Source organism: Camelus ferus, chromosome 6, assembly GCF_009834535.1.
Source record: "Camelus ferus isolate YT-003-E chromosome 6, BCGSAC_Cfer_1.0, whole genome shotgun sequence".
Classification (NCBI taxonomy): domain Eukaryota; kingdom Metazoa; phylum Chordata; class Mammalia; order Artiodactyla; family Camelidae; genus Camelus; species Camelus ferus.
The window spans coordinates 25,439,489-25,511,577 of NC_045701.1; positions in this window are offsets into that span (position 1 = coordinate 25,439,489).

The following is a 72,089-nucleotide window of genomic DNA, read 5'->3' on the forward strand; positions in this document are numbered from 1 at the left end:
TAATTAGAATCATGCACATCAGAGTGACGGGGAACCTGTCTGATTCACTTCCTATCACCAGAAGAATAAAGCACATTAATTGCAGACCCAGGATGATTATATCTACTAGCTGGGTTATGCCCAGGGTTCCATGCAATACACAGATACTTGTGCAAAATATGCTTTCAGAGAAATGTAAATTAAAATGTTAATAATAGTTATCATCCCCTGAGTGTTTCCATTGCCAGGCATAATCATCTTTTTATTTCTATATTTTAACAACAAACCTATGTGACTTTTATAATAAAATTTTAAATATATAGCTTTCCAGGAAAAATATATTTACAAATATATAGAAATACTTCTAACTAATAACAACTAAAACTTATGCATTTTCTATGTGTCAGACACTGTTCTATGTGTTTCATATGCAGTAACTTATTTAATGCTCACAATAATTCAGTGAGGAAAGTAGTAGTATCCACATTTTACAAATGAGAAAACTGAAGCATGAAATGGTAGAATAACTTTCCCAAGATCAAACTAGTCAAGAAGCCAGCAATGAAAAAGGCAGTCTCACTCCAGAGTTTGCATTCTTCACCACTGCACCATTTTACCACACAATGAACAGATTTACAGTATATAGCAACTAATGTGATAATCAGAATACAATTAGAACTGTGAAAAAAAATAATTACCAAAAAGTCCATGAATGAAAAAAAAATCTGAAACAATGGAAGTGGGAAGACACATTAAAGTATTAGTGGTGACTGTTTTTCTGTCATATGGTCAGGAATAGTTTCTTCTTATTTCTAGTTTTCTATGTTTTCCAGTGTTTATTTAATAATGATATATCTTTTGGAGATTTTTATTCTTAAAAAAAAAAGCAATGGGATCAACCATCAGAATTGTAATAAGGGAGGGCCCCAGATTACACTCTCAAGAGAACATAAAATTTCAGAGACAAATCTTAGGGAGAGGTTCAAATTTAAATTTCAGAAGTCCAGCAAGCCCTTTAGAAAGCAAGTAGAAAGACTGCAGCCCCAGCACTAGACTAGAAACCTCTTGAAGCTGGGACCGTATCTCTGACTAACTTTTATTGGTCTGTACCTTAATGCTAACTTCAAAGCTGTAAATCATGGGGCCATCCTATTGTAAAAACTGAGTTGATTTACAGTTTAGCATGTGTTTTTCCTGGGGTGTTAGACTGAAGAAGTAGGTGAGAAAAAGGGAGAGGTAACCTGGCAAGCGCAAACAGGTGCCCAGAGAAGAAACAAGCTATGGTAAGCCTCTGACTTAACAATTTTAAACACGTGCCACTGGCCATATGCCACCTTCACTGATCACTCTTTCTCAGTCAGCTTCCCTGACCTCCTGTTCTGCCAGAACTCTCGTGATGAAGTTTCAAAGTCCTAGTCTTGGTTCTCTTAATTCTAACTACAGTCTCTCAAATGATCCCATCCAGTTGCAAAAAACATCTATGTGCTAATGAAACTCAAATGATAGCCCATGTCAAGACCCCTCCTTGAGCTGAAGTCCTAGATCCAGCTGCCTACCTGACCTCTCACTTGGCTCTCGAATAAGCATCTCAAACTTAACAGAGGCCAAACAGAACTATCGCTTTTCCCCAAACACATACTTCCTTCTCTCCCAGGCCTTTTCCCTCTCAGTAAATGGTATTACCATCTACCCAGTTGTTCAGGCTCAAAACCTGAAGTCAGTCTTGAATTCCCTTTTATCATCACCTACCAAGCTTACAGTAAGTCCTTTTTCCCACTTTCTAAATTATGTCTCAAATTTCACTGTCAGCGTGTCCATGATTACAATTGGTCCGAGCTACCTTTCCTAGACTGCTGCTGTGATCTATTATTTTATGCCTCTGCCACCACTCTTAATTCTTTAGGACCCAGCTTCCACAAAACGGAGTGACCTATTCAAAGCATAATTCATATCATATTGCTCAGCTCCCATCCTCCACACGTATATATGTGTATATACACACACCACCACTACCTGCTTTCCTCTACTTAAATCCTTCCTATGCCTTCCCCTTATACTTAAATAAAATCAAAACTTCTCCCTACGGCTTGCAAGACTATTCGTGGTCTGTATGATCTGGTCCCTGCCTGCCTCTCTGATATCATTTCCTCCCAGTCTTCCCTTGGATTAGTACTAGAGTGCCACTTGGATCTTCTTTATAGACCCTGAAATCAGGCTCCTGCTTATCTCAGTGTCCTGACATTTGCTCTTTCCTTTGCCTAGAAAGCTTTCCAAAAAATCCTTACAAGGCTACCTTCTTATTGGCATTAGATGTTAATTTAAATGTCACCTCCTCAGAGAAAATGTTCAAGCTGTTCATGTATACACACACTCAGACACAACACACACAGACACATACTATCTTAGAAATAGGACTCATTGTATCTTCCTCATAGTACTTGTCAGGATTTGAAATTATCTTCTTAATTTGTCTATGTTTACTGTCTTTCTTCCAGACTAGAACCTAAGTTTCTTGAAGTCAGGAATGTTTTCCTTAAACAATGCTGTGTCCCCAGGCACTAGAATAATGCTCAACATCTAGATGTTGCAAAATAACAATTTTTGACTGGTCACAATTTTGTCTACTTCAAAAGAAAGTAAATGGTCTATTTCAATAAGGTTGTCAGATTGAAAACTATGGTGACAGCAGATGGTTAACCAAGAGAAATCTGAAATGGAGATGATTAGAGGAAAAAAAGACGAGTGGTTACGATCATTGCAGATAGAAAATATACTGAACCAAGTAAAACAACATGCCATGCTCAGAGGAGACTGGTGACTAAAGAAACACATGGACTTGAACATGGAGCATCTGAAAAGGTCTATAGGCTAAAAAAGATCATTCAGAAGAGAATTATTCCAGGGATGGTTAGGAAAAGATGATCACCACACAGATGTCAGTCATCTTTGGAATGTAGTAATCTGAAAGAAATTATAATTGTGAGACATGTTAATAGGGATGTTATTTAGCCTGAAGTCATTCTCCAGTTTACTGTTCATCTATCAAGAAATCTCCAACTCTCTTCCTTCCTAAAATATAAGGAATGTGGAAGTCCCATGGGAGTCCCTGAAAAGGAGAGAGTTAACTTGACTTTTGTATTTGAACTGCAAAGTAGTGATCAATTAGCTTATTAATAATCAGATAATTGAGCAGGGGGTTCCTGAATAAAATGAAAAGTAGGAATAACCAGCAGGACAATTTTAAGAACCATCTCTCAGCTTTATAAACTAATCCTCCGCTAATGGCCCTTTTTAATGTAATTTATAGTTTCATCATTACCCTTTTTGTATTAGTAATTATTTCTAAAATACCAAAGAACCATCTTTTTTTCAAGGTCCTTCCCTGAGTCTGATTTACAACCCAGCTCAAGTTGGACTCTGTCTTTCTGAGGTTTGACATTTCAAAATATTTATTGCTCTTTTACATTAATGCCTTTCTCATGAATCTGAAGGTGACCGTTATTTCTTTCATCGTGTTGTAATTAAATGGATCAACTATTGCTTTATTATTTCCACTATTTGTCTGCACAGCACATTAAAATTTTCAGATTAGAAAGTGATATTGAGCACCGGGTGAACGATAACAAACAAATATTTCCGAAAATATAGGGTCCTCCCGATGCATCGCCAAAGGAGCTGTTCCAAGCGAAAGCACAAAATCTTTAATATTTTATTGATCAGATCTAAACCTTCTGCCCAAAGTGGCAATTAAATTTCAATTAAACTGACTGAAAGCATCATATTAAATTTCAGCACTTTACGAGCTATCAGATAATGCTGCAGGACAAATCTTTAGTATGATCACACTCTTTTCAAATTATATTATCCTGTTCATTCACAATAAAAGTGACAGTTTTAGGTATACTTTCAATATTTCTTGAATATAAACCCTCTAATGAACACATTTTATTGCCTTTAAATCAATTATTATTGGATATTTTAATAAAGTGAATTGAGCACTTTGTTTTACACACTGCTTAGAAGTTATTATATTTTGCAGTCTGCACAGCAAAGAGCTGAATCAGAGAGAGAGAGAGAGAGAGAGAGAGAAATGGCCAAATATCTGACAGTAGAGGAGACATGGATGAGCCATTTATAAGGAGGTGGGCTTCCCATCTCACTCTATAACATTTAATGATACATGCTAATTAGCATCTGATTAATGGTTTTCGCTTTCTGAAATTTAGGTCCACGTTCTAGAAGTAGCTCTTGTCACAAGAGAAGGATGTTAGAAATTACAAAACCATAAATGAATATAGTCTTATGTATATTTTATTTTGGAAATTAGGAACTTTAGGCTTTTGTTTATTTGTTTCTGTCTCCCTTGCCCTTTGAATTTATGATTTATAACAATGTAGCTGAATATTTCAGAACAAAGTTCATAATAAATGTTAACCAAGTTGTGCCAATCTGAGTGATGAAAATGGAACCTTGAGGCATTTTGTTCTTCACATTGGCCACCCTCATGATTGAGGCAGACTCCAGACTTCAGTGTGCGGCTGAGATGGTCCGTATTGATTGCTTGGGTGGCCAGAATGACTGCTTTGGCTCTGTGCTGCCCAGATCACTTATGGCGTGCTGGAGACATCACACCATTTTCACGTCACACAAAGCTCAATGTACTGGTCCCATTTCATGGACATATGTACACCATTAACACACTAACTGGACAAACACCATAGAGTCATGTTCAGAAAGAGAAGACCAAGCAAGAGAATGCCTTTTTCTTTGAAAGAACCTAGCCACATATAAGGACTTTGTTCTGCTTTGTGAATAGGGAAATGCCTTTGTTGCTGAAGTCGAAAGGATGCTGTAATAACCTCAGTATAATTCATTGGGATAGATTAAATTAAAATTTACATGGAAATTATGATTTTTTATTGAAATGATTCAATTAGATTATAGTCCCTGAATTTGAGTAATTGAGTCTCAAGGCGACAAGGGATTTTAAGCCATTAAAACTTCCTTTCTGTGTGAATCTGGATTAAGGGACCAACAGCAAGGCTGTGCATGGACCTGGAATCCATTTGAATGGGATGTAAGAACATCATTTCAATAAATGGGCCAGTAAACTCTGGCTTCCATATGCAACCCACATAGGAAGTGAACCACAAATTGCCCAACTCCAGCTGAAGCAGACAGTACCTCCAGTCACGACTGTAAAGAACATCCCTCACTAGCCCTGAGCGTGGTCCACATCAGCTGCAACTGGGCAGACACAGTCAGCTGTTTAATATTTACCTGGAATGAGTGGTGATCTGCTTCCCAACAGCAACAACAAATATAAAAATAAAAAGGTAATACAAGCAATTTGTAAAGTCGTAAAATTTGCCCAGCTATTTTAGAGCATCAGCTGTTCTTCAGGAGTTGAAGTGAACTAAGACACCAGTCTCTGTACGATTTCTATGAAGATAAAGTTAATTTCTCCTTCATTCATGTTATGAAAGTACCCAAAGAAATGTTGCGCTAAGCAAGACCTTTCCCTGTCGTTCCTCACAGACCACAAATATCGGAATGGGAACTATAAAAAGCACATTCTAATTTTAAATAATCCTCACTTTTGACAAATCCCCATATACACCATTATAGCTTCAGTCTATTTATTTGGGTTCTGTTTTTACTTGAGCAGAGACAGTTAACAACAGACAATACTGAAAATGTGCACTATCATATCTGAGGGACTTGGTGTTTTACACATTGGCAAAGGAGTGGCATAATATATGTATACGGTGGGCAGAGGGGTGAGGTGGTGGTGACCTCTGTTTGGAAAATTAAAAAAGAAAAGCGTAGCAGAAAATTTATTTCCCAGTAAGGGTTGAACCCTCTGAAGTTGAAAATCTGGGAGCCAGCCCACCTGGACTTCCTCAGGTGATGCTGACCACATGGAGGGAAGTCAGGGTTACCTCCCTAACCACCCTGCTACCCTCATTCAAGCTCTCCAGGGTTCATCCTCTCTCCTAGATGTAGTCAAAGGGTCCAGGGTGAGCCACTGAGGTTAGAGAACACACTGAAAATTCTACTTATATTTATTCCTAGATAAAAATAAGCAGGAAATTAATCTTTATTAAAACTCAGTCTACAGTTTGACAGTAACAGCCTCACTCAGACCCAAGTCACTTGCAGTATGAGAGGGAGACTGGACAAGTGGCAATATCACAGGCACAGGGAAGGGCCCTCCTGCCTTCGTCTGTTGCCACCCACCCCAGGTCATAGTGACCTACATCTACCCAGTGAGACAGACTAGTTATCTGTTATCTAGTTTTAACTAAACTAACCCTCCCAAGATGGCCTTATGGCTTTAGAAGCTTCCTGAAGAAAAACTGTGCCCAGGCAAGCACACACAATTCTTCTTATTCCTAACCAAGTGCTTCACCTTTCATACTACAATTAAAAATTTAAAAAAAGATGGCCTAAATTGATCTAACAAGAATTCAAGCAAAAAACTTTTAATTATTAAGAAGACTATTTGAAATACAGATTTAAATCCACAACTACTAATCATGACCTTCACCCTATTCATGCAACAACTATTCTTGAGCACATACTATGGACCGAGCAGTATTCTAGGCCGAGGAGATGACAGTGAACAAAAAGACAAATCTGTGCATTCATGTGGAGAAGGAGTAAGGTGTATAATAAACTTAATAAGTAAACTATATGGCATAGTCAAAAGTAATAGGAAAACAAAATAAAGCAGGAAAAAGAGATGGGGATGCCAGGGAGGGATTTATAATTTTAAATAAGATCACCAGAGAAGGCATCACTGAAACAATAATATGTGATAAAAATATTGCAGTGATGATTAGCAAGACATATCAAAGCTAAACAACCATTACCTGAAAATAAACATCGATGATTTGAAAGCAGAGGAACTGGTATGATGAAAAGAATAAAATACTATTTCAGAAGATTTTAAATGCATTTCAAAATTAGGTCATTCTTTTAAATCTTTATTTTTGTGCATGTTTTTAAAAGAAACATAATACATGAGTACAGTAGAACCTGTATAGTATACGCAGACAAATAAGCGTTCGTATGTTAGAGATGAGTTCTCCAAAATTCTTTACTGATAGAGTGTATGATGAAAGAATTTAAGGAGTACTCTACTCAGCTACAACCAAAATAATTTTTCTAAACTAAAAATGTGACCACCCTCTTGCTTATTGAAAGCCCTTTCCTAGCTTCTGATGACCTTAATGAGTACATCTAGATTCTTGGTTTTGGGATCCTATTGACCTGTTTGCTCTTTCCTCCCCATCACTGCCTACAGGTTTTTAAATTGAGGTATTAGCAATTTACAATGTTGTATTGACTTCTGGTGTACAGCACAGTGATTCAGTTAGACGTATATATACATATATATTCTTTTTCATTATAGGCTATTATAAGGTATTGAATATAGTTCCCTGTGCCATACAGTAGTATCTTGTTTATCTATTTTATGTTTGTTAGTATCTGCAAATCCCAAATTCATCCCTCCACACACCTCCCTTTCCCTCCTGATAACCATAAGTTTGTTTTCTATGTCTGTGTGTCTGTTTCTGTTTTGTAAATAAGTTCATTTGTGTCATTTTTTTAGATTCCACATGTAAGTGATATCATATGACATCTGTCTTCTCTGTCTGACTTACTTCACTTAGTATGACAACCTCCAGGTCCGTACATATTGCTGCTAATGTCATTATTTTATTCTTTTTTATAGCTGAGTAGTACTCTGGGGTGTGTGTGTGTGTGTGTGTGTGTGTGTGTGTTTGTATTTCTTTATCCAGTCATCTGTCGATGGACATTTAGGTTGCTTCCTTGCCTTGTCAGCCTACATTTCAATGAGACTGAACTCCCGGTCCCTAGAGTAGACCATGCTCCTGGCCTTCACAAACCCCTGCCCTCAACTGGAGACACTCTTTCAAGGACCACCCACTCTCCGAGATTCCTCACTTTTCCCCTGGCCAGCTGCTCCTCGTCCTCCACGTTGTGAGTCACTTCGGAAGTCACTTCTTCCAGGAGGCCTTCTCTGACTCATCAGTCACAGCTTAGTTGTCCTGGTAGATTATCATCCCTCACATTTTTATTCCAGCTTCCCTGTGAGCAATGGGAGGACATGGACTTGTTCTGAGCCACTGCTGTAGTCTCAGAGCCCAATTCAGTGATGCGCATAATAGGTATCTCACAGGTATTTGTAAAACGAGTAAATGAATAAGCAAATGGATGTAGCTGCCACGTATTTAAGTATTGCTACCAGTTTCATAGCTCCTGTTCACACTCATAGTTCAGAGCTCCATTAATTGTGCTCTCATGACAGTTTCTCTATATATCTTGGTGAGAGAATATTTTACCCTGGATTTTAATTGTTTTTATGGTGGATAGTATGATCACTGGCAGGACTCGACAAACTTAAGAGTGCTTTGGTTTATGCCTGACATATAGTGAATACTCCAAAAATATTCATCAAGTGAATGGCCTTGAAACTGTAAGATATGGTCCTTAATAGGGGAAATATATGTTCATTGAGGATTAATTTTCACAAGGCACAATGTCTCAGAAATAAGCTCTGTAATTTTATTTCAGACTATTGCGAAGGTTCCTTCTCATTCAAATTCACAAACTTGAAATAATAATTGTTTAATATTTTAAAATTTATTTTATAATCACACCATAAATACAACAGATGGAATGATTGTAAAGTAACAATCATGTACTACAGCTATGTAATGTTTTTTACGTTGTGTGTGTGTGTGTATGTGTGTGTCCCGATGTGTCTTCCCCTTGTAACCAAAGGCTGTCCTTGCCTCACTGATGCCTGGGGGAGAATGTTACCCTGAGATTCCACAAGATTCTACCTTATTTATGATCTTCTCATTAGGAAGATACATAGGAGAATAAATGTGACTCTGAGGGACTAGACCTTCCTCTTTAAGAAAGTCTGATCACATTCTCCCCTGCTGGAATGTATGTCAGTGTTAACTCTTCCCGCTTGTATTCATCCCCTAATTGCTCAAACCTCAGAGTAGCTAAATGAAATGACAAAGGAAAACTGTTAAGAGCGTGCATACCTGGATTGACTCTTATAGTAGTCAGGCTACATTCTTTCCACAGAATACTCTTGATTTTTTTCTTTAATTTTTTCCTAAAAGCAACACCCATTTTTGATGGATAGTTAGAAGAAACCCCTAGCTTTGACCAAGAAAAAAAATCAGATCAATGAATGTAAATATAGAAAGACATGCTGTTTGTTTATAAGGACACACTCTTGGCATTTAAGCAGACAGTCCACAATTTGAGCTGTGTGTTTTGTTGATAAAGTGTGTGATATTTGAGAGAGCATTTTTTCCCATGATTCAGTATGTTTGGTTTACTCTTGGCTATAAACACCTTTTTCATACAAATCTGCCTTTCCTTCTAAAACATACATATGTAAGCAATCTTGACAAACTGATCAAGCCAAGCTGCTAATAAATTTATTTGATAGCTATTCTTTGCATATCTTGGACCTCTTAAATATATAAATTTTCAAACGTAGTACAAGACTAATTTTTATTGCATTTTAATGGAGTGATCTGGCAAATTTTTATGCTTGTGTTTTATTTAACGACAGTGAAAGCCTTCAGAAAAGGCTCATGTAAGAGATATAAGTAGATGGGGAAGGGGAAGGGAGAGAGAAGAGGGAAGGTAAAGGGGCTCGCTGTGCTCAGAAAGTGCCTTGCAGTTCCTGGAATCCTGACAGTTCATTCTCAAGTACAGTAGCTCTGTTGTGTGAGCAAATCTCTTCGCCTAGACCATAATAATTGAACTTTTACAGATTTCTCAAGTACATCGGAACTGCTGCTAAATCAGAAAGGGTGAACTGAAGCCTACTCCACTATACCACACTTACTCATCTCCAATGCTATGCTGAATTTATTTTTGACACTAAGAAAAGAACCATGAATTTTTGTCAACTGCAGCATGGGAATTTACATTTGTTCTATAAAATGCACTGAAAGGACCAGCCTGCTCTTTGAGAATGGGAAATGTAATCTATCCAACTCTCAATAAACTTGAGAATATATATCTGGTTAAACCCATCTAAAATGAGATGCAGTCCTGGCAATATGGTGGGCTCAGAAAGGCTGGCAATAAAAGTAGATATACAGTATCTGACATCAGATTGTTTCAAGCTTAATTTCAGTAAAGTAATAATGTCAGGAAAAGAAACGCTCTGTGATACACAGATTGATGCCATTAGATAGAAACTATGCAATGCCTTATGAACACAACCATTTTTGACTTGATATTATGAGCAAAGAATAGAGCAATATTCAATGTGCCAGCTCCAGATTTGCAGTTATAAAAGTTGACCAGGATAGTGGTCAGGAAAAGGGATAAAATATGGCAAATATACTCTCCTATAAATAAAACCAAATAGGATTATAGTACTCTAAAATACTTTCTTTGTAAATGCCCTTCACGATTTGCCCTGGGTAGCAAGTAATTGCCCACATTCGATGAGAAGGAGCCTTCAAACACAAAATATTAAACAAAGGATGCATATGTATCACAGTCAGATGTAGCAAAAGCACCTCAGTGGCACTTCCAGGCTCAACGGCAGAGATGCATGAAATAATTGGTGAAAGGCAGTGGATATCTTGAGAAATCCAAGCAATGAAAGTCCGGTTCCATTTACTTTTCTCTTAAACTGCTTTTTCAAGTCAATAAATAATCACACAATCACATCCTACTTCCAGGAGAACGTGCATGGTTGCCACCCTTAGCAGGTTTCATCTGTGGGCTCACACCTCTCTTCAGGATTCCAGGTGTCAGGTCTGCCTTTGGTTTTCATCGTTACAAATGTCAAGTGCATTTTGTCTTCAAAAACAATGGTGTTTCTGGTTTCCCTTGTCCTGTATGAAAGATCACTTCCTGTTCTCCTTTCTCTTCTGCAGAGGGTGTTATAGCAAATTAAGGTACTGACCAAGTTTGTAAAAAAATGAAGTGGTACACATCCACAAAGGTAAAAACACACAGGGAAATACTCCACTCTCCCCTCCCATAAATACACACGCACATATTTTCTACCCAAACATGGCTAGATGCCTTAACAAAGAGATTACTCGGACAAACAACCTTACAAACAAGAAGACAAGGAAATAATCCAGAAAGAATTATCCTTTCTAATTGGGGAAAATATTATGGCAAACTTAAATCAATAGGTAATGCCACAATTAAAAAATTATTTCTAAATCCACTTTATTGCCATATTAAGTATGCTCCCGATTACGCTGTGAATACGAGTGAGAAATTAAAATTTTTTTCACCTCCAAAATAATGAAAAGATTACTGACAAATCAATATTGCTGCTATTAATAGTTGCATCCTTAAGCCATTTGTAGGGGGAACATTATGCCTTCCTCTATTTGTATACCATGAGTCTGTCCTCTGTGATTCCTTTTCTCTTTAATCTTGTTTGAGTGTACAGCTCACTCGTCCTGATTTTATTGACTCAATCATGGGCGCACTGTCACTTTTTATAAAATGGTCACTGCAGAATCACATCAAGCAAATTTTTGATTCTGCAGTCAGTAATTTAGTGCCTTTATGGAATTGCAATTTCAGGGCTCACTGCTTGTTTTTCTAAAATGTACTTTAGGAATTAGTTACTCCAGCCACAAATCAGTTGAATTTATGCACAGTTGTAATACAGTTTATGGCCTCATGGTACATTGCTTCAAAAACAGCAGATGTGAAATTATGATAAATATAATGAGTGTTTTTTTGCCTGATCTAGTGGAGTAGAGAAGGATCTGGAGCGTGTTTACCTATCCCATACAGTACATTTAATGTCTTAGTCAGGAGCCCTGACAATGCCTGATTAATGTCCTCATCTCCTTTATTAAAGATAAGAGTAGCACTGCAGTCAGGAGATAGAAAGCACACCATAAATCTTCATAGAATGAGCAGTCAAATAATCACTCATCAGAAATAAAATCTACATACATTAACACTAACACTCAGCCTTCCGCGCACGCTCCCATAAAAAGCAAGACGAGATGGCGGTCCCGAAGTTTTAATTTGAACTAGTTCTTTAAGTTGAATATTACCAACCCTGTAACCTGGATGCAAAAGCTGGCATTTAAAAGCACATGTGAAAGGAGCAGATGCCTCATCATTACATTAAGAGCATGAAGCAGGCAACAATTAAGCGATTCACTGGAAAGACATAATGCTGATCTATGCTAGCAATTAATCACAGAATACATTAGACAATGATGGGTGACCTACAAATTTTTGACAAAATAATTTTTCATCATGTTGGCGATTTCTTAGCCTAATATGCCTGCAAGGCACAGAGTCAAAACCTGTCATTTATTCCATCGCTCCTTGACAGGCGGCAACCTGTCTTCCAGACAAAATGAACATTATCTGTGCTCACTAGACATTTAGTGCAGGGCTTAGCTTATGACTAATGATAATCGGCAGACAGAAATGTTAGAGTCTGAAATAATGTTCTCTTTGTTAAAGAAATTTCTTGAGGTAGAATTTTTTTTTCCGAAAGATGTATAAAGATAAAAACTGTTTTTTATCTGGGTTTTAATGCAACTCCAAGAACCAATATTTCCCTTCTACAAAAATAAACAGAAGGATGTAGCAATTTTTTAAATTAACATCTCATTTGAATACCGACTCTTGCCTGAAAATGTCTTATGTGGTTAGAAACTGAGATACAAAGGAAAGCTCAGGAGATAGAGCCTTAAACGAGAAAATATGGGCAAGCTGTTTGTGTTCCAGGTTTTATTTTGAATCTGGTGGAAATAAGTTTGAAACATCATGAGTGCGTGTGCTGCAGAATATAAATAAATGAAGACCGTGTTGAGAAATGCACTCCTACCACTCCTATTTCTCTTGGTTTCCATCCGTCACTAGGTTCTTCAAAGCCTGAGACGACCTAAAGCATGTCTGGGGAAAGCAATTTTGAGCGAGAGAAATGCACAAAATTGCAGATTTACTAAATGGATTTAAAATTCCACAAACAAGTACTTTATCTCATACTTATAATTAATATAATTGTTTTATGTGCTTTGAATGAAGAGAAATGGATTTGGGGGGGGCTTATTTTTCTTTGTGCATTACATGTGCAAAATGCCATCTTAGAGGCAGATTTTTCTTTGGACTCAGGCACCAAATTCCTATTAGCCTTAATGGGACTTACACATGCACATTGATAGGAGAATATACCCCTTAGGCTCGAAATTTGAAAGAACAAATGGCAAGGATATCAAAATAGCGAAGTCTCATTTAGATGATCCATAAGCCTGCACAGTTACTTTCCTGAGAAGGCAAACAAATGTTACGCCTTATGATGTTTCTGATTGTTTTGATAGCCCTGTAAATACATACTCTAGACTCACTACTTAAGGGGAACGTCTGCTTTTATCAAGCAATGCAATTTTTGACCACACACGTTTGGTCTGAATTATAGGTATTTTTTATTTTGCATAGTGCGTTATTGCAAGTTAGATGTAGTCCGTCGTCTCAGTCGCAGCACCCGGCTTTGAACCTCTGTACTCGTCATACAGCTTGTATGTGCTTCTTTTCCCACAGGTAAAAGGGAAGATGAAAAACCAAAAGGCTTTTGACCCCGAATTATAGAGGTTTTAGTAGATTTGCTAACCAGATTCCTCCCAGAAAGAACCTGGTTGGTGCATTGCCCAAAGAAGTCTGTATTATTCTGATGAGACAGTTGCTGATGTCCCATAAATCACCTGAGTTTGTTTTATCAGCATCCAAGGCCAGATAAACAGTCATCTACCTGGCAAAAGTGGTGCTTGTTTTGTTATTGTTCAAAACAATTCAGTGAAGGATGCTGAGAAAATTACCCTTTCCTTTCTAAACAGAGCCAGGGTTTCCAGTTCAAGGATCTGGGTATACTGAGAGTGAAAGCTAATATTTAAATGTCTGTCTAATCTCAGGATAACAAACAACTTTAGCCTTCAGTGATCACAAATCCCTCATTTTCTGGGCTTTCATTTTATCTCTTGCAAAACAAATATGAAAAAATTATCACCCTTTTCCCCCATCACTGGGCCTCATTCTCTGTCATGTATGTATTGATTCATCAGCACCAAGAGGCTTCTAAATGAGGGTGGTGAGAGCTTGAGTGTCCTTACAAGTCTCCTCCAGCAGGTTACAACTCTTGCCAGTTACTGCCCATGTTAGAATTGCTGCTTCCCTCCCAGGGCGAAGCTAGGTCTGTGTCTGTGACTCCCACCTCAGTATGGAAACCTCCAGAAAATCCTTTGTGTTATTCAAAACTGTGAAATTCTGCCCTAATAAAAATAGGAATGAGACATATGGGCCTGAACAGTCAAATGGCCATTTAATACAAGTCACCCATTAAATGTCATAAAAGTATAAATTAAATTTGAGAAAAATAAATTAGTATATTAAAATTTAGAAGGCAGCCAGGCTGGCTTGGAGCTAAGAAACTAGAGCTCTGTGTGTGCTAATTCCACTGCTGGAAATAGCTTACTTTGTGAGCCTGACCTCACCTCTTCTTATCCTCCTCCAGCTCTTACTAGCTCTCTCCCGTTCCCTCCTTCTGCCTCCTCTCCTGCGTCAGCCAGTAGACTCATCCACGTAAAATGGAGACAGAGGAAGGGACAAACACTGGTTCAGACCTCTGCTCTCTGAATCATAATAACAGCAGACTTGTCCACAAAGATGAAGTTGAAAACATGTGGAATTAAATAACTATTGGGTGAATTTTATGAATATGGAAATTATAACACTGCCTGTGGGACCTGTGACTTTGTTGCTATATTTGAACCCACAATTATTGAAGAATGAAGATTCAGGAATGGTTTTAAAATCATGCCTTTGGTTTTCTGTTTTTTCCTGAAGTTCGCAGGACAGTAGTGAAAACACTGACTAGGAAGCCAAAGTCATAACCTCATTGTGCATCTGAATTGAGGGCACTGAGAAACCACCGGTCTTATGCATGGATTCTTCTCTGTGACGTCCATTCAGAATGGCCATCTGTGTCTGCCCTCTTCTCCTCTAGTGATGTGAAATTTTCCTTGCGTGAGGCCTTCTTCCCATTGGAACATGAAAAGCTTAGTAATAGTGACCATTTATTTAACACTCACTACATCCCAGACATTGGGATAGGACCTCTACATGCATGTCCTCATTTAAATCTACTTGAAATACTATAAGCCCATTTTAAGGGTGAAGTAATGAAGACATGGTGTAGGAAACTTCCACAAGGACACGGAGCTGCTTAGTTCTGTCTGATTCTAAAGACTGTGCTCCTCACCGTTACGGAATACCACCTCCCTGAAATACAGACACTATTTTAATCTTGCAAAATAAACTGATTCCATGCAGATATCAAGATCACTTCCTCACTACCTGTTCTATTTCCTCTCTTCCAAGAAACATTTTGAGTCCAACTGAACATCTAGTTGTCTGGGCTATTTCTCATGTGACTTTGCTTTGATGATCTTTTGTGTCCTTCTTACTTTCCCCCAGGGATTCTTTTAAAATGTGACACCTAGAGCAAGAGGTAATCATTTTTGTGAGGTTTGGCTACTCTTTCTGAAAACTGTGTTTTTATTTATACGGACTAAGATGAAATTAGCTTTGGTCTTAGGTCATATTTTGGAAGTACTGAACTGTATCACTCAACTGATGCACGACTATCGCAGTCTAATAAAAGTGCACACTGCATTTCGTATGCTGTGATCTCCCGAATTGCCATCTGTTCTCATCACCAGTTAGATATGGAACCCTTACGAGGCCTCAGTTTTCTCATTTGTAAAAAGGTCTAGTTGACTGATCCCTCTCCAAGACCTATTCCAGCTAAAATATTACTTGTGTCTTCAATGTATATGTCAGTAAATTCTCTTGCATCCATTGCTCACTCCTCTCCAGGCTTACCAAATTAAAGGCAGGGCTTAGAAGAGGGTAGGGGGCTGGCAAAAAGCAGAAATTAAATGAAGGAAAAATTAAAAGCTCACTAGAAGAGGGTAGGGGGCTGGCAAAAAGCAGAAATTAAATGAAGGAAAAATTAAAAGCTCACTAGAAGAGGCTTACTTACATTTTGATCATATTTTATGCACAAAATAAGGAGTGTTGTAAACTTTTTAAGAGTTTAAGTTCCTAAGACTCAGGTACTTTTTGTCAGAGAACCTTTGGCATGTTCCCAGATCCAGCAGAAGGAGCAATGATCCTTCAAATGGTGTTTGCAAAGAAAAGGCCTGAATTCATCATAAATCAAATTAACTAAGAGCAAAGTCTCTGAACCTAAGCCACATGCAATAGTTCTAAGTATCACCAGAATCAGATATGAATGAAGCTACATTTTTGACAAATGGAGTAGGTACAATTTATTCACTTTACTCCTGTCCTGAGTATAAAGATTAATATGGAGATTTTTCTGAGTCATTTTGATGTTTTCAGCCCTCACAGTTTTTCAACACTTTTGATGAGAACATGGCCTAGCCTAGGAGAGGAAGATTGCATATAAAATTCTCTCTTCCTACGGCTTCAGTGATTCTTGCAGTCTTCTGGGAAACAACAGGCCCGTGTGTCTTTCCTCGTTGCCCAAAGGAGGCCCAACTTATTTCTGAGAGGTCCAGAAGTAGATTCTTTTAGGAAACTATTCTGCCTAGTCCAAAAGGGGTCATAGGATCCCTGAATCAAAAGTTTGCATTTTTCAATCTCATTAGTTACTTACCGTGTAACAACTACCTGTGGGCAGGCTCTTGCGCTATTACTTCTGCCTCAGTTTTTCTCATCCTTTCCCATTTAAAGAAGTTGTGGTCATTTTTGTTCTTTTCCTACTTTGAAGGAAATATACATTGAATTCTGAGAGCATGTAAATAAAACTTCAATTGATAAAAGGTATCAAAGGTGAGATAATGTAAATGAATGTATTAATTCAATATTCCCGTGTTATGGGGGCAGCCTTAATAGGCAGCTAACATGCAGGAGAAGTCCTCAAATGTCAAGACACAGACCTCTGTTTCTGGTGGATGGGGACAGAAAATCACAGGTAATTTAAGCACTTTCTGTCTGGGTGTTCTTGGACAAACCAACAATGATTTTCATGTTGCCAAGCCAGCAGTTACTTTTCTAACCATATATTACCTGTTATCTCACTGGCATTTGTCATAGCAACAATTTCAATCTTCTTGGAATCTTTTTTTTCTGGCTTCTATGATCTTATTTTCCCAGAGTGATGCTAATTCTCCTTTTCAGACTACTTTGCTGTCTCTTCCTCCTCTTCTGTACCTAGACCCTCATCTCTTCTGTATATGCACATGCTTTCTTCTCTTTGAATTCACTCAATCATGTGGCTTTAAGTACCATCCATAAGCCAGACATTCAACATTTGACTGCCTATCTTCAGTTCCACATGGGTATCTAATAGGCACCCCAAACACAGGTCACAAAAAGTAAAGGTTCCCCTAAGCCTGCTCTTCCCTCTGCCTTTCTCCATTCGATAAAAGTGTTGCCATCTCCCCAGCAACTCAAGATAAAATCCTAGGCGTCATGCTTGATTTCTAAAGTTTGTTTATCCTCAGTATCCAATTTTTTTATCTAACTGTGATGATTCTGCCCCAAAACATACTTCACATGCAAACAGTTCTATCTCTACCATTACCAGCATAGTCCAAACCACCCTTTTTGCCTTGGATGAATATGGCGACATCTTAACCTATCACCCTTCTTCCATTCCTTTCTTCTTTGATCCATTCACCACACAGGAGTCATCATATCCTTTCACTGTATAATCGTATCTTGTCACTTTCATGCTTAAAACCTACCAATGGCTTCCTATCAGAAAAAAAAAAATCAAAACATCCTACCCTGACTTACCTTACCCTCCTCTTCTTTCATGGTCCTCTTTTAACTACACTCAAGTCACAGTGAGCTTTGTTTTCTTGTTTAACAATCATTCATGACTTCATGACTCACAACCTTCACTAACTGGTACCTCAGCCTACAGTGCTCTTCTCTCCATCTTTGCCAACTGGCTCCTTCCTGTCATTCATCTATTGGCTTCAACACCACCTCCTCAAAGAAGCCTTTCCAGGTCAACCACAGAGAAGGGCACTTGTGCATCTTGTTTTGAGTTCCATCCCCAACATGTAGAACGTGGCTAGCTCTTAGTAGGTGCTCAATAAATATTTGTTGAATGAATGAATGAGATTTATTTTTTGTAACTGTAAAGTGAAGAAATTGGATTGGATAAGCTAAAGCCTCTCTAGTTCAGTGATATTAACTATGGGTTGTTCACCAGTAATTTGGACATTCATGTTGAATCCACTCTATTCCAACCTATTTCTCAATTTGAAAGGATTTTCTTTTCTAACAGTGAAAGCTGCTAACAACTGATACTGCTGAATGTGATGATGCCGTATCTTCTTGAGATAATATTAATTATGGCTATTTTTCTTGGCTGTAAGTACTAGCACCCTTTCTTCAGAGCTGCAGTGGCACACATCTGCTCTTAATATTTGATTTATTCGGCCATAGCAAAAAAATTATACGCCAATGTAAATAAGGGTGAGAGAGAGATACATGGCATTTTATAATTGAGCGTTATATGAGATCCTTTACTCTATTTTTAACAGAAAAGATAAAGAAGCCCTTCTATTAAGATTAATACATAGTAAAAATATATTTGTATCTCACTTTATTCTCTTTAGATACTTATTTTACTGCCTCTGTGTGACATATACCTATTTCAGGGTGGTGTGATTTAACTCATCTAATCTTAGCTCTTAAGAACTTTTTTCTGTCCAGTTTTGTGATTATTATAACCTATCATCTTTTACCATCTGGACCAATTTCTTGAAAACTAATGAAAACAGTATGTGCATCATATTCCATTATGTTTCAAAATGCCCATATCACCTGAGGACTTCATAATAACCTCAGTTTAACAAAACAGTAGTTGTCCATGCAGTTCAGTGATTTAGATGGCTAAGTTCTTTATTTCATATTTTTATCTAATTGCCTCATTTCCCAGTCTCATCTTCTAGGTCTTCTTACGGAAATGGTTGTCTTGTATTCTCCTTTGCTGTGTAGCCTTGCATAGAAGGTGAAATATGCAAATGAGAATTAGGTGTTAAAAACTAGTGGCTTCTTTAATTTGGTTTTATTAAAACACACTTTCATCTGACATTCCAAACTAAAATTGTTTTTATGCTTTATTTATTAACACCAAAGTATCAGTGCCATCATGGAATTACTTCTATAATTCATTACATTAAATGGTGGTACACATCCCAGGATATTTTACAACTGCTTCCTTTTTTTTTTTTTTTTTTTTTTTTGGCATAGATGCAGGTCCATTTTGTTAAGCAAAAGGCTTGTATTTTGGGGTTGACCTTCCGAAGGGTCATTGCTGCAACATTTTCCCAGGGTGAGAAGTAGTCAGCCTCAAGCACTCGGAGCCTGTGCCCTCATCCTATGATGATTTAATGTTAGTTACATGAAGGCAGGTCTTACACCAAGTATCCCATGGGCTCATATATGGGAAACACGAACACACTGTCATTATCACTTGAGAGCTGGTGGTTACAGGGGAAAACAGACAACGCTTCCCTTTTTGGGAAAATACAATTTTTAAGCCACGTTCCATTTATCTACATCAATATTTATAGAAGTAAGTATCTCCTAGTACCACCCACATAGTTATTTGTTGATCCATTCCTACAGTCTATCAATCTTTTTTCAGTTCTGGGTTCACGGCTAGAGTGGTGTAGCGGCGTGTATTGCATCCCTATGATAATTTAATTTAACTGCAGTATGCGAGGGTCTAGATTGCTCCTCTCAGCAGCCAGAGGTGACCGCAAACAGTGCTCGGGCCTAGATTGTTGTCAGCAATAATTACTGGCTAAAGAGAGCTTTGAAAGAATATGACATTCTACAGAAACATCCAGCAGCAAGAGTCAGAGTGTATAAGGATACATATATGGGTATTTTAACAAAACTGCAAATTTCTTTGTCAAAACAGTTCAAAATTGATTACCCAACAAAGTCTCTAAACTGCATTTGCATCTTTGTATAAGTCTGGATGGTATCTATTTGCTCCAGGCACGTTTCCTTAATGGGTTTATATATACTGATAACCTGAAAATGAAGTAAATGGCTGGGCTAAATACAAGAGTATAAATGGAAAGAAAGAGGAAAAAACAATTTTGCTCATATATTTTCTCTTTTTTCTACTCATACAAAAGTAAATTCAACTTTAAAAATCAAAGGAAAGAAATAAACCCCCCTTTAATTACCACATTTAGGAAGAACTGTAAGTACACACACCATTTCAGCAAATAGCGCTGGATCTGAGTGATACCATATGATGCTGAACTAAAATGCCTGTCTTAGAAGGTGCTCTCTGGTCCTGTGCTGGCTTTCTCAACCCTTATTTCTGTGAAACAGGAGTCAAGAGAAAATGATAGGAATCCCAGCACCATGACTACAGTAACATTCTAGGTTTTTTTCCTTGTTTAGGCTAGCATTATCAGAAATTAATTATCCATGAGGGGAAAAAAAACCCAACTATTTAGGTTAAGTTAGTAAATGTATAGGTGTTTACAGAAACAAACTTATTTTCATATGCTTTTGCATTGGCTACAAAATAATGATGAAATTACTCCATCCTAGTGGTGCTAATTAGCAGTGATTCACTGAAGGCTGTGGGATTTCTGATGCAATTTTGCTTTGATGATAAGAACTAGTGGATAAATTGGAGGTTTGAGATTTGCAGACTGTACTATATATAAAATAGATAAACAGCAAGTTTCTTCCGTATAGCACAGGGAACTATATTCAATATCTTGTAGTAACCTATAATGAAAAAGAATATGAAAATGAATATATGTATGTATATGGATGACTGAACTATTATGCTGTACACCAGAAATTGACACAACATTGTAAACTGACTATACATTCAATTAAAAAAAAAAAAAAACCAGTGGAATGCTTACACAATCCATTTGAGAGGAGGAAGAACAAAATTAATCCCATGGCTATTTTGGACATTAAGAAAAGATTATGTCTGGAAATTTTTATCTTAGTTTGACATTTTTCTAACACTATTGTCTCAAATGAAATGAAGAGAGAGGAGATCAGAAACCTGTGGGATGGTCCACTAGCTTGTCCTTCAGAAGACCCAGGTCCTGATTACAGAAGCATATTCTCAGACAAGGACAGTACCACGATGTTCCCCTTCCTGGAGCATCATGCACCACCCATCCCAATGCCATGGGATCATAGGGGACTTCGGCTTTCACCTTGTAATACTCAAACTCTCATTTCAGTGTTAACATGAAGAAATTGTTTTTTCATGCCTATCATTTTTTTATTTATCTACTCTATGAAAAGGGTTTAATAGTAAGGGAGTACCCAGAACTCCCAGAAGGAGTTATTTCAAACATATAATCCTCACTTGAGGCGTTTACTAACTTAGTCTGTACCAAAATTAGCATATATCACACACTACCTTGCATGGTTCCTACTGATTTCATGAATATATTTCTTGTTTCCTCAGTTACATTGTAAATTCACCAGTGATAAAGTCTGTCTCATACCTAAGCCAGGGCATCCCCCAGAACATCTGCAAATATGAGTCTTTGGCATCTGAGAAGTGCCCATGAATACTAGCGGCTTCATAATATAATTGGGACTGTTTACTTTGTATATGAGCAGAATATAGATCTCAGTAATGGTCATTTTTATTTATTCATTTATTTACTCCACAGACTCTACTGAGAGTATCTTAGGTTTCATCCACAGGCATAAACCAAATAAAGACGGTATTACCCTGCTCTCAGTCAGTTAAGTCTATAAGAAGAGATAGGCTTCAAGTAAATAGTTATAATGCCTTAAGATATAATATGTGATATGAGATATAAGATAATAAAAATATTATATGTAATTAATGCATTAAGATATTTTCTACCATCGAAGTTTGTATAAGTTTCAGAGAAAGAATTAATTCATAGAAGTAAAGACTGGAGTTGGTTCTTAAAGAGTATATTCAAGAGGTAGAAGGTGGTGGGAAGAATTTTCAAGGGAGAGGGAAAAGTAATCATTGGTATATCTGGAATATAGTGAGTGTTCCTGTTGTAGGAGATAGAGTTGAAGAAATGTTTGAAAATGTAAACACATTCTACCCCACAGACTGTGTTTCATTCTTCAGAAATTTCCTTAGGTGCTGCCTCCAGCACCACCCTCTTCATTTTACTTCATCTCCGTGGCAGACGTTTTCCTTCAGATTCAGTTCTAAACCTCATTATCTATCCCTGAGTATGCTTTCACGTAGGACACAAACATTAGCTCTCCTTTCTTCTTTCACCCATGATCATGGGGTGCATTCTGAGGACCTCAGCTCAGGAAAGAGTCCAAGCCCCTCTCTTACCATTCACACCAACAAAAGCCTAGACAGTGATCTTGACCAGAGAAATTTTATATGCCTTGCTATAGAGTTTGTACTTTATCCTCGAGTTTAGGCCCTGGGGTTCAACTGTTACACTTTCTTCAGAAAGTAAACAGATGAACATTTAATAGGATATAACTAGAATGGCATTAAATCTAGACCATAACCTTTGATTCCCATTATTGTCTTCTAAGAATTAATGGGATGATTAACTTAAATCATTAATCCAGGTAAACATTTGATCCATTGTTGTTTAGATTTTAGAAAGAGCATGTGAATCAAGTCCTGGAAACATGCCAATATTCTACTCTGCAGATTTTAGCAGCACTCAGAGAACCATTTTTCTGATATCCATATGTCATTACACATGGATGATTTATTAATCATCAAATGTATTCTAAAATACTGTACATACGCAGATTATAATGTGCCCAATAATCATGCACTGTCGTACATGATTTATGTTACAGATTTCTCTGTTTAACATTGGGGTTTTGTTTTTTCTGGAGGCAGTCTCTTCAGAAAAGATTGGCTTCATTCCTCTGCTGTTTTTCAGTGGATAAAGGCACTTTACATTATTATCCTAAGAAAAGGAGCTGTTTTTCCTATCCCAGATAACAATCATTTCAATCACGGGTGAAGCACTGTCTACTATTGAACTTCAAGTTCAGTTCGACGTTTCAGCAAACACAGTCAGTTTCTATAAAGATGGTATTCCTTCAGGAAAGTATACACGTATGATTAGGACAACAATGTTTAGGTAAAGTTCAAGGCTGTTCATGTCTCCTGCATACATTGGTACAGGTTGTACCAGTGTACAACTCTTGTTCTGGCAGATGGGAAAATATCTTGAGGAAAGATAGGCTTCTCCTAATGTACACAAACATGCCAGGTAAGTTAGCAGCACATAAGTGTAAGAGAGGACATTTTACTGGAATTTATAAATCAGTAGCATTCCTTCTTCATTCCCAAACCCATAAATGCTACGTTATAGTATGCTTTAAAAAGGAAACAAAAATGAAAGTGCTCGGAAAGTTTGTGGGAGGTTGAAGGAGCCTGAAATTGAAAGGAAGTTAAACAGCAGTAACACTTAAGAATTAGACTGGATAGATGAAAATATGAAACTAAACACAAGTTTAAAAGAAAAAAATTTATTGAGAATTATAATTAGAGGGTTAAGAACAGCAATGACCTTGAAGACAGAAAGGCCCAACTCATGGATTTTCATTGACTATAACTTTACCAGTAAAACTGAACTGAGAATAGTCAGAAACCCAGATCATATGATTAGTGATTATATATTGTCTTGAGATCCAGCCTCACTGGGAGAGACTGTAAGTCTTTGAACCTTTGAGAAGCCACTTTCCCCCGTCTATATTAGGGAAGACACCAGCTTGGAGCAAAGTACCTCGGAAGTTGGAGATACAGTGCAGCTTTCTGGAGTGTAGTAATCAAACAACAATTTTCCTGACTGTCAGAGTTAAAGGACCTCTGTGGAAAGACTTCACTATTTTCTTCTTTCTCTTTGTGTTTTTATTTATTTTTTAGAGTAAGCAAATGGGGGGAAAAAAGAAAATTATATTGGCAGAGGGCTGACCTCTATTTTATATAATTTGCAGCTAAAAAGCTTACAGGCTAAAACATGTAAATATATGCGGATCTGAGAGCAAGACCTCAGAAGGGAAACAGCCAAGCTAGATTGAAGAGAATGTGGGCCATACACAGGAAAACCACCAGGGCTCTTAGCAACCTGGAAATCTGAAATGAATTATTATCTGGGTCCTCTTGTGACCTACTTTGTATCCTGGCAGCATGTTGGCATAAGGAGAAATTTGGAGCTGTAGGAATTGCTTATTTACTTGACCTTGAAGATACATGACCCAGTAGGATGACTGCTGATTCAGCCCAGTGAGCAGACACTGCCGTAGTTACAGGCCAATCATCATGGAAAGATGACTCACCAAGCATCATGGACAAAGGCGGCCTTAGCCTGTGTCCTCTGCTGAGTTTTTCTTTCACTGGAATATGCTGTATTTAAATTGTAACCATTACTGATAAGAGCAGTAGGGAAAAAAAGTCAAATGTACACCACCAATGTTCTTTCTTGTGTTTTTAAAAATTATTTTACAATCAGAAGAAAAACAGCATGAATTTCGGATTAAAGGTGGAATGAGAAATCAGTTGCTTTGAATAAAAGGACAATGCATTTCTTTAAAGAGAGAGTGTAACTGAATGGAAACAGGGAATGTTTGTAGAAAGGTAGACAAAATCAACGTAAGACTCCCTCAGACCTCAAGAATTCTCACCAACAGATTCTGATCACATTCAAGAGCTGGAATGATCCAAAGAGACCGTCAATTTTAACTGTCGGGGCTTACAGATGAGAAACACAAGGAACAAAATCATGATGCTGCTTAACGTTCCAGAGAAGAATTCGATTCTCCAAATGCTTAGAACTTGCCAGGCATTTGCCCCACACCACTCCCTGCAGCAAATGTTCTTTCAAAGCTCCTTGAACATAAATCTTTTCTCGTGGCGCTATGGATCAGTGGAGTTCTGAGTAAGGACAGCTGAGGTAAAGGTAACGTCTCTTAGCTTTATTTTCCTCTTTTGAGGAAGAATCTGTTGAGGGGCAGGTTGTGCCCTCCACTTCAGTCAAAGCAGACGTGAGTCATAGTTGAAATTGGATCCTACACTTCATTTTGCTTGTGTACATCTAGTGTATAATATATGTCTCACAAACAGACTCTTTCAGAAGAGTCAAAACCTGAGATGCCATGATGGATGGAAAATTCCAAGTACCCAATTAACACGCATGAGGAAGTTATCAAATGTGAAAACTTAAGGTGAATTAACTGCCAACCAGTATATTATGATGTGATGAATAATGGGCATCTGGAGTTTTATTAATGAGCATCTAATGGAAAAGATGGAACTGGTACCAACAAGTTTAATCCCAGTGATGTATAAAACAAGCCCAAGCCAAAACCAGGATATCTATCAGGCGCCAGACCCTATGACCTACAATAGGAAGCATCTTAACTTACAGGTGTGTTACCAGAAAGACACATGCCAGCCAGCTCACAGTGTTTTCATAAGACAGGAACCTCAGCCTTGAACGACTCCAACCGTTACTCTATTGTCTTGACTGTCGCAAGTGCATCTCAGGATATGTACTATCCAGAGATCGTCCAGGTCAGTTATGGTTACCTGTACTTAGCAGGGTAAGCAGACAGTGGAAGACAATGGTTGTACCGGGTTTTGTGAGTAACATTACAGCAAACTCTTGTATATGGTACAGGTAACACTCACAACTGCATATACATTTTTTTCTTCAGAAAAACGTTCTATTACAAATAATTCGTTTAAAGGCAAAACCAGACTTATTTGTGGCCAAAATAATGGCTGCCTACGAGGAATAATTTGAAAGATCCCAAAACATCTCCAGAACAAGGGTTTGCTGCTACTGCCTGAAATTCCACTATTAAAGATTTGTTCCATTAGGCACTGCCCTCTTTTGTGATATGGTTTTTCCCCAAGAACCAGAGCATGTACAATATCCTATAAGTCAATGGCAAATATTCACACAAAGGTGTTAGTGTCTTTCCAACAAACAACTACAGTGGAGAGAATTTTTTGAAGAAGGAGAAGAGAACAGAAAAGTTCTGATCCTAGTTCAGTGCATAATGGGAATCCATGTGGACTGGTGACCCTGAACAGCCATAGTATGGAGTTAGTAGATTCAAAAAAGGGGTTAAAAGAACCTCAACTGAATCCTTGTACTTCTTCAAAAGTGTTATGTTCTTTCTTGCATTGAATCTTTGCACACATTATTCTCTCCTGTGGAAGGTTCTTTAACCCATGTCAGTATTCCTCCATTTTCCCTGGCTAACTGAGTACTTTTTAAGATCAGAGAAATTATCTTATTCTTTTATTCTTATCAAATGACTAGATAATTTTTCAATTGAGAAACTGGAGTGAGAAAGACACCGAGGATCAATCCCACTTAGTTCACAGTTTTGCCTCGGGTCACCCTAGTTAAATGAAACATTTTTCTGATGTGTCTATGCGTTTAAGTTGAAAATGCGTTTGGCTAGGGAAAAAAATATTATCAATCAACATGATTACATTAATGTTACTGTGCCAATCTTAGAATATCATATTATTAAAACAAATTCCTTAAAAATAAGAACTTATCAATGTGATAAGTTTTCTAGTTCATACTATGTAACCATTTTTCAGAAGAAATCTCTGAGAAGTTCTAGTTTTTTTTATTAATCAGAAACTCTCTCAATTCTAACTTTGCATCTGAGAAAATTATTTTTGTCCAAATACTTTGGCCTCCTTTCAAATCTCTTAATTCAGGATTTTTAAAAAAATATATCCTTGTCAAGAAGAGGTATAAGATAAACAGAAAGATTAGAAACCAAAAGCATCAGTGAAGGTCAGGCAAGTATCTGCTGGGATGTGTGCTACTCTCCAGATGATGAACCTCTAGTTAAAAACAACTAATGAATTGAGAGAAGAGTTTATGGGTCGTTCTGTTCTCAACTTGCTAACAACTGGTGTGGCCTGCTTAGACATTTGGTAACCAAAAACGAGGTTAAGGAGTTTTATAGTATGTACATTTCCTTTTAAAAGAAATGAAATAACATTTAAGGTCTATACATTGATTTTCCCTAGGAAAAAGTTCTTAACGGACACTACCCAAGAGCACGATGACAGGCACAGAAGTGACAAGGAATTCTGAAAGTCCAGAGGTGAGTGATTTTCTTTCCTAGACTGAATTAATGCAAAGGTTAGAAATTATTTAAATTCATCATTCAATTAAGGGAATTTCTGTTAAGTGAATGAAGCTTTTGCACTTAAGAAAAATAAAGAGGTGCTTTGCTTTTCATCTGTCTAAAGGAATGCAGGAATAAAGGGAAAAAGGAGAATAAAAAAGGAAGAGAGGGGCCAACATACTATGGAAGGACATTTTCGTTTGTAGTTAGGAGTCATGAGACTTAAGGCAAGGGGATAGTTTCTGATACAGATTTACTGGAAGGTGATTTTACAATGTGAAGCAAAGCTTTCAAAATCTGCACATATTTTGATTCAATAATTCCACTTCTAGGAACTTATCCTAACAAAATTATCAAACAAGTGTGTTCAGATTTATGTATATGGATGTTCCTTGATATTTTGTTTATTATAATAAAAAATTGTGTTTGGTTAAGTAAATAATGATATTCCATAATGATATAGGTATATATTTATTGACTAGAATAATGTTTGATACCTTATGTTATATAAAAAAGCAGATTATAAAATGACATATATGGTACAATCCCATTTTCAAATATGCTTTTGTGTATTTTATATATTTTTCTGAGACTATTTCTGATATATATGTATGTATGTGTAGAAATATATACATATATATAACATTTATATATAATATACACCTAAGATCAAACCAAAAAAGAAAAATAACTAAATGCTAAAAGTAGCTATCAATAAAGGTTGAAATTCAGTTTTTGTATTTGTTTAGTCTAGTTTTTAACAATAAGAATGATACAGATAATAAATTTAAGAAAAACAATAAAGGAAACTTTAATAAATCTATTATAAATATTAAACTCAGAGAAATATATAATGATGATGATGATATTTGCCTTTAATACTGACATTATTTTTAATACTTCAGTTTTTATTCAAAGCTAGAAAAAGGCAGTAATGATTTTGCTGAGCAAGTTTTTCTCCAAGTACTTCTCTCAGACTTACTATTTATTTACCACATCTTCTGGGATATGACTACAAATCGGTTTCCAACTTGGGAATACACAAACCCCCCAAACTAATATGTAAAACAGATTGTTCCATCATTCCATGGTTAACAGTTGGGAAGAATTATTGGTATTATAAATAATATTCAATTGAAAGTTTAGAACAGATATGGGTCTGCCTGAGTAGTTTATTGGAAAATCATTTGTTTCATATCAGTTTTGGCATCCAGCATTCAATATGAATTATGTAGTTATAGCCCAGGTTATTATATTTCTGTTTGTGCCACTGTGTATATATGTGTCTTCGGCTTTAAAAAGGTAATTTGTGCCCTCAAAATATATTATGTAACAAATTGTGATTCATGCAAATCACTTTGATTTGTTTTCCAAAAATGTAGTCGGCTTCAATTAATCAGTTGCTATTCATTTCATATGTTCCAATTGCACTCACAACAAAAGCTCCAGTGGGTTATCACTTACATGGGGGGCTGGCCTCCAGAGGGCATGAAAGACACAACAATCAGACATTATACCAAGCATACAATTATAGTGTGTGTCCCCACCAATTCCAATAAATCACACGTCACATTATGTTGGACTCCCCCCTCTCTGAAGTTCTCCATTACCCAAGCCACCTACCTGCTGTAATCACAGCATTCTGCCGTGCGTGGGTGCACAGCCCTCAACCTGCTGAGACCTATTCCATGACTCCCAAATGTGTAGCTGGAGTCAGCCAAGCAGACTGCTGTATCTGTGTTCTGCAGCCTGTCCGTCACGATAAATGAGTAGCTGAAAGTGCTTGTACTCCTGTGCATGGACTTCGTCTGGAATGAACGGAAGCAAAAGCAACATGGCCACTGCGTTTGTGCTTAGACGTCGATGGTACACAGTATTTTCATGTCACTCGTATTACTCGAAATATAAAAATGGACTTAGCAAAAACTTGCAAGAGATGTTAAAAACTAACCATAGAAAATGTTCGGATTTATAAAGGTTTTATTTTAATTATAGGACATCTTAAAGTCTAATTACCATTCACACTTTTACTTACATGTCACATTGCCTCAATCCTACCCCATAGGATGAACTAATACTAATGGACTGGAATTAGCATTTTATAAGAAGTCCGTTATTATTTATTTTCCTAACAATAACAGGGTACTTGGTGTCATCTAAAATACAGGGCATTATTAAACCAAAACCACTTTTATATGCCAGCTATTTATAAACCACATATGAACTGTTCTAAAATACAGGGTACTGAAGTGACTAATTGTACTGAGTAGATACTCATTAGGAGAAAAACTGCCCACAAAGAGAAGATTTGTATATGGCGTTCTGATGTTACTTCGTCAGCCATTGCAAAATTACTTTGATGACAATGATACAAGATCTTATTTGAGGTTATTTCTTGTGGGGCCAATTACCATGGAAATAACTAAAGGTCAGAAGACTGTAGTATTAGACATATTTCCATCATGTAGGGAACATGAATCTGAATTGGGTTATGGGAGACCTCAGAAGAGTAGACAAAATAACAGGATGCCAATCATATGGCATGAAACTCTTTGAACTTTTACATGGTTGGCTATTAATAAGACATACCTCAATTCCACCAGGATAAAGTCACAAATAATAGTTAGGAAGTATTTCAAAGGGCAACTCTCAACTTTGACGCTTTTTCCATTGCATATTTATACTTCTAATCTTCCATACTCATTCTTCTAATTTGATATATTAAAGAAAGAGAAAATTGAAATGAATGAATATTTATTTATTGAGTTCCTACCATGTTATTAGTGATCAGAACTGTACCTATGGCACTGAATGCCATAATCACAACAAATCTGTGAAAGGTACTGATCTCCATTTGTGTCAATAGAGGGTCAAAGAAGATAAGTAACAATACAGGCTTGTAGCCAAACTTTATACTTTTTGCTTTAGTATCAAAAAGAAGAAACACTTAGCTGTAAACCATGATGAAGTATTTCTTTTGTTGCACTACCTATAAAATTTTTCTTTGTGAAAGATAGAAACAAAACTTACTATTTTAAATGATGTCCTTATCTCCAATTTCTGTTAGGAAGTAGGAAGTTGCAATAGAACAGTGTGGTAGGCTGAATATTAGCCCCCCAAATATGTCCATGTCCTAATCTCTGAAACCTGTGGATATGTTACCGTATATGGCAAAGAGACATTGCATATGTGATTAAGTTAAGGATGTTAAAATGAGAAGATTATCCTGTATTATCTTGGTGGGCCCAATGTAATCATAAGGGTTCTTGTGAGTAGGAGAGGAAAAGGTCGGAATGAAGGTTGGAATTGTAATAACAGAAGTAGAAGTTGAAGAGATGCTCTCTGAAGATCACTTTGGAAGAAGGAACCAGGAGCCAAGGAAAGCAGGTGTCTTCTAAAAAGTGGAAAAGATAAGGAAATAAATTCTCCCCTAGAGCCTCCAGAAGGCATGTAGCCCTGCTGGCACCTTGGTTTTATCTTTGTAAAACTCATTTCAGACTTCTTACCTTTAGGATTTTGAAATAATAAATTTGTGTCTTTCAAGACACTAAATTTGCAGAATTTTTTACACTTACAATGAGAAACTAATACAACCATTATTTCCACCTAAAAAAATAATCAAAACAAAACAGACCAAAGTACAAAAGTAGAGTTTTTAGAGTATCAGAGATTTTAATCAAGATTTTAATAACCCTAAGGGAATTAAATTTTAAAATGGACAAGTCTTTCCTAAGAGAATCATCTGGTTCCTTGTATTGATAGAATGACAGTAGAAGTAAAAGGAGAAACTAATCTTCTATTTGAAGGTAAAGGGAAACCAGTTCAACTTTTAACCAACTATAAATAGCTACTGTGGGTTAGTATGACAGATTACAGTCCCAAGGAGCCTCAGTCACAGAGTGAATGTGCACCCACCTACCAACTCTCATCCACAAGGCCACCACTAGGTGCATGGGGACAATGTGCTAAAGGCTAGGAGCAAGAAAGAGAACTGAGAGAGATCTCCTCTCTGGAACATAAGACTGTCACCCAAGAACAAGGCAGGGGACACCAAGGGCTACAGGCTGGGGGAAGAGAGGGGAGTTGCACAGGCTATTTCACTGATTTCAAGACAGCAGCCCACTGAAGGCTGGGAGCAGGGTAGGAAAATTAAGAGAGAGGCCCTGAGGTGCACCAAGGGGTTAAGGAAGCAGGATAAGCAGAGATTTCCTGAGATACAGAAAGCCAAGGCAGGTCTGGAGAGCAAAAACAACTTCTAGTAACTCAGAAAGTTGGGAATTGAGTTTTAAAAAATTGAAGTATCTCTAGAAAATTATTGGTGCTCAGATCTCAAGCCCTGCTGAGAAGAAACTACTGATCCTGACCTCAAAGTATTTGAAGCCAGCGGCAAAGGGAATCTAACTGAGTCTACCACAAAGCCCATGCTCAATGCAGCTACGGGTGAGACTGACTCAGTACCCATACTGGCAGTCTGACAGAGGACGGGGGAGCTCTTTGCTGGCAGTTTCTGCTGTTCTTGACACAAATGACCACCATAGAATAAAAATTACAAACCATGTGAAGAAATAGAAAAGCGTGAGCAATAAGGAAAAGACAGATACAGACTAACAGTTGACCTAGACATTGTGTTTAGCTAATAAGAACTTGAACTCTGATAAATGTCGTATAGAATCTAAAGAAACTTGATGCAAAAAGAGACTGAAAATTTCAAAATATATGTAAAACTATAAAAAGAGCTAAGTAGAAATGCTAAAATAATGTAAGAATTGTAAAATTCACTTACTGGGCACAGGGGCATTCTGGACATGGAAGAAAATATCAGTGAACTGGAAAACAACAATAGAAATCATCCAAACAAAAATACAAAGAGAAAAAACAATATTTAAACTGAATGAAGAATCCAAAACTTGTTGAATGACATCAAGTCATCTAACATATGTATAACTGGAGTTACAGAAAGAGAACAGAGGAGAGAATGGGGCAGACATTTATTTTCAAGAGATAATGGCTGAGAATTTTCCAAAATTAATGAAATATATAAACCCACGGATTCTAGGCACAACACCAAACTACTAGAAACAAAAGATAAAGAGAAAAATCTTAAGAACAGCCAGAAAAAGAAGGCACAACACATGTAAGAGGAAAAACTCTAAGGATAATGGATGACTTCTCACCAGAAAAAAAAAAAAAAAAAAAAAAGGAGGCCAATGGACACTGGAATAACATCGTTAAGCACTGAAAGCAAAAACAGAATGCTGTATATAGCAACTATATCCCTCAGAAACAGAGGCAAAATAGACATTTCAAATATATAAAGTCTATTTACTTTTTTAATTTCTAAGACTATTGACAATGTAAAGCAAAAATAATAACAATGTATTTAAAGTAATAAAATATAAAAAAGCACAAAGAACGGGAAGGAAGTTAATTAGAATATGCTGTTGTAAGTTTCTTACATTGTATGCGAGGCAACATTTAAAATTGGACTGGAATGAGTTAAAGATGAATATTGTACTTTCTAGAGCATGCACTAAAAGTAATAAAAATAGTTCATTTAGGAAATAAAATGTAATTTTATAAAATATTTGACTAATCCGAAAGACAGAAAAAGGTAAACAGGAAGATCAGGTGGTATAAACAGAAAATAAACACCAAGATGATAGAATTAAGCATGTAAATAATTACATTAGATATAAATGTACTCCATCAAAAGACTGATTTTTAGACTGGATTTAAAAGCAAGACCCAACTATATCATGTCTTTAAAATATACATTTTAAGTACAATGAGCAGATAAGTAAAGATATATATTTAGACTAACAATAAGAGTAGAAAAATCTGTGACTCTCAGATGAAATAGACATTAACAGGAAAAGATAAAGGGACATTTTCAAATGACAAAAAGCCCAATTCATAAAAAAGCTAATAGAATTCTAAATATATGTGCATTTAGTGATAGGACTTCAAAATACATGAACCTAAAACTGACAGAACTGAAGGGAGAAATAGATAAATCCATAAAGATAGGAAATTTTAACACCCCTCCATCAGTAATGAGTAGACCAATAGAGCAATTACAATAAAAAGGAAGTAAGGATATAGAAACTCTGAACAACACTATCATCCATATTGAACAAACTAATATTTAGAAAACATTTCACCTGACAACTTCAGAACACAAATTCTTTTGAAATTCATGTGAAATAACCAAGATATATTATATGCTGGGTCATAAAAGAAGTATAAAAAAACCCTCAAGAGAATGAAAGCATTCAGAATATTTCTCTGACCACAGCAGTATTAAATTAGAAATCATATCTAGAAAACTTCAAATTATTTGGAAAATAATCTATACACATCTAAATAACCTATAAGACAAAGAATAAACCACTGGGAATATTTTTAAATATTTCAAATTGAATAGTGATGAAAACACAATATATAAACATTTGTCAAATAAAACTAAAGCAGTGCTTGAGAGAAATTTATTAATTTGAACTCCTGATTAAGGAAGAATGTTTAAAATAAATGACCTTATATCACCTCACACGAGTCAGAATGGCCATCATTAAAAAGTCTAGAAAAAATAAATGCTGGAGAGGGTGGGGAGAAAAAGGAACCCTCCTACACTATTGGTGAGAATGTAGTTTGGTGCAGCCATTATGGAAAACAGTATGGAGAGTCCTCAAAAAACTAAAAATAGACTTACTATATAATCCAGCAATCACATATATATCTGAGCATATATCTGGAGGGGACACTTATTCAGAAAGATAAATGCACCCCAATGTTCATAGCAGCACTATTGCCAATAGCCAAGATATGGATACAACCCAAATGTACATCAACAGATGACTTGATAAAGAAGTATATTGGTATATTTATTCAATGGAATACTACTTAGCCATAAAAAAGAATAAAATAATGCCATTTGCAACAACATGGATGGACCTGGAGATCATCATTCTAAGTGAAGTAAGCCAGAAAGAGAAAGAAAAATACCATATATCATTCATATGTAGAATCTAAAAAAAGAAAAAAGAAAACACTAATGAACTCATCTACAAAACAGAAACAAACTCACAGATATAGTAAACAATCTTATGTTACCAGAGGGAAAGGGAATGGGAAGGGATAAATTTGGTAGTTCAAGATTTACAGGTTTTAACTACTGTATATAAAAATAGATTTAAAAAACAAATTTCTTCTGTATAGCACAGGGAACTATATTCAATATATTGTAATAACTTTAATGAAAAAGAATATGAAAATGAATATGCATATATATATGTATATATATATGTATGTATGTATGTATGACTGAGACATTATGCCATACCCCAGAAATTGACACACTGGGACTGACTATACTTCAATTAAAAATAAAATAAAATAAAATAACCTCAGATTTTATTTTAAGAAGTTATGACAAGCAGAGCAAATTACTCTTAAAAAAAGCAGTAAGAAAATAAAGATAACAGCAGAAACCAATGAAATATAAAACAAAAAACAACACAGAAAGTAAACAACTTGTTAGTTTTTTTAAAGCTTAATTTATTTTATAAACCTAGCAAACTTGACCAAGAAAAGAAGACAGAAAGAAAACGCAAATTGCTAGTGTCCAGAGTGAAAGAGGTGATAGCCTAACAGGGCCAGTGGCCAATTAGAGAAAAATAAAGGGATATTTTAGACAATTGTCTGCCAATAAATTCAACAACATAGATAAAATGGAAATTCCTTAAGAAATACAATTTATCAAAACTGACAGAAAGAAATAGAAAAACTGAATAACCTGGTATATAACAGGAGAAATAATTTTGAATTAAAATTTTACACACATACACATATGCCCCCCCAAAAAAACTTGAGGTTCAGCTAGTTTAACTGATGAAATCTACTAAATATTTCAGAACAAATAATACTAAGCTTACACAATTTTTTTACAGAATAGAGAAAAAGGAAAGAAATATTTCCCAACTCATTTTATGGAGCCACAATAACCCTGATTACAAACTTGACACGTTTATTACCAAAAAATTTTTAAAAGGAAATAAAATTACAGGTAAAAATCATTCATGAATTTATATAAAATCCTCAAGAAAATATTAATGACTCCAACTCAGCAGTATATAAATGGATGATATATGTCATAATCAATGGCATATATACCAGAAATGCAAAATTGATTTAACAGATCAATCAATATAATTTATCACACTAACATAATAAAAGAGGAAATTATGTGAATAAAAAGCAAAAATGCATTTTACAAAATTTAATGTTTATGATAAAATTCTCAGCACACTAGAAATAAAAGAGGCTTTTCTCAATATAAGAAAGTACATCTATTAAAAGCGTACAGTTAATACCAAATTTCATAGTGATGTAAATTATTGATCACTTTATCCCTTAAAGGTAGAAGAGTATCTGTTATCATTCTTTCCATTTTAACATTGCATTTACTGGAAAGTTCCTGTCACTGCAATAAGGTGAGAAAAATTAACAAAAGGCATACATATTAAAAACGTAGTAAAATGAATACAGAACTTTTCTCCAGATGACATGATTGTAAACGTAGAAAACCCTAAGAAATAAAAAAAAAAACTACTAGAAATAAGAATAAATTTAGCACATTTGTAACAGAAAAGTTGAGATACAAAAATCAGTTTTATTTCTCTATACTAACCAAAAAAGTGAAATTTTTTAAAATAGCATTAATAAAAGCATCCAAAAAAATCAAATACTTAGGAATAAATTTACCAAAAGATGTGTAATATACTTGTCCTGAAAACTAAAAAGCACTGCTAAGAAACTTAAAGAAAATCTAAATAAGTGGAGAGAAGTGCCATGTTCTTGATTGGAAGATTTTATATTGTTAAATATTCAGGCTCCCCAAATTGACCTATAGATCCCACACAAGTAACAATGTACCGTCAATATTTTTGGAAGAAATTGTCATAGTGACTCAAAAATCTATAAGGAAATGCAAACTATAGCTAAACAACCTTGTAAAGACAAATAAATCTGAAGATCTTTTACTTTCTGAATTCAAGACATACTCTACAGCTAAACTAATCAAGACAGTTAATTATTGGAGTAAGAGGTAAATAGATCTATATGTAAATAAAGCAAATGATTGTCAACAAAGGCACATGATTCTTTGGGGAAGGCAAAGTCTTCTTGACAAATGATGCCGGAAAGACTGCACAACAGTCTGGAGGAAAATAAGACTCTTGACCCCTACTTCACACCATACCCCCAAATCAATTCAAAATTGGATTATAGACCTAAACATAAAAGCTAGAACTATAAACCTTCCAGGAAAAAAGACATGAGAAGATCTTTTCAACCTGAGAGTTGGCAAAATTTTCTTAAATTCCAGGAGGATATCTTAGAAGACACCTTGGTTTTTACCCAGAAGAGATGAAAGTATATACCCACAAAAAAGTATGTGTAATATATTGTACAATTGAAAATTTACTGAAAGTAGACCTTGAGTTTTCATTTAAAAAAAAAAAAGTAAATATGTGAGGTGATGGGTAAGTTAATTAACTCAATGGTAAGAATCTTTCTCAGTGTATATCAAATCATTGTACACTTTAAATATATTACAGTTTTATTTAATTATATATCAATAAAGCTGGGGAGAAAATGTTCAAAGAAGCTATATTCATAGAAGCCAAAAACTGGACACAATCCAGATATTCCTCAACAGAACTGATAAGTTGAGGTATACAGTAGAACACTGCTCAGCAAAAAAATCTAAGAACTACCGATTCATGCAACAAAATGAGTGAATTCAAAAATGTTTTAATGAGAAAAAGAAGTCTTTTATATAAAATCCAAGAATGGGTAAAACTAATCTCTGAAATCAGAAAGTGTTTGCCTCTGGAAGGAGGACTGACCCGATAGGAGCCTAAAGGAACTGTCTAGGGTGGTAAAAATGTGCTGTATCTTGTTTTGGATGATGGGGAAATGGGTATAGAATTGTCAAAATGCATCAAACTTAATACTTGAGATCTGTTTATTTTATTGTGTGAAAAACACACCTCATTTTATTGTATGTAAAACCTACGGATTCATCTAATTCTGTAACAGAATGACAGTTGCTTTTTAAAGCATTTCTAAGAGTTTTTAAGATGAGTTATCTTATCCTTAATTTAATCAAGTATATAATCACAGATTACTACCAGTTATGAAAAAATAGAAGATAAAGAAACAAGTTATTTGATATGACAAGGAAATAATCAGTCAAATCCAAAATATGGACTATTCCATGGGACAGATGACCTTATATCTTCCAAATAAATATCATTAAAAAAGAAGGAAGATCTGTTACAGATTAAAAGAAACTTGAGACTTACTAGCCAAATAAAGTTCCAGGCCTTATTTGGATTTCTTACTGAACAAACCAACTATAAACAAAAGACATTTTAAAAATAATTAAAGAAATTTAAGTATGGACTAGGTGATAATAAAAAGTTATTGACTTTGTTAGCTGTCATAATGGTATTGTAGGTACATTTAAAAAATCGCTCATCTGTTAGCAATATACAGTAAAATACTTAGAGTGAAATAACATTATGTCTCAGATTTATTTTAAAAGATTCTAGCAAAAATAAAAACGTAAGAGAGGGGATAAATGGAATAATGTTAGCAATAAGGTTGACAATTTTTGACTCTAGGTGATGGGAGTATGTGAGTACTCATTATACTTTTATTTATTTTGTGTATGCTGATAATATACAATAATAAAAAATGTAATGAATTACTGTATATGAACTACAACGGGTTACTCTTATTTTCCATTGAAAGATATAGCTGGCTATTATTCAAGTTCTTATTATGCATAAGCTTCCAGATTATCCTTAAATCATTTATTATTTTTAAACTTTTATGTTGTACTAATCTTTTTAAGTCATTAAGCAATTAATACTAATGAGCTAATTAAAGCAAATATGATTTATAAAACTAATCTATGTAACAGGTTTTATATATATAATAGGTTAATATAACTAACCTATATAACTAGTGTTACTTTTTACAGTACATAATTAAATGAATTTTTATACATTATATATTTTATATCACAATTAATATTATATATTTTATATTATATATAATATATCTTATAACCAGATACCATCCCTTTTTTTCCCTCAAAACCAAAATCACAGATTCAATTTCTGTAGCCTTATGAATCTCGTATAAACTGAATCTTGTTCCAAAAAATTTTTTTAATTTTTCAAACATATAGTGAGTGAAATTCATTTTTTCTAACACCAAATTCTGAACTTGAGTGTGCATTTTTAAACTTATTTTTGAATGTATAAAGAGCTACAAGTGGAGGTAGACTTTTTCTCATTACACTGATAATCAAAACTTGACACATTGACATTATCTTAACCTTTTATTCACCAGGGTAAAGATTCCCACACTCTTCAGATCTTTCATTATTACCTCAAAGGACCTCTTTCCCAAGTCTTTTTTTTTTTTTTCTGAAACATTCTGAATTGTTTTTCTTATTAAAATATTTGATGGCTAATCGTTTCTTTGGCAGTATTAGTCACACATTGATTATGTGCTTCCATTTTTAAGGAAGGTTAATTATAGACCAAGTGGTTTCCCTGATATGAGCTTATTTTAGGAACAGGAAATCAGTCACCATTTGTGGCCCCAATAATTGGGCACAAGCTTCTGGATCAACTTTTTGGACTACAATGAGCTATAATTGAATGAGTCATGATAACATAAGAGTCAATTAAAATTATATTGGTATAAATGTAACGCTAGTCCTGGTCCTGGTTCTGCTTCTTAAAAGCTGTGGAATCGTTGACAAAAATGTTCTCAATTGACTTCAGTTGTCTCAGATCTCAGATAAGACTCAGATACTAAGTTGCTACAAATATACTCAAAAAGAAGTCCAGCTTTCTCAAGGCTAGAAGCCTGGTTTGTTGGTGCCTTTCTCTCTCTCTCTCAATCTCAACACCCTAACGTCATTCAAGACTCAGTTTAATTGCCACCTACTCCATCAAACCTTCCCTGATCCCACATTCCCCACCTACTCATATCCCTTCTCTGCATTTGCATGGGATTTGATCTGCATTACTTTTAGGATACCTGTTATTTTCCATCTACATTTCTGCCTTTGGGGATATTGTGAGTCATTGTGCAAAATTACCCCTATGCTTTGGAGTCAGAAAACTTAGTTTCTTCAACCTAGACTAAAGTCTCTGGACTTATTTCCTCATCTGTTACAGTGAAGGCAATATTAACCCACCCTGTACTGCTACTCTGATGGTTAAATGAGATTCTCTGTGATCATAGCAGAGTGTCCAGCTCATAGGAGGATCACCCATAAATGTCAGCAGCTTGTATTGTCATGTAGTTACTTTCACATGTCTCTGTTTCCCACACTCCCTTCTAAGTTCCTTAGGGATAAAGGTTGTGTCTACTTAATTCTCTGCATGTAGTAAGGTCTTAAAAATAGTTCAGGAAGGGATGCTGGAAAAAATAAGATTGGGAAAATGGGCTTATAAGTAGATAAGAAATATTAAGTAACATTTCAAGTAAAATGTGTTCACTTTACACAGAAATCAAGGAAATCTTTCGTGTTAGATGATGAGATTCCCTTCACAGCGAATCCCACCCAGTAAAAAGATTCCAGAAAGAGGACATGCATTTAGAAGGAATTTTTTAAACATTTTTTATTGAGTTATAGTCATTTTACAATGTTGTGTCAAATAGAAGTAATTTTAAATACATGAGTTGTGTTTGTCAGGAAAGGTACGAGTAGTTTCTCCTGGTTTTACTGTATTTCACATATCAAACCGTATCCAATAAATAATTTGGTATTGAACCGAATAAAATCTCAGCTGTTAGCCTGAATGCGTCACTCTCTAGCAGTCAGTGCTACCATTGTTGGAGCACTCTTTGAGCCAAGAAAGTCCAGAATGAAAATGAAAGTGCATTTAGGGAAGCAAGTAAAGATATTTAGAGGAGATGACAGGCCAGAGCTCTGGGTGACTTTGCAGGATAAAAGGATCAAAGCTACCTGGATGGCAGTATTGCTCTCTGTCCCAATCTCACCTAAAAAAAACCTGATATCTAATTCTTTATTCACAACAGCATTTGCCTGGCTGACCAATTAATAGTTTTGCCTACAAGTGGAACAGGAAGTGTAAAGGTAGATCTGGTCTGCTTGGCTCCCTGGCCCAAACTGGATTCAATGCTCTAAGTCTAGTTCCCATCAAATGTTCACTTCTGGTTCACACAAATAATCATTGCCACATACAATAAGCATACAATAAGTGTGGCAAAAGATCCAGACTGATGAGTAGTGATGTATAGATTCAATAAAACAAAGAAAAGACAGAAAAGAAGTTAAGATACAGTCCTGTCAAAGTGGTCTAAATTAGCATACTGTAACCTTGTAGTTATCCAATTTATTCACATTTTTATGATTTGATTACAAAAATAAAACTGTTTTTATTCTAAGTAGTAGTCTTACAAATATTTGATTTTTATATTTCCCCTGGAAGAAGTTGTTTTCCCTTTTATTCACTATTATAAATGGTCCTTTTCAGTGTGTCTGACAGAGACTTTGTAGCCTGCCCTTACCTAATGTTGTGGAAGTTTATATTTGTTACCTAAATCTTGATGGGTAGATACCATATAATGAAGCCATCTCCAAAAATCTCAACCTTCTAAAGCAATAGCTTCCCATAGGTTATAGTACCTCAGGTGTCACTGATTGAAATTGATGTTTATCACACAATCTAGCTTTACTTGGTTTATTTATGCACGCTGCACTGATTGTAGAACAAAATTATAATGAAATATATTTGCATTTATAACCTAAGTCTGCTGCAGGTAGCCTAGAATTTCTGGAGCATATCCAATTCAATATAATTTTATTCCTTTTAACAAATTAAATGCCATTTAATTTGTACACCTTTGTAAAACTTTTCATATAATAAATTTACAATTCAGAAAAAAAAATTATCTGCAAGGATAAGAGTTCTTGTTTTGATTTAGAAAAATGCTATTACCGTGCTTAAGGTGTGTTTTAAATCTAAATCTCTCTCTGCTTGAGCTGCAGTCCCAGGGAGGACTATTTGGGAGACAGCAGCCCACTAGGACACGACTGCTCCTAGTCAGGCTCAGTCAAGGGCTTGCAGGAAGTAGTTCACATCAGTGACCACTTACTGACTGCTCCCTGCCTGCTGTTACACACTGTGCTGAGTTCTAAGCAAGTCAGAATGACTTAAAGCCTTCCCGGTTAGTCCTTCAGGTTTCAAGAGGACAGTTTTGTTTGTGTCACACTCTTCCATTTACTGGACTCAGAGCTGCACTGGCTTCCTCTAACTTGGTATTGGCCATGTTCTTTATCATAAATAAATAATATAATAAAGGTGCCCTAAGGAATCCAAGAAGATGAAACTACGCCTTGGTTGGGCTCCCTTGGATAGCACTAGAAGCAAACGAAGGAAAGCTTTTGGTTTAATTTTCATGAATAACTTAAAGGATGGTTTTCCCTTCTCCATCTTGTTTCACTTTCTGGAACTCCTGAAGGGGTTCAGTTCTTATCCTTTCAGTCATACTGTTTTTCTCTTTGCATTTTGGGTTTATTTTCTTGGAGATTTCCTCCCCTTCTATTTTTTTTTTCTACTTCTCACTTTTCATTAACTTTTTTTTTTGTCTCTGATATTCCTTTTTATAGCAACCTGTTCTTATTTACTTCAAGAATGAAGTATTTTACCTTTACTAGGATACAAATAATCATTTTTTTAAATTTCCTTTCTCCAGCCTAGCTCTCTCTCCCTGAGGTTACATTTCTCTTGGCTTGTCTGAGTCTCCAGCTGTCTCTTTGGAGGCTTTTCCCAAATGTCTGGTGATCCTAGATTTCCTACCTGTAGCTAAGCACGGGGCTCTATAAGATGATTGGAAATCTGAGCTCCAGAACAGGATTTATAAAAGTGAAACAGGAGTTTCACTCTATGGTGATCTGGCTGAGCTGTTTTATCAGGGAAACCTGAGGTTCCTTCTAGGCTACTGAGAGTCCCAGAGAAGCATACTACAAGCCCCAGACCAGAGGGTACAACCCTGGCTGCCAGGATTCTGGAAAACCAAGTGGAATCAAGAGTTCGAAATTCAGGTAGAAATAGGATTTTTCAGTCAGTGCCTCCAGACTCAACGTGAAACAGACTTCCATGCCATCTTGTTCTAGCCTACCTTCTCCTCTACCTTGGGGGATACATATAGTCAAGATTCTTGAGACTTCCTGAGTTTCTGTGATATAGATTGGGTTATTTATCAGATTTCCTGACTGCTGGCCTAGGGTCTGCTTTCTGAGCTCTGCCTTTACCACTGGCACATCTGCTTTCCAAGTTCAAAACCGTGAAGCTGTTGTCTTTCGCCACTTTGGTCTTGTGACCTTAAACCTGTGGATCTCAGTGGAGCAGTACTGCTCCCAGGGGTATATTGGAAATTGATAGTAATGGTTTTCTTTGAGTGGTTGGTTTTGGTTATCATAATGATTGAGGCAAACTGCTGGCATTTGACAAGTAGGACACAACTTTATTTTAGTCATTCTATAAATGTTTTGCTTACGGAATTATATCACAGACCACTCCCAGACTGAGAATCCTGGCATTAGATACATTACTAAGCTATTGACTCTGAATTCTGCAAAAACACTCTGAATGAAAATTGTTTGTTTTACATTTATAAAGGAAATTTTGCTTTCTTATTTCAGTTTGTTCTGAGCACAAAGCAATTTTTTCCTTTTCCAATGTCTATTTATCCACTCAGAAATGCAAATTAGTTGTGTTGATTTTATTAACAGTACTTTGAAAAATTAAGCAAGCTGAATTTGCAGAAGTGCTAGCGGTTGTTTTTGTTGTGTTCCTCATTTTTAATTGCATCCTCCATGAGAACGCATAATTAGACCTTGAGTTTAATTTATGATAAATACAACTAATACAAATATTTTAAAATAATTAATGACAGCCTCAAAAAGAGCAAGATTAATGAGACCAACAAAACAGTTTAACAAATTTCAATTTATTGTCTTCTTTGGCTTGACCAGCTCTAAAACATGAGTCCTCACTAATGTACACAAGAACTGAGAGGAAAACAAGAAAAAAGGGGAAAAGTTACATTTTAAAACATGTAACAGTATACCTCACACTTGTCAGAAAGGCCATCATTCGAAAGTCCACAAAGGAAAAATGCTAGAAAGGGTGTAGAAATAAGGAAGCCCTCCTACACTGTTCGTGGGAATGTAGCTTGGTGCAGCCACTGTGGAAAACAGTATGGAGAGTCCTCAAAAACCTAAAAATAGACTTATCCTGTGATCCAGCAATCCCACTCCTGGACATATATCCTGGGCAGTATACTCAAAATGCTGAATGTAAGTAATAAAGAGAAAATCTTGAAGCAGCCAGAGGAAAAAGATACATTATATACAAATTGATAAAGATAAGAATAATGGCAGATTTCTTGTTTAAAATTATACAAGCCAGAAAGAAAATGATATGGCACCATTTAAAGTGTTGAATGGACAAAAGTCAGGCAAGAATGCTTTACCCACTAAAAATAAATTAAATTGAAGGAAAAAATAAGGCTTTTCTTCATACAAACAAAAGCTAAGACAATTAATTTCCCAAAAACTTGCATTATAAGAAATATTAAAGGAAATTCTTCAAACAAAAGGAATATGGTACCAGACCAACTTGGATCTACACAAAGAAAGGAGTATCTCTGAAAATTGTTAAAATGAAGTTAAAAGTCTTTTTTCTAATTTTTAGTCATCCTAAAATATAATTTACTGTCTAAAGTAAATAGTGACAATATTGTGTTATATAGCATATATAAAGTTAATATTTTTGAAAAATAGCACATAAGATGAGGGAGAGGAATTTGGTGTATCCAGTTGTAAGTTTCTTACACTACACAGGAAGTAATACATTATTTGAAGGTAAACTGTTAGTAATTAAAGATGTATACTTAAACACACTAAGAAATTTTAAAAGGTGTAAGTAAAACATAATTGATTTTTTAAGTATTTTTATTGAAGTATAGTCAGTTTACAATGTATCAATTTCTGGTGTACAGCACAATACTTCAGTCATATAGGAACATACATATATTTGTTTTTATATTCTTTTTAACTATAAATTATTACAAGATATTGAATATAGTTCCCTGTGTGCTATATAGTACAAACTTGTTGTTTATCTATTTTATATACAGTAGTTAGTATCTGCAAATCTCGAACTCCAATTTATCCCTTCCCATCCCCTTCCCCTCCTTGGTAACCAAAAGTTTGTTTTCTATGTCTGTGAGTCTGTTTAAAATATAATTGATTTTTAAACAAAAATAATAACAATGAATTGTGGAGTTTATAACCTGTCATACATGTAAAATGTGTGGTAATAGCGAAAGTCAAGGGAGGGAAGAAATGGAGGCTTGTTATGAAGCTCGTCTACTGTACATGGTACAATACCACGTGAAGGTAGACTGTGATAAGTTAAAGCTGTGCGCTGTAAACTAAAGTAACCACTAAAAAAAAGATTCGTCTACTTTTAAAAAGCAGATCAGTGGTTGCTTGGAGATGCCAATGGGTAAGTAGGTAGGGTAGGGGCATGTAGTGCGGGGAACAAAGCATGAAGTAATGGAGTGATGGACATGTTCACTATTTTGATTGTTGTGGTAGTTTCATGTGTTTACATATTTCAAAACACATCAATTGTACCCTTAAGTATGTGCAGTTACTTACATCAATTATAACTTAATAAAACTGTTCTTGAAAAACTCTAGCAAGCAACAGCCAATTTAAAAAAATGAGCAAAAAATTTGAACAGATATTTCCCCAGAGAAAATATATACTTTGTCAAAGAAAAGTTGCTCAACATCATTAGTCACTGGAGAAATGCAGGTTAAAACTACATGGAGATGCCACTTCACACCCTCAAGGTGTCTGCCAACACCAAGTGCTGATGAAAATGCAGAACAACTGAACTCTGAGGCATTTTTACTGGAAATGCAAAATAATACCACTATTTTGGAGAAGAGTGTGGCAGTTTCTCATAAAGTTAAGCATACTTACCATAAGACCCAAATTCCTGTTTCTAATTTTACTGAAGAGAAATGGGAGCTTGTGTTCATACAAACACCTATAGGTGAATGTTTCTGGAGACAATGTAAATGTCCTTCCGCTAGTGAATAGATAAACAAACTGTGAAACATTCACACAATGGAACACTCATTGAGTTTAGAAGAGAACAAATTAATACACACAACACAAATCAATCTCAAAAATACATCACTGAGCAAATGAAGCACACAACACAATGATTTTGTTTATAGAAAATTCTAGAATAAGCACACCTAATATGTAGAGTCAGAAAGTAGATTGGTGGTTGCCTGGGGCTGGAGGTAGGAAGAGAATGGCTGGGAAGCAGCACAAGAGTCTTTTTTGGAGAGAGAGACTTGTTCTGTATCTTGATTGTGGTAGTAATTACATGAGTGTAGAAATTTGTCAAAATTCATCAGCCTGTATATATAAAATGGGTGCATTTTATTTTATGTAAAGGCACCTTAATAATCTGTATTTTGAGTTAAAATGAAAATGTAAGGCCATAGCAGTAGTCAATAAAGGGAAAAAATCATCTCAGTTTTTATTTTCTATAACAAACCCTGAATTTACTTCATTAACTGGAATTTTATAGGTGGATTCCTACACAAATTCAGATATTCAGCAAGAAAAAAAATCTTACCTCCTCATAGTACGATCTCCTTTTTAAGGTCTGACAGAGGTACAGGTGCATGCTGGTAAGGTTTTATACTGCATTTACAAAGACTTACCATTATAGCAAAAGCTGTTTCCTGGGCCGTGCATTCTACTTAATAGAAGTATCCATTTACTTTAATCCTCTTAACCTTCCAAGGGTGAAATGCTTGATAACTTCAACATAAAAAAAATACCCCCCAAAGGCTTCATCTGTTATGTTAAGAATTGGTGTAATGTTAGCTTTCAAAAGCAGGATTCAAATTAATATGGACATTGACAAGTATGTCAAACAGCAAATAAAACTTGCATAGAAAAAGATTGGGAAAAAACACAGCAAAATGCTAACTAAGCTGTGGAACTAGGGGTGACTACAGTTTCTTCTGCTTATTGCTATTTTACAGTTTCTATAGTGATAATGTATTATTTTGTGGTAAAAATGAGTAAAAATTATTTCTAATTATTTAAGCACAAATGAAAAGATAAATACAATTCTCATTTCCCTGTGTATCTCTTTATCTGAAAGTTTTATGCATCTGACCCTGACAATGTTTTAAGATGAGCAGAACAGATATGCCTTAGCTAACTTTAAAATTTTGCCTTCACAAAATCTGAATCTGAACTGGGATCTGAATATCTTTTCCTGTCTAATTTGAAGGGGGAAATTTTTATGTCTAGAGTTTCTGTTTTCTGGCACAGAGCACTTGTGACTTGAGCAGCTTAATAAACACGTATTGAAAATTCATGTATTGGCAATGGAAAGTTAAGCAGATGCAGGGAGCATATCCTACAAGCATCTAGCCTTAGATCCCTTTCCCCAGGGACACTGACCTCTGAATAGTGTTGACAGGGCAGGTCATTCATCTGTCCTAGGATAGCCCTGCTACCAGCATTTCCCTTTTCTTTATAAAAGAGTAGGGTGGCCAGCTCCACCCTCTTAACCATGTAAGATGCTGCCAAGTTACTCATCATCACAACTGGACTTAGAAGAGGTCTTCCTGAATTTTGTATTCAAATGTCTACACATTTCTCATACTATCTACAAACCCCAGAGTTTTCTGCTTTGTAAGGTGAGAGCCTGGTATTCCAGTGCTCAATTAGCAGGCAACTACCATACACCCTGTGATATGACTTAAAATCTCAGGTCTCTAATGTGAACTCAGACTGTTACACCGGGCAATTACAAACCAGTGGCAAACTAACGGGATGGAGGCAGTGGGGGAGGGAGGGGTGGATAACACAAGCCAACTACCAGAAGAAAATAGCATAGCTTCAGCACTTTTCTTTATGAAGTCAACTTATGACCTGGATTTTTATGAGTATAAAAGAAGATGTTGCAAGCTCAGGTGGAGGTCTGTGTGATTGCTTCAGAGCAATTCCAGGCCTTCAAGGCAACCCTATGTCATTAACACTTTCATATTGATATGGGATTCCAAAGCAAACCCCGGAGCATGCCACTGTGCACTGTGTCTTCATTACTTTCTTGGTCCTCTCTGACTTTTTTTGTCTTAATAAAGTTCTTGTCTCCCTCTTCGTCCCTGTTTTTTCATTGACGTCTTTGGCTCCTCGGTGTTTGCTTTTGTAAAGAGGTAGTTTATGTAAAAATTCAATAAACGGTTATTATTGTTGTTTTCATTTGTAGCATAATCTACCTGTATTCTTCCCTCTCCAGTCCTACAAAGCTGTTTTCCATCATATCAAATTGGAAATCTTGTTATGCACCGTAGACCCTTGCTATTCAAGGTGCATCTACAGACCAGCAGCTTTGATATCGCTTAGGAGCTCAGCAGAAATTTAGTATCTCAGGCCAAAGCAAGCCTGCTGAATGACAGTCTACCTTTTAACACTGATTTGTAGGCACACTCTGCTAGCACACTCATAGTAGGCACTGTTTTGCTTGTTCCAGATCTCCTCTAATCCTGACATACGCTTTATAATACCAGCAAGCTAATCTTGGTAGTTCCTACCATCTTACACTTTTCCCACATGCTACCTGACATTGTTTAATAAAATAAGTATTCTTGCCCTTTTCCTATGACTGTCCAGATTTCACTAGTTGTTCAAGGCCCATCTTTAGGTCAACTTTTTCTTTGAATCAAGACTTCAAAAGAAGGAAAAACTGAACAGCTACATGGAGAAGAATGAAATTAGAACACTCTCTAACACTATATACAAAAATAAACTCAAAATGGATTAAAGATCTAAATTTAACACCAGAAACCATAAAACTCCTAGAAAGAAAACATAAGCAGAACATTCTTTGACATAAATCGTCACAATATTTTTTTGGGTTAGTCTCCTAACACAAAAGAAATAAAAGCAAAAATAAACAAATGAGACCTAATTAAACTTAAAAGTCTTTGCACAGCAAAGGAAATTATTGACAAAATGAAAAGACAGTCTACTGAATGGGAGAAAATATTTGCAAACAATATGATCAATAAGAGGTTAATATCCAAGATATATAAACAGCTCATACAACTCAACATCAAAAAACAAACAATCCAATTAAAAAATGGGCAGAAGACCTGAATAGGCATTTCTCCAAAAAGGACATGTAAATGGCCAATAGACACATGAAAAAATGCTCAGCATCGCTAGTCATCAGGCAAATGCAAATCAAAACCATAATGATATATCACCTCACACTTGTCAGAATGACTATCATCTAAAAGACCACAAATAACAAATGTTGGCAAGGATGTGGAGAAAAGGGAAGTCTCCTACACTATTGGTGGAAATGTAAATTGGTGTGGCCACTGTGGAAAACAGTATGAAGGTTTCTCAAAAAACTAAAAATAGAACTACCATATGATCCAGCAATTCCACTCCTGGATATATATCTGAGAAAACAAAAGCATTAATTCAAAAAAAAAAAATACACACACCCCAATGCTCATAGAAGCATCATTTATCATTACCAAGATATGGAAGCAACCTACGTGTCCATCAACAAATGAATGAATAAAGAAGATCTGGGGCATATATACAATGGAATACTACCCAGCCATAAAAAAGAATAAAATTTTGCCATTTGTAGCAACAGGGAGGGACTTCAAGAATACTATGCTAAGTGAAATAAGTCAGGCAGAGAGAGACAAATACTGTATGATATCACTTACACGTGAAACGCAAAAAAAATAACAAACTAGTGAATGTAACGACAACAAAAAAGAAATAGACTCACAGATATAGAGAACAAACTAGTGGTAGATGAATACAAGTGCATGAGCCCTTTAAAGCTATTTCTTAGATCCTTATAGCCTTCAGGATCTCAAGGACATGAGCCCTATTGGTTTTCAAAACTAGATATTTTGAGGTTCATCTCTTAGATGCAGGTCTCAAAAGTTGGGAGTGCCATTTTTGGGGTTTAAACCCTTCATTAATCAGGGGGAAGCTCTGGGTTTTGAATTCCCCTTCAATGATGGATCACTGTAGCCAGGGGTGAAGTTTATGGTGAGATTCTGTCCCAGCCTCTCCTACCTGCTTCAGTGTGGATTTTCCCTCCTTTATCCTGTGCCAGTTATTTTTTTTTTTCAGATGAAGTTGTTCCATGTGTAGTTGGAGATTCAGTGTATTCTTGGGAGGAGGTGAGTTCAGGATCCTTTTACGTTGCCATCCTGACCTGGAAACTTGAGCATAGGGATATACACACACAATGGGACTACAGTATTTCTTATGCTGAACAAAGAAATTATCTAATTTTATATTAACTTGTAAGTATTTATTGTGTATTACCACAAACAAGGCAAATTTCTGGAAATGTGATATAGAGCAGTGTACAAACATGAAATATAAGTGGATCTTATATGCTAGCCCTGTATATTTAAAAGTGGATCTCATATTCTAACTCTACATTTACTGGAAATACAGTTCTAGAACAATTGTTCACACTCAAATTGTTAGTATCACCAGGGACTTATTACTATTGAATATTTTTCTTAGACTGTAAGATTTAAAAGTAAAATAGAAGGCATTATAAATTATTTATGTATTATCTTAGCTTTATGCCTAATTTTTACATGAAGAAAAAAACACCTTCAATTTTTAGTTGGTATGGAATGAAATAAAATTCCTTACACAGAAGGCATGTAAGCTGATTTTATCTCTCAAAATATGTTTGTTTTTTTTTTTTTTTTTTGAATTTCTTAAAATGATATGTGTGTGTGTGTGTGTGTGTGTGTTAAGTGGGAGCATTAGTGTGAACACTCACATCCCAAACACTCCCAGTTAATAGGCCCCACTATCCTTTTTTTTAATACATTGGTTTTCAAAGTATAGCATGTATGAAAGTGCCCAAATCTTAAGTCTACAGCTTAAAGAATTTTCACAAGGTAAACATGTCTGTGTAACCATCATCTAGATCAAGATATGGAATATTACAAGCACCTCAGAACATTTTTATACTCCCTCTCATTGCTTATTGCACCCAAAGATAACCAGTAATCTTTCTTTCCCCAAAATCAATTGGCCTACTGTTGCAATTTATAGAATGCAAAATGCAGTATATACTCTTTTGCTTCTGGCTCCTCTTGCTCAAAATTACATCTGTGAGATCCATCTATGTTGCTGTGCTTGACAGTAGTTTCTTCTTTTTCATTGCTGTATAGTATGTTTGAAGAAATATACTGCAGTTTATATATCCAGTATGCTATTGATAAATATTTTTAATTGTTTCCAATTTGGGGATATTATTAATAATGCTACTCTTAATAATTCTTATAAGTTTCTTTTGTTGCACATTAATATTTATTTCTATTGGCTATATTTCCAGGAGTCAAATTGTTGGGTCACAGAGTTATGCATATATTCATGTAGATACTACCAAGTTGCTTTTGAAAGGATTATTCTAATTTACTCTGCAACCACCATCATGTGTTAGAGTTGTTCCACATCCTTGTCAACACTTAATATTGCCAAGGCTTTTTTCTTTTATTTTAGCCATTCTGGTGAACATGTAGTGATATATCTTTTTAGTTTTCATTTGCATTTAAGTTGCATTTTGAGCAGCTTGTTACATGCTTATTGGTTATTTTGGATATCCTTCTTACGTATCTCTAATTAAGTTGTTTTTATTTTCTCATTGATTCACAGAATATTTTTCTGAATATGTATCCTTTCTCTATGGGTTAGTCAGCTTTCATGAGGTTATGTCACTTAATAAACAACCTCAGCATCTCACTGGCTTAGAACAACAAATGTATATTCTATGCTAATTTCCATGTTGGTTGCAGATCTGTTGCAGCTCTTCTGAACTCTGCTAGACTAAGCTGGACTCAGCTTTTCTTGGCTCAGCTTGGCCTGATATGTCTTCTCATTCTAGGAAACAAGACTGTAGCTGGACCCACTATGTGAGATATCCTGTTCTCATGGTTGAAAGTCAGAGCAGGAGATCCCAGGGCTAGCAGAAACTAGCAATGCCTCTAGAAGCATTGATTCAGTCATGGAAAATGTCAGGTCCATTTACATACCATTGGCCAAAACAAGTTACAAGATCAAGCCCAAATTCACTGGGTCAGGGTAGTACACTCTCCATAGAGAAGATAATCCCTGGAGGATTAAGGAGGCAGAGGGAAGCAGGGATAAAAAATAACAGTGAAAAATAATACAATGTACCACAGTTGGACACCTATTACCAAAACCTTCTCCCACTCTATTTTAATAAAGTTTTATAATGAATAGAAATTTTTAATAATAATTAAGTATAATTTAATAATCTTTTTATTTATGATTTCTACTTTTGTATTCAAGTTAAATCAGTACCTCTCATAAGGACATGATAATATTCTTCTATGTCAAGGACTGTTACTTTTTCTATAATAAACCAAATAGTAACTATTTCTGCTTTGCAAGCCATACCATTTGTAACCATTCAGCTCTGTTGTTGTAACACAGAAGCAGTCAGGGACAATAATAAATGAAGAGATATTTTAATAAAACTTTTTTTATAAAAATAGGTGGCAGAATGAATTTGTCCTCTGTTTATTTTGCTGCCCTCTGTTCTGGGTTATCCTCTAGAAGCTTTATTGTCTAACCTTTCACAATTACATTCACAATCAACCTATCTGGAATTTATTTTTTGTGTTTGGTATGAAATAAAGGAATTGTCATTTTTTTTTTAGATATGTACATCCAGTTGATCTATTACCATTAATTAAAAAAGACTACTGCATTATGGTAGTACCTTAATCATAAATCAAGTGATTGTATGTGTAGTTGTAAGTCCAACAATTTTGACATTATTTTTCAAATATTATTTGCTGACCTTGGCCTTTTGCATTTCTATGTAAATTTCAGCATGAGCCTTTTCATTTGCAAACACAGACACACAACCTGCTAGAATTTTTATTGGGGTTGCATTTTTAAAAAACACACAGATACACTGGAAAGGACTGATATCTTTTAAGTACTAATTTTTCCAACCTATGAACATGATATACACCTCTATTTATATAGTTTTTTGTCTCAGTAATAATCTATACTTTTCTCTGTGGAAGGCAATCATATTTACTAGAAATGAGGAATATTTTCAAACCATAAAATAGCCATTTCAACAGGAATACCCTTAAATTTGTATGCAACTAGGAATATAGTTTCAAAATATATAAAGCAAAGTGTGATAGAACCAAAAGGAGAAATAGTAGATCCATAATTATAGCTGGAGATTTTAATAGATTTCTCTGTAAAGAAAAAGAATTGAGCAAGATTATCAACATACACATTCACATATTAACCATATACCTGATCATAAAGCAAGTTTCAAGAAATTTCAAAGAATTGAAACCATATACAGTATGTCTTCTGACCACAGTGCGACAAATCTAGAACTAGTAACACAAATTTAATTATGTCCATTTTATCTGATATTAGTAGAACTATACTAGCTTTGTTTTGGTTAATATTAGTGTGGTAAATGCCTTTCCACCCTTCTACTTAACTTTTTTTATTATGTTTCAGATATGTCTTTTGTAGTAGGCTATAGCTGTTTTTTTATTTCTTTGCTTAATCCAGTCTGGCAATTAAAGTCTTTTTAAGCCTATGCAATCTAATTAAAAGTATACAGTTGATTTCCTTTTAATGTAATTACTGAATATTTGGGTGGTTTAAATCACTAACCTGTTTGTTTTCTATTTCTCTCATCCTTTTCTTTCTTACTCTCTTTTGGATTATTCAAATATTTTAATTATTCTAAATTAACACTGTAACTCTATTCACCTCCTGTCCTTTTATGCTATTGTGGTTATATATTATGCTACATAAATTTTAAAGACTATTTTATAGACATCATTATCATTGCTTTCAAAAGTCAATAAATATGTAGTTACTTATTTACCTTTTCTGTTTCTTCTTGCATTTCCATTCATCCCCTTTGCCCAGAAAGTCTCCTTGAGCATGTCTTTTAAGTATAGACCTTCTGACAATGAACTCCTTTCATTCTTGTTAGCCTGAGTAGATCTTTATTTTTCCTTAATTTTTGAAGAATGATTTCTCTAAATATAGAATTGGAGGCTGGTAGTTATTTTCTTTCAGCACTTTGCATATACCACCTTTTCTTCTGGTTTTCTTGATTTCTCATCAAAAGTCAGCTGCTGTTCCTTTGAAGATTATGAGTCTTTGTGGAGAAGGGCTCACTTTTAAAATTATGTTTTTGTCTCTAGTTTTCAGCATTTTTACTGTTATATATCTAGGATAACTTTATTAAAGAGTTTGTGATTTGTGGAAATTCTTCAATCTACAGCTAAGTACATCCAGCACCTCTGGAAAATTTGAGCCAATATATCTGCAAAAATCTTGCTCCATATTTTATCTCATCTCACTTGGGACTCCAAATACATGTGCATTGCGGCTTTCTTTACTATCTCATGTGTCTCATTTTTTGGTATTATTTCATTCTCATTGCATTTCATGCTTCAACCTGGGTATTTTTACTCTTCAATTTTTGCTTTTCCTCTCTCTAATCTGTTGCTAAACCCACCAATTGTTTCTAATTTCAATCATTCTATTTTTTAATTCTAGAATTTACTGTTGAGTCTTTGTTTGAATCCAGTTTTCTGGTAAATTATCCATCTTTTCATTTATTTTCTTTAACATTTTAGTTAGACTTTAATGCCAGTTTCATAATTGCAATCTATTCTATTGCTCTGGTTCTGTGGTATGTTTTTATTTTTTATTTTTGTTCATTTGATTCTGTTTCCCAGGATGCCTGCTGATTTTAATTGAATGTTAAACATTATGTAGGATAAGTTGTAAATGATCTGGATGATATTATCTTCTATAAAAAACTCAATTTTCTTCTGGCAGATGGAGCATAGGAAGATAAGGCTAGAGATTTCTGTTTGCTCTTACTCTCAGAGCATAGACCTTCAGGAAGTCTCAACTGAAGCTCTGGGGTTTCATAGCCTGTCCTTCATTGCTGGCCCAGAACTCCAGACTGTGTCTCTCCAGATTCCAGAGACTAGACTCTGGCTCTTAGCAGTTGCTTTTTACTTAGTTTCCTGAGGTTTTTTATTTGGTTTCCTTCACGTACAATTTAGGGTTACACATGTCTCAGGGGGAAATTCCATGTAGTTTGCTGAGCTTACTTCTTTGTAGTTCCCTCTTCTCCAGGATCTTGGCCCCTGAAGTCCTGGCTATCCTAGTAACCTTAAACTCTGGCTTTTGCCTGTCCAGCCCACTGAAACTGCCACGAGTTCTAAACTAATGCTTTCAGTTCAGCCCCTATGCTCCAGGCTTGGAATCAGCAGACTCTCTAACCCTAAAAATAACTCTAACACTAACCCTTAGGAGTAGAATAAAAGCAGATAAGGTCCAGCTCATCTAAAGATGTTTCCCTTTTTTCTGAATTCTTTGGTCACTCTAATGCCTTTAAAGGGTTGTTTTCCGGTTTCGTTTGTGTGTTGTTATGGTTTCTTCTATATTTACCTTTGTATTTGTTCTGTGGGAGGACTAGGTTGTCATGGGTAAAAGCAAAGTCCCTGCCATGCCCTTTCTTTTATGCCTGCCCAAATATATGCATTTATGCATTATCCCTGTGCCTTATAGGCATATAGATTGCTGATCCCTGGTCTTTTGAGCCTTGCAATGAATGAATGGCCTAGTTGAATCTATGTATGTCTCCATAAGAAAATGCCAAGCCCTCTGCCCTTTGGACTCTTCAACATTCCTCAGTATAACTTTCACACCCATCAAAATGTGTATTCTAAAATCTGTCAAAGTACCTTTTCTAGGACTCTTTATTTTGTTTCTATTAATTCAAATGCCGTGGCTGCTGTAATGAGTCTTTGAGTCCAATTAAAATATTTTAAAATATATATATTATAGCTTGAAACTTGGGGAGAGAAAACGTAAACAAAAAAGGGTTGATTGTTCCTTACACACAGAACTAAAGACTAAAATATCTGGGTTTTGTGTGACTTAACTGTCTTACCCCTTCGATGTCTAGTCAAGATTTATCTTTATCCCTTAATCAGTCTGACCCAGTTCCTCATCGCTCTCCTATTTTTCCCATGCTGCAATGGCAGGCTTTCTCCGTCCCTTGTCGACTTAATGTGTGTGAGGGCTGTAAAAAGAAGCTAAGTCGTTCTGGCACAGTAAAGAAGTGTGGAGGCAGTGCTGAACAGCCAGAGGACACAAGAGCTCTGCCACGTTATACTGTTTGTCACTCTGATGTGAACAATGGCTATGAGGGTATTAAACAGATTGGCTCATTATTTTAGCAATCTCTCCCCATGCCATTGTCCCAGGTTTCTTTCCATTGTAACCTCTTAATTATAATGCAGGCTAGGCGAGAAGGATGCACCCACTGGAAACCAAGCAGTGGTTCAGTTGTTCAAAGCCACTTGGGTATTTGTTTGTTTATTTGGTCCAAGGTTTACAATTCAGCTGTGTTAACTCATGGAAACTGCTTTGGGACAGATTTAAATCAAAACAGACAGTTTCCATTTTTGCTCTGAAAATCAGATGGGAAGATTTGTTTTAAATGGGTGGTTAGTGGCTCACCCCAACATGCTTGGATTGTGTGTTTACTTTTTAGATATAGGATGATATATTTTGCTACAAGTCCAAATGCCTCTGACAAAATAGGCAAGAAAAACACCTAGTGTGTTGAATGGATTCTAGTAGACATCTACCGAACAATGCCTTTTTGCTGACAAATATGTTTCTAGGTGGATGAATAAAGTTTCCTTGAATATTTATGATGAATTAACCTTCTCATATGGGATCTTCTGTCAAAAAAAAAAAAATTCCTGTCCTTTAAGCAGGTCACACTCTACTCACTGGTATCAATATTTCAATATGTAAAAATAATTTCAATTTAAAATTTTACTTGGGCTTTAATTTTAACTCTATGAACTGAGTGTGTTTCTAAGTGATGCTCAGATTCCTGGCATTCTATTCATTAAAAATTTATTGAGTACCCATAATATGCCAGACACTATCTAGGCACTGAGGAAAAAGGAAATGAATAATAATAGGGAGGTTTGTTAGGGAAAATTCCTCTTTAAAAAAACACTCAACATCCCTTTAGTTTTTACTTCATTTTTTGTGTTAAGGAGTACCAGAATTAAAGTTAGTATATCTCACTATTCAAAAGGGTTGGAATAGGCAGTCATAATAATTACAGTGCAAGGTTTAACTTTATCTTTTAATGATGAGCTATTTCCTCCAATTGACAAACATATATAAAAATATTTATACATCTACACCACTTTTTGCGGTTCTTTCTACCTGTACAATTTAATTTAGTCTTTACAATACCTTGTGAAGTGGACAGAACAGATATTATTACCTGCATGTTATACTTGGGGGAAAAAAAAAACCCCGAGGCTCAGAGAAGCAAGCAGTTTGTCCCAAATCACAGTTAGTGTGGACCCCAAATCCAATTCTCCTCCCATTCTCCTGGGATACTTCTCAAAATGATCTCCAACCATTTATTCAAGCTTTCCAGACACCTTGAGATCTGGATTCAGAGACTGAATGGTTTAGGAGTCAAGAAAACAACCAAAAATGTTTTAAGTATTAGGCTATTTTTCAGCAAAGTAATTATTTCTGATTATATTCCCAAATGAGAGAATAGCCTATGACTTTGCAAGGTACCAGATATTTTACCTGAAACTGCCTGGAAATTCCTGTGAATTAGTGGTCGAATCCTACCTTAAAAAAAGCATACCAGAAAGGGAGAAAAAAAAAAAAGACTTTTTTGCAAGAGTAGGTTTTACAAACAGATCTTTATTATTGAGACTAAAACAATTTAAAACTGCCCAAAGGATTTTATAGACGTTAAACAAAACTTATGGCACTGTTTCCAACCTCAACAGTTTAGAACTCTGTACAGGCTTTGTTTGCATAGGACACCAAGGTGTCTCTGGTCACAGTCATACATGGATTCCTCTCCTGCCTTTGTCTGTGCAATCCCACCTTCTCCAGGGAGCTCTTCTGATCAAGTCAGAAATGATACAGTGTAAAGAATTTGCACTAGTCAGGTCTCAAATTCATTCCCCATAAGCTTCCCTTCCTGGAAACCGAGGGCTATCTAAGCAAATATCACTTTGTTGCCACAGTTGTTTTTTGGTCTCAGACCACTCTGTAAAGTGGTTGAAGTCTGCAGGCCATAGATACAAAGGTGGTTGGTGCAACTTAATTAAATAGCAGTTTAAATGTAGGTAACAAATAGTATTGATATTAGCAATTTAATTAATTTAATTTGTTATTAGCAATTCATTTTTAAAAATTTGGAATTTTTTCGCCCTGCTCTTGACCCCTGGCTAACCTTCATATACCCAGTGGGCTGTTGGAATTAGGCTGCAAGCCTTTGCACCCATGGTCATTCCATAGGAGGAGGCTCTGTGGGAAACAGGGCTCACACCCAACCTGTGTGCCTGCTATTTATCTGTTTATTTTTATGAGCCCTGAAAGATGTGCTCTCCTTCCTCTGGACTGACAAAATATGATCCGTCTTTCTGAGGGCCTGTGGGATGACAACCCTCCTCTCCTTCTCCAAAATCTGCCTGTGTGGTAGAAAAATGGTCATCCTCCTCTGATCAGGCTCCTCTTTTTCTTTTTGAAGATACGTAAGCCCTGTGCATACCCTGTGCCTCTGTGTCTACCCATCTGGAGAAAGAGAGAATCAACTATACTTCTACTCTGGAACTAAAAACTTAGATTTTAATCAGACTAATAGAAAGGGTAAACAAGACAAAGACATTCCCTCTCCTCAAGGAGTAGCTTGTTTCTGCAGTGCCTGCAACTCAACCTCCTTAGAACACAGCTCTAAGGAAACTAATTTTACTGGAGAATTCCAGACTTCAACCAACAAGAGAAAAACTGAAGTTCTGGATGATAATGTGCCTTTCCAGTATCACAGATATCATACTGTATGAGAGTAGTAGTCTGTGTACCTCTGAACAAAGCCCCTCTTCCATCACGTGGCTGTGTAAAGAATCATCTCGTGTGAAGATCAGCATCACTCTCAGCAGTGTGGCCCGTGTTCACTAGTGAGATTCTGTAATGATGCCATGATTTTGTTTTCCCTCAGTGATGCCCTTTGGCCTTACTGTTTGTTTGTTTGTTTGTTGTTTTAAAGCTAGTTTATAAATACAGATTCCTTTCAGGCATCCTTCTTTAGTTCATAGGTGTGTGGAGCCACCCTTTTTTTTTTTAAATTGAAGTCAGTTTACAATGTTGTGTCAATTTCTGGTGTACAGCGTAATAGTTCTGTCATCCATTTACGTACATGTATTCATTTTCATATTCTTTTTCATCATCAGTTACTACAAGATATTGAATATAGTCCCTGTGCTATAGAGTGTAAACTTGTTTCTCTATTTTATATTTGGTGTTAGTATCTGCTTTTTACAGGCAGAGTTTCAGCTCCTAGGTGAGTTCTCCTAATTTCTGTGGCCATTCCAAGCTCTCCACAGTTAAGCAGTAGCACCTGATGGCCACTTGTCACTCAGCTACCTCACCAAGATGCCCGGGGTATGGCTACCTCTTGATGAGTACTAGGTTTATTTCACTCCTTCCGCCCCACCCCTTTCTTGCTGCGTTGTGATTTCTATGCACTTTACAGATGCTAGTGTAATGCTCTTTACTGTGTTTTTCCTGGCAGGTACTTAGAGCAAATGTTTTTGTTTCCTAAATTGACACCCTTTGCCTATAAATAGGGAACTCTCTTAAATGATTAGAAGAAAAGATCACATCAATAATGTTAAGGCTAGCTAGTTCTGAGTAAAAAAACTAAAACTGCCTCAATTCCTTAAATGTGAACTTTCTTCTTTAGCTCTCCACTCTAAGGCTCATGTCAAAAGAAAAAGATTATAGAGCTGGATGCCACTAAATTTTACCTTATACACCATGGACTTTAAATTAGCAAAATGATTGTAAATTTGTTTAAATTTTTTTAAAAAATTAAGGCAAAGGGCCCCAAAAATATGTGTTGACATTTGCTTAGTGTGAAGAGGAAATTTCTGGAACCCACATGTTTTAACAGTGGTGATAATCAGATTCAGCTTCATGGGTATGTGGCCTGTGTGGTCACACAGAACCCCACACTCAGAAAGACCCCATTCTTGGTTTAGTGCTCCAGGATCACCATTTTGAAATCCTTAATAATTTTTAAAAGAACATTATACTTTCATTTTGCAATGGGTCCCACAAATTATGTAGCCATCCATGGTGATAATTTCCCTTGTTCCCCACAGATAGGGTGAAAATATGTCCCCCATTTGTTCTGGACAGTCATAGCTCATGCCTGTTGCCTGGTATTTCTTTCATGGCATCCTTCCTTCATGCCCAGAAATGTTTCTAGTTTGGATAATTTTATATACCTACACACACACTCATTTATATGTGTGTGTGTGCATATATATATATATGTGTGTGTGCAAATATATATATATTTGCTAAACAAAAAACTAAAAGCCAGTTGTGATTAGAAGTTTGTGACTATATACGGGTGCCAAATAAAGTTATCCCATTGTTTAGTTTTACATTGAACGTTACCAATTTAATTCCTTATTAAAAATGGTTGCAGAATATCTGTGCTGCATGAGACAGTGGATGCTGCACCAGGATCATACCTGTAGAATTTCAAAGTTCTATATTCGCTTTAATCAAAGATTTTATTCTTTAAATGTTAGAATTATCAAATCAGCATAAAATGTGAATCAAATGCACACAAACACAACAATCTGTGGAAAACACACCCAAGGTAGAGTAAAGCATTGCATTGTTTGGGGATTGGTAGCTCAAATGGAGTTTATAATTGAGGAAGACCTTATAAATTCCTTTCTGTAGATGTAAAAGCATGTGTCCTTATTTACAAGGCTGTGTTGGTCCCTTGATACAGACTTCCTAAAAGACAAACATTTCAGATCTAGAAATCAGCAGGATATTTTGCAGGGGCAACAAAAGGGGCAATGTCCTTAATGAACATTTGTATAATGCAAGCCAAAGAGATACAGCAAATTGTATCTTTTTACTCAGTACTGAAGAAACTATTTTTTTTTCTGTCTCCCTTCATTTCTTCCCATAATATGGAAAAACCGAATTGAGAGCATACCTTTCTATTGTCATCTATTGTCTTCTTTCCCTTACTCCCTTACATTAACTTCATCAAAATAAAGTACTTTTTGATTCATTAGAGGGAGGAGAAGTAGTTGGTAGACATCATTGAGAATTTTGTAACCAAATTGTGTTTTGGGGGAGCCTGTTTTTTAAAATTCATTTTATTCTTTTTAACAATTTACAGAGAAAAGCACTGTCTCCTCAAATTGGTATAAAATATATGTGGTATATGGTGTAAAACTGAGACAGATTTCTGCTGATAAAAGAAAGATTAAAAAAAGAAATGAAAACAGGATATTGAAGTGATATTTGTACTCCCATGTTTATTGCAACATTATTCACAATAGCCGAGATATGAAAACAACCTAAGTGTCCATTAACCAATGGATGATGATGTGGTATATATACACAAAAGAATATTATTCAGCCGTGAGAAAGAAGGAAATCCTGCCATTTGCAACAAGATGGATGATTTTGAGGATCTAATGCCACATGAGATAAGTCAGACAGAGAAAGATAAAGACAGTATGGTATCATATGTGGAATCTAAAAGAGCCAAACTCATAAAAAACAGAGTAGAATGGTGATAAATGGAGGCTAGGGAAGTGGGAGAATTGAGGAGATGCTGTTGCAACAGGTAGATAAATAAGTCCTAGAGATCTAATGCACAGCATAGTACAAAAAAAAAATGATAATTATGTGTGTGATATGATAGAGGTGCTGGCTAACACTCTGATGGTAATCATATTGCAGTATATAAATATATGAAATCAACACATTGCACACCTTACACTTACACAGTGTTATATGTCAATTATATCTCAATTTTTAAAAGAAAGGTTAAAAAAGTAAGGTTTTGAGATGTATTCTCTTGAGTGTAAGTTTCCTATTTATTTCAGAAAACATTTGGATCAATAACAAATAATAAAGCAAGATTCATACATATTTTTCTTTCAAACTTTCTGCTCTACCATATAAAATGAAATGAACCCTCTCATACATTGTTAGGAACAATGTATAAAGCACTTGTCAAAATGCTAAAACACTGAAGTGCCCACACCTTTAACCTAATTGTTTATTACATTCTTCAAATATAATCCAAAATATGGGGAAATGTTATGCACAAAAATGTTCATCACAGTAATATTCTAATTAATGAATAACCAGAAAGCATGTATATGTTTCACAGTAGGGATACGATCAGGTCAATTACAATACACTGTATGTATAGTGTATACATTTTCTGTCCTCTTTTTCTCAGTTAACATTATAACACTAGCATTTTTCAATATAATTCAAAGATCATAAAATGCATTTAGTGGCTGCATTGTATTTTCCTAATTATCTACACTATGGACATATAGAATTTTTATAGTTGGATATAAAACCTTAAAAAATAATAATATATCCTGTAAATGACTTTCCATTCAAATAAAAAGCTGGCTTTGCTTTAAAATGTAAGAATGATGAACACTTACTTTTTGTAGTTACCCAAGGATATTTTGGTTTCAACTGTCAGGACTGTTCAGATATTTTTAGAAATATTAGACGTAAATCACTTCATTTGTTCTTTGCTAAGAAATCAGAATTTTACAGAGCCAATTCTCTGACTAAAGTCATTTCTGTGTTGACTAACTCTGAGTGATAATTTTCTGTATATATGAGGAAGTTGGTATGCTCTGTATCACATTTGAGAACCACGTCAAAAGCGTGCAAATGCAACCCAACTGATTCCCAGCAGAGACTGATGTCCTTGTGATGCCTTTTTACCCAGTTGTTTTCCAGGCTCTGCCTACATCTAAGTTTTCATATGAAAACGTTTACTCAAATGTGAAGAAAGCCCAAAGAATAAAGTCTGACTTACACATATTTCCACTGGAGGAAATTCCGTGAACTCCATCCTATGGTCCTTGCTCTAGCAAAGCATATACGCACTTCAGTAGGAATTCTGCCAAGAGCAAGATGGTGAGGCAGGGCCAGTGGTGTCAGATCAGATTAGTTCTGTCTGCCTTTGCCTGGCTGAGTGTTACACAGGGTGGCACTCTTGTGTTGTGCTTAACCACTTGCAGTTCAATATATTTTTATCTTCATGGACAGCTAGATATGCAAGATGTGGTGCAATTGCCTTTTATGAAGGTGGTAAATTTAATTTACAGCATGTACATAATATGCATGTTTGTAGAAAACATATTGATCAAACCAGCTTCCTTTACTTACACTTAATATGCAGAGAGAATGCAACATTTCTTAGTATTAACATATGCTGTCTCACTCAAACAAAATGAAAGAAAAACATTTAATAATATGCTGAGTCTTAAAATGGTTCTTAACAAATTCTTACTGTATAGCACAAGGAACTATAAGATACTCAATATCTCATAATAACCTATAATGAAAAAGAATATGAAAAAGAATACATATCCATGTATGCATATGACTGAATCACTATGCGGTACAGCAGAAATGAACACAATGTTGTAAATCAACCATACTTCTATTAAAAAATGTTTTTTAAATTATCTTCAGTAACTTATGACACTATTCCCATAGAGCAGTTTATGCCCAGGTTGTGTCCTATCAGAACAGTAGCCAGTCAGATCAATGAAGGGAAGCCAATACTTGGGCCATTTGTTTTAGTGAGCAATCTAGTTCATTCTATGAAGAATTTTTACCCGAGGGGCCCATGTTTTTGGAGCTCAGGTTCTTCAGAAGCAGACCCAAGACAGAGATTTGCATGTAGGTAGTTTATTGGAAACTGTTTTTTAGTATAATACCTATAAGGGAGTGAAGGAAGCAGAGGGAGGTTTGAAGTGTGGTTAGGTTGCATGGAGCGATCCCACTAGTGCTCTGACTCAGGGATGGTCCTCCATAGATGTCCCAAATTGAGTCCAAAGGGCCAAGTCTTTGTATCCCTGCATGGAACAGTCATTGGGTGAGAGCTGCCCCCAGGGAGAGGGTGTTACCTGGGGCAAAGTGGTTGCCTTTGGCAGGACACAAGCTCTAGACTGAACTCAGTTGTGAGTCATCAGAAGGCAACACTCTTGGCAGCTGGGAAATGAGTGTCTTGGTCCGAAAGCGGGAATCTGTGCAGCACACTCTGGCATCCACTACAACCAACCTCTTCAACCACTCACACGCCCTTCCTTCAAATAATAAGTTCACCACATCTGCTGCAGCTCCTCCAGGATTCTCATTATCTTTTTTATTCCTGAAGAAACTAACAAGAGGAAACTTAGTAAGAAAAACTATAGTCTTCTACCTCGCTAGTCTCATGGCCGTAATTAATACTTGTCATCTCCCTCCTCTGTTACCCATCCTAGACTTCCTTCACCCACAAATACTATCCCAGTGGTCACTAGTTGACGCATGGGGTTGGGGGAAAGAGTGACCCAGATCAAATCCCCATCTTTTTTTTTTTTTTTTTGACAGGAAAAATTGCAAGTAGAATTTATTGCAACTCCATTCCTTCTCATCATTGTCATTTGTGAAAATATATGTTAGCATATGAATGCTTACATAATTTTATTTTTTTCAGTTTTGAGATATAATTAATATACTCACTGTATGAATTTCAAGTGTACAGAATAAAAGTTTGACTTAACAAATATTGTGAAAGGATTACCACAGTAAATTTAGTTAACATCCATCATCTCATGTAGATACAATATTAAAAAGAAATTTTTAAAGAGGGAATAAAATTTTTCTCCTTGTTATGAGAACACCTAAGAATTATTCTCTTAACAGCTTTCCTATATACCACACAGTGGTGTTAACTGTAGTCATTCTGTTGTGCAGTACACGCCTAGTACTTACTTATCTTATTGCTGAAAGTTTTTACCTTCCAACCACCTTCCTCCAATTCTTCCTCCCCTCACCCTCAACTTCTGATACCTACAGATCAGATCTCTTTTTCCGTGAATTTTGGGGTTTTTTTTAGATTCTACATATAAGTGATAGCATACAGTATTTGCCTTTCTCTGTCTGACTTATTTCACTTAGCATAACACCTCAAGTTCCATGTTGTCACAAATGGCAAGATTTTCTAATTTGTATGGCTGAATAATATTCCCTTGTGTGTGTGTGTGTGTGTACGTGTACATATGGTATAGTCTGTTGTAGGACCAGTGAACCCCATGGTTATGTGCCCACTGCACACAAGCGCAATCTGATGCAGTGTGGTGTGAAATTCTGTGTCAGAATGTTAAATACCCTGTAGGCCTTCAGATAGTGGCACTGGTTGTAAATAATCCTTCCCTAGTCAAGCCACTGATGAGATCAGGACCCGGTCAACATTTGCAGAGCAGCCTGGTGGGACATTGAAGCAGAAAGCCCAGTTAATCCATGCCCAGACTTCTGACCTACGGAAACTGTGTAATAATAAATGTGTGTTATTTTAAGGTAAGTTGTAATGCAGCTTAGAAAACTTCAGGCCCTGTGGACCAAAAAAAAAAAAAAAAAGGCATATCCAAATCTAGAGCATTATTTATTCTAATCAAGATGAATTGTTGCCCTTCTGGAGTAGAAGAGATCCATTTTAATCAACTTGCTGACAAGTGGCTGGTTAAACTCCTCAGGAAATGGTGCCATATTGAGGGCTTGGTGTTGGTCTCTGCTGCTGGCAGGTTTCACAGTTGGCAGTAGTAGTCGCTATATCAACCTCGGTGAGTAAGATCCTATGCTGCTGGGTCCACACATGGTTCCTCTTCCTGCCACCATGGTTGTTCTGTTCCTGTGTCTGTTGTGCCACACTTGGGTGGTCGATGACAGAGGCTGGCCGACGTCCACTCGCTTATTATTCCATCTGTTTGGCATTTGGTACATCTTCCACAGGGGTGCTCTCTGGAGAGTATCAACACCTGATACAAAGGTCTTCTCACTCTGTGACCATACTCATATGTCCATAGAAATGCCTCTTCCCCAAAACTTCTTGAGCCCCCCTCCAGTCATTCTCTGTCCAGCAACTTGACCAAACATTCAAGCATTTTGATGCCATCAGTGAGTCCATATGTATTCTAACCTAGGGCCTCTGGTAGTGCAGTAGTCCAGCGTTACCCTCCAGAATCAGTCTGGTATTTGTAAGGGCCAGAATGCTGAATTAAGTAAGTGCATCATGGGGACCTCCACCCATTGTCCTTTACGTCTTTAATGGTGGCACTAATTCTTGCCATTCACCCTAGTATATAATATGTTTTAATTTGCTTTATTGTCTAGGAGGAAAGGCAGTTTCAGACGCTTCCACTTGGCTTTTCCTGCTCTGATAGGTCTAATCCCACAGACCAAGGAACAAATGTGGGGTTTCTACCAGATAACAAGGAACGTCAGTTCCAAGTATATGTTCTGGGACTGCAAAAGTGACCCTTGAGTTGGTTCATGGACCCAGTGGACCCTTTTTGAGCTTATATCTGAGCCAGAACTTTATTTATTTCCTGGTCCTAGATACCCACATACTATATGGGTCATAAACAATGCTTTGGGTCTAGGTCAACAGCTCTAAAAATATCTGGGTATTCCCCTCCCCCAATGAACAGCTCCCCAGGTAAATCAATCAAAAGTCCCTTTGGGAAAGGACTAAGAGAATCATTACTCTATGTACTTTTTGTGGTGTGGTAGGGTCCTCCCTCAGGAATTTTGGATCTGTAAACTGGCTCAGATCCAGGAAGTGGGCAAGGGATCATGACTTATTATTGGAGGAGTTGTTCTCAGCATTCTGATCATCCATCCCTGAATTCCTCTGATTTTGTGGATTGAGCAATGCCCTTGTCGACTACCACCTATCTTGCTTTTAGTGATCGAGGTTCTATTAACTATCTCCAGAGCTCTCTGCGGGTGAGGATTCCCTGGCTGCTACTCCACCCCTGTCACTCATTACGAAAATTGCGCATACCTTGCTGCTGCTGGTAAAATGCCAATGCCTGGCCTCTATTATTTCTGAATCTTATCATCCCGATTATTTCAAGGAAACTATTTCGTAATAGCATCTCCTATCATGAACCCTGACTTACAGTGGGCAGACACTGAACATTTCGATGATTCTCTTGTCCTTCTCACCAATTCATTCCTTCTTTTGGTACACAGATTTCATCTAGGTCCTCCTATGGAACATACCAGGTGTGGGGGTTCTGTACCTCCACCATAGGATTCCCACTTCTCTGGGTATTTCGGTCCCTTCTTCTGCCATCACCCATGGTGTTTTCTACTTCACTTGGTTTGGGCTATCACTTTCTTTAAACTTAAAAGTAGTGTATTAGCTCCTCCTCTTAGAGTCTTTGACAGAGTATTACACCCTTATCACAGAAGAATGTTCCCATATCAAGGAATTCTCTCCTTTCCAACTTTATGTTCTGCCCCTAATTCAGCACCTTCAGGATCCAGTTTCCATACATACTCTTCCGGGCCTCACGAGTACACATACCTTGCAAGCCCAGCACTTGCCCAGTGGAATATGCTGTGACTTCATCCTTGTTATTGTTTTGGTAACCAGGAGGGGCATTGGAAGTAGATTCTGAGGGAAGGGGCACATGTTATATTACTGGTCAGAGATCTTTGCATTTCTTCAAGTAAGGGAGGAGCATTCGCTTTTACCAGAGAGAAGTGCACTTCTGCAAGCTCAAAGGGTCAGGGAAATCTGGAGATTCAAGATTTTGAAGCTTACTGACCCAGTGTCCCACTCCTTCCCTATCAGGGTCCAAAACTTGGCAGAGACAACTTGGAATTAAAATTTCAACCTTCTCTGGAGATAATCTACTTTCATTATTAAATCCTAAGTCAGCTCCTCAGATTTTTTTTTCCACCTGCAAGAGATGGGAGTCTATATGCTGCCAAGGGGGCCTTCTGGCTTTTATTCTTTACCTTAATTTAGCGATTAATCACCCTCAGCCTTTCATGTCTTCTCCAATGCATGGATAGCTTGCACCAATTGCTACCCAATTCTGTAGTCTTTTAATTACTGTTTACCCCTAAACTCTCAAATGCCTGAGATATTACACCTTGCAATGCGTTCTCTTCTGCTGATATCCCATCACAAATTCAAGATCACTGAAAGTTTTAACAATTGCACCACTACCGCATCTAAAGACTATTGATACCCTACCTACCGCCAGCAGTGGCATCCTAATCACCAGCCAGCAAGCAGACAATTCACCTCCAAAATTTTGTTTTAGAGCCTACCTCCTAAGACCATCTCCAGTATCAACTATCATAAGTTGCGTTTCTTGTAAAACAGACTCTGACCTTGAGATCTGCGTGCAAGTGGTCTGCTGGGGAATGCTCTTGGATATGATAAGTGTAAGGAAGTGAAAGAATCAGGACTTGTGAGAGAGAAATGTTGAAGTTCAATGCAGTCACAACAGAGACCTCAGCCAGTTCTGTGAGTTCTGAACTTAGAATGGTCCATTAGAAATATCTCCAACTGAGGCATGGTTGAGTTATGGGATTGAGGCAGGACTTGGGGGAGGGTTGTAACTTTGGGAAAGATAGCTCCCTCTGGCCATGGGCAATTCCTAGAGAATCATTCAACAGTAAGCCAGTGGCCAAAGAATGCTATATAGCCCCTGGGGAATGAGCACCTCCATCCCAGTGGGAATCTGGTGGTGCACCACCGTATCCACTAGACACATCAACACGAGATTAAAGAGGCAAAGGAGTATTAGGCAATCAACTCTCGGTTAACTGTTCTGATGTTGGAGAATGTAAGCTCAGATAAGACAGAGAAACTCATTCTTTCCCATCCTTGGGCAGCATCCTGTCCTTTTCAGTCATCCCGCCTGGGCAAAAGAATCAGAAGGACTGAGATCCCAGACAAGTGGCCTCAAAAAATGGCTTTTCACTTACAAATAATCAGGGCAGCTATTTGGCTTATATCCATTTCTTAACACCTTTAATTCACCCTATAAAACTTCACTCAGCACTACAAGTGGAATTTTAGAAATAAAACATTTAGAATAAGTGATGAAGCTCTAAAAATGTAAGGGGAAAAGATACAAAAATGCCTAGCACGATGCATGCTCTGTGTGAAATACACAGTCATAGTCCTTCGTAATAAACTCTTACTAATCAGTTCTGAGCTTTATGAAACAATAGGAGAGGAATGACAATGCTGTCATTTGTATATTCTCCCTCAGTTCTCTAATGGAAAGCTTTTTTTTTTCCTCTGCCAAGTCATTCCTGACAATGTTAATGATTCACTATAAAGCAGTTTCTGGGCAATGATTTGTGACATTCAGACTGGTTAGATGGGAGGGCTCGGCAGGTTTCCGGGGAGTGTTTTGGATGCAGAAATGCCTTGAAGATAGCACTTTATTATATTTAGGACAAGTATGACATCCCACTTCAAGGAAGAGGCCTCTATACATATTGAGAAGGGATTTCTATGGTTTAAGTGGGGAGGAGAAGGTTGGTTTAAAAGAATGCCTCTGTGTGTTTTTTGAGGCGACTCAAAGATAGGAAGCAGAGAAATGGAGGCAGGAGGCAGAAGGATTATGGATAATGGAAGAATTTTGCCTGAGGGTATATGCCTGCTTTGCCTATTCCTGTATAACTAGAATATTTATAATTCAAATACTTATCTTTAATAATTAAAAACCAAGGAATATTAAAGACAAAAGGTAGAGAATATTATGTACACATGTGTAGGCATCATGCATTAAATCCCCACCCTTGCAAAATATGGCAAGGAGTAGCTTTAAAAGGAGGTTAAAAAGTGAATATTTTAAAATGTCTTGAAAACAGAATTTCTAATTCACTCCAGTTCTGCCAGGAGTGATACCCTTACTTCTGATTTCTACACACACCATCAGTCATGGGGCTAGGTACTAAAAATATCCAGCATAGTGGTTTGACATCATCCCATCAACAATTAAAAAGTGGATACAAATATTTCAGATTTTCAAAACCGTAAGATTTCCCCCAGATTTATGAAAACATTGGATGTGCCCAGGAAAAGGAAAAGTCATTTTCAATTGTGTTCACAGACTATTTGGTTCCACAGTCTATGTAAACCACTAGTTACAATGGAATGTAATATTCTACTACCGCCAGGAATGCTCTCTGATCTTCTTCCTCTTCTCAGACAGCAAAGAAACAAAGGAAAACAGCCCTTGCTGTGGATTGAGAAGAGTGTTTGAAAAGAGAAAGAGACCTCAACTATGCCCCCCGGTATTATAAAGCTGTCAATTATAACCACGATTACAATAAAAATACTGAAATAAAAAAATTATTTATTCAGAGGAGGGAAAAAAAAAGCCAACTGCATTTAAAAAAGAAAAAAGAGAGAGAAAGAATGACTAACAAATATATTGTTCAGTTTCAACCTAACAATTCTATAGCTAATGCAAAATAATACAAACTAATGGAGCTCAATTTTTGATATTATAGTAGCAGAAAAGCAGGATGCTTAGCAGCCAAAATATGAACAAATTAAGATGCTGGGTGCAGTGGTCAGGTGTCACTGTTTTTGAAGAATGTGGCCGCCGTGGCAACGAGTTTATGAATAATAGCTTCAACTCATGTATAGATCAGAGGTGTTAATATTTACACCTTTGCTAATTATGGCAAGGAAGCGATTAATGAAAAATTAAATGTCCTTATCTTTTTACCTCCACATCACACCAAGTAAGTCCAGATTGAACATTAACTCAACCTGACAATACTGTGCCGGGGGCTGGAGAGGTGAGGAGGGGGCACCCATGGCTCTTTCTATGCATAAAAGGATTGGTGATAACCAATAGCAAGGCATTGATTATAGTTAGCAATAAAATGAAAAGTCACACGTAAGACTGTTGTAACATTACTCATTTTTAGAACTGGGACTGGGGCTTGGCTGCTGCAGGACCTGACGTACTAGTGATCTTAGGTGGAACATCTTTTGTCCACCTGAGATGCTGCTGCTTCTGCACTGTGAGAAACAGCAGGGGACCATGGACCAATAATAGTAGCACCATCAAACTCAATATTTGTCTAAAGATACTGTTTGTGAGCTGGGATTAACAGATCAGGAGAAAACAGTAATTTACTAAATATTGGATTTTGGGGGAGTGGGATGATAAAAAATTGTCCTTCTTCAAGTAGATTTTGTAAATTGCAAAGAATTCTAATTGCCCAAGAATTACTGCATGTTATCCTACCTGAAGACAGGTAGTTTGAATGAAAACCTCGCAAGATTCAAACAACTCGTATATCTGCAAGATTTTGAAACTCCACAGTTGGTATCATCTAAATACTTGTCTTACGTTCAGTATGTCTGTAGCTCACAGAGAGGGGCCCTTATCTACTTTGACTCTTGCTGTTTGTCTTACATCCTTATTAGCTTTTCACAAAGTGCAATCATAATTAAATTCTAAAGCAAAGGATGAAGTCACCCGAATCATTGTCCAACTAACTGCAAATGACAATGGTAAGAATGGCAATGTTACTCTGCACTTGTTTAATTCCAGTTCGGCAGCATTTAACTCCCTGACCTCCTGCAGCTGTCAGTGCCACAGGCTGCTTAAATGCTGTGCAAGAGCATCTCTGTTTTATTTGTTCTAAATTTACTGGTTATTAATTTCACAGTGTGACCTCCTATTCTCCTATTAGTTGACAGATTTCACTGTAGCCTTCAAAAAGCTAAAGATTTCCATCAGGCTACTTCCTACTTCTCTGTCTTTTCTGGCCACTTTCACAGTATGTAAAACTTCCTGTCTCTTTAACCATCCTTGTTATCCTTTCCTGAGATGTATGTTATATAAGGATCCCTAGTACTTAGAAATTTATTTCATTGTTTTATTTTGATAAAGATTTGCATTTTCTTGATCCTTTTCTCATTTTCTCATGGATCTCAAGAGAAGCCGTGCTTTTGTTGCAAAGGTTGTATAGTGAATTGTTTTCATGTTGTTGTGTAATTTAAAGCTTTTACTTGGTATTTTTCTCATTCACACAAAGTGGGAGATAGGGAACAACCTCTATTACATGACGAATAGGAAGATAGTAGCGGTGTAAATTCATGTAGCCTGGGGGTCACTGTAATTTCCTCCGTCTTTCTCTTGGAGTCATGAACCTCCCACTCCCGGGCTAGATCTTAGAACTCAGAGGGAAAACAGTTCATTTATTGCTGCTCCAATTGATATCAGAACTTTGTAGAATTTTTGGCTATTGAATCAGGAAATTTATATCTCAATCCAAGGTCTTAACAGTTGTCTGTACATGAATATATGAATCTATAAACTGAACTTACTTTGAGGAATCCAAGGCTCTGGAGGTTTTGTGGCACCTGGATTCTTTACAAGCAGCTGCACTGTCTTCCAAAAGAGTACCTCTGCTCCAGCCAGAAGCATTGAGGCATCAGCTTCCAGTACTGTCAGCCCAATCTTAAAGAGCATACCATTCCAGGAGGCTTTTCAAAAGCTCAAGTTCATCATATTTACTTCCCCATCCTCTATCCACAAAGGCTATAGGAGATTTGTACAGGCTGTTTCTTAAGAATAGCAAAAGCTATAAACCAGATAAAAGATGGCAGAAAAGAATG